At 35.7% G+C, this 72,089-nt stretch overlaps 1 long non-coding RNA gene across 1 annotated transcript; it reads right to left on the bottom strand.

Annotated features, from left to right (window-relative positions):
• Window positions 1-12,460: 12,460 nt before the first annotated feature.
• LOC129523598 (uncharacterized) lies at window positions 12,461-25,466 on the bottom strand. Its single transcript, XR_008667130.2, has 3 exons — window positions 25,336-25,466; window positions 23,086-23,217; window positions 12,461-12,590 (listed from the first exon to the last, which is right to left on the bottom strand). It is a non-coding gene; the product is annotated as an uncharacterized lncRNA (long non-coding RNA).
• Between the last annotated feature and the right edge of the window lie 46,623 nt (window positions 25,467-72,089).

Below are 72,089 nucleotides of genomic sequence, written 5' to 3'. Positions count from 1 at the left end.
AATTGTGGCACCATGTAATACCTGAAAAAAAAAACGGATCATACTAGGTCTCCATCAGGCAATGAAGGAACTGATATATATCTTTAAAAGAAAGCAATTGGAGATTTTGGAATAGAAAAACTCATTTAAGGAATTTCAAAATATCAATGAAACTTTTATCAATAGAGTGGACAAAGCAGAAGAAAGTATTTCAGAGCTTGAAGGCACGTCTTTCAAACTAATTCAGTCAGACAAAAAAAAAAAGAATAAGAATAAAGCATTAAAAAATGAAAAGTCTTCAAGAAATATGAGATTCTATAAAGTGACCAAGCCTATAAAGTGTTGGCAATCCTGAGAGAGGAGAAAAAACAATTTCAAAAACATATTTTAGGAAATACTTCAAGAAAATTTCCCTAATCTTGCTAGAGATGTTGACATTCAGATACAATAAATCCAAAGAACACCTGTGAGATTCTGTATAAAACAAACAACAGCAAGGCATAAAGTCATCAAACTATCCAAGGTCAATGATAAAGAAAGAAATCTTAAAGGCAACTAAAGAAAAAGGTCAGATATGTACAAAGGGAATGTTATCAGGCTAACAGCAGAGTTATCAGCAGAAATCTTACAAGTCAGGAGAGATTGAGGTCTATTTTCAGCATTCTTAAAGAAAATACATTCCAACTGAGAATTACGTATCCCACTAAACTAAGCCTCATAAGCAAAGGATAAATAAAATATTTTCCAGAGAAGCAAGCAATAAGGGAATTTATTACCATTAGACCAGCTGTCCTTAGGGAAGTTCTAAACATGTATATGAAAGAATGATACTTGCTACCATAAAACACACTTAAGTACATAGTCCATAGACCCTATAAAGCAACCGCACAATAGAAACCACAAAGCAACCAGCTAACAACTTCACAATAGAATCAAAATGTCACATATCAATATTAACCTTGAATGTAAATGGTCTAAAGGCCCCATTTACAGGCAGAGTTTCAAATTGGATTAAAAAAAAAAAGACCTATCTGTCTTCTGTCTCTAAGAGCCCCACCTCACAGGTAAGGACACACATGCAGGACAAAATGATTGGAGAAAGATCTATCACAAAAACGGAGAACAGAAAAGAGCAGGGGTCACTATTATTATGTTAGATAAAAGAGACTTTAAACCAACAAAGGAGAAGGAAGGGCATTAAATAATGATAAAAGATTCAATTCAACCAGAAGACTTGACTATTGTAAATATAGACACACCCAACATTGGAGCACGCAGATTCATAAAACAAGTACTTCTGGACTTAGGAAAATACTTAGACACACATACAATAATAGTGGTGAACATCAACACCCCACTGGCAGTATTAGGTAGTTCATTGAAGCAGAAAACTCACAAATAAATTCTGGACTTAATTAGATGGCCAATTGGACCCAATAGACATCTACAGAACACTCCACCCAACAACCACATAATATACATTTACAGAATATACATTTGTATACAGAACATACTCCAATACTGACCACATGCTCAGCCATAAAGTTTCAATAAATTCAAAAATATTGAAATTATACCAACCATATTCTCAAACCATAGTGGAATAAAAATAGAAATCAGTACCTAGAACATCTCCAAAAATAGCACAATTTCATAGAAATTAAACAACTTGCTCCTGAATGACTTTTGGTTAAAAATAAAATTAAGGCAGACATCAAAAAGTTCTTTAAAATAAATGAAAATAGACATACAACCTACCAATGTCTCCCAGGTCCAGGAAAAGCAGTGTTAAGAGGAAAGTTTATGCTTTTCCACTAAATGCTTACCTCAAAAAGTTAGAAAGATCTCAAATTAACAATCTAACTTGACACTTAGAGGAACTAGAAAAACAAAGACAAACTCCAAAGCTATAAGAAAAGAAATAACTAAAATCAGAGTGGAAGTGAATGAAATTGAGACTCAAAAATCCATACAAAGAATCAATAAATCCAAAAGTCTGTCCTTTGAAAGGAAACAAGATTAATAGACCACTAGCTAGACTAACAAAGAAGAAAGAGAGAAGATCCAAATAAGCATAAGCAGAAACAACACAGGGGACATTAAAACCAATCCCACAAAAATACATTAGATCCTCTAACACTATTATAAGCAACTGTATGCACATAAACACGATAACCTAGAAAAAATGAATAAATTCCTGGAAACACACAATCTTTCCATATTGAATCAGCAATAAACTGAAACTCTGAACAGACTAATATTGAGTTCTGAAATTGAGTCAGTAAGAAAAATCCTACCAACCAAAAACAGCCTTGGACCAGATAGATTCAAAGCTGAATTATACTTGATATTCAAAAAAAGAGTGGGTACAAATTCTAATGAAACTATTCCAAAAAATCAAGGAGGACAGATTCCTCCCTAACTCATTGTCTCATTCTATAAAACCATCATCACCCCTATACCAAATCTTGGCAAAGAAACAATGAAAAACATAACAAACAAACAAACAAACACAAAAACAAAACCAATATTCCTGATGATCATAGATGCAAAAACCCTCAACAAAATACTAGCAAACCCAATCCAGTAGCACATAAAAAGCTATTTACCACAATCAAGTAGGCTTCATTCTTGGGATGTAAGGTACATTCAACAGATATAAGTCAATAAATGTGATTAATCACATAAACATAATTAAAAACAAAAATCATATAATTATCTCAGCAGATGTGGGAAAAGCCTTTGATAAAATCCAATAACACGGCGGGGCGCGGTGGCTCACGCCTGTAATCCCAGCACTTTGGGAGGCCGAGGCGGGCGGATCATGAGTTCAGGAGATCAAGACCATCCTGGCTAACACGGTGAAACCCCGTCTCTACTAAAAATACAAAAAAATTAGCCGGTCGTAGTGGTGTGTGCCTGTAGTCCCAGCTACTCGGGAGGCTGAGGCAGGAGAATGGCATGAACCCGGGAGGCGGAGCTTGCAGTGAGCTGAGATTGTGCCACTGCACTCCAGCCTGGGCGACAGAGCCAGACTCCGTTTCAAAAAAAAAAAAAAAAAAAACAATCCAATAACACTTCATAACAAAAACCCTCAATAAACTAGGCATTGAAGGATCATAACTAAAAATAAGAACCATCTATGACAGACCCACAGCCAATATCATACTGGATGAGCAAAAGCTGGAGGCATTTTCCTTGAGAAATGGAACAAGACAAGGACGCCCACTGTCCTCATTCCTATTCAACATAGTACTGGAATTTCTTGCCAGGGCAATCAGACAAGATCAAGAAATACAGGGCATCAAAATAGGAGAAGAAGAAGTCAAACTATCTCTCTTCACGAACAATATAATACTATACCTATAAAATCTTAAAGACTCCACCAAAGGCTCCTGGAACAGAAAAAATACTTCAGTAAAGTTTCAGGATACAAAAAAATCAATGTACAAAAAATAGTAACATTTCTATATACCAATAATCTTCAAATGAGAGCCAAATCAAGGATGCAATTACATTTACAATAGCAACAAAATAAATAAAACACCTAGGAATTCATCTAATCAAGGAGGTGAAATAACATATCTCTACAAGGAGAACTACAAAACACTGCTGAAATTAATAATAGGTGACAAACAAATGGAAAAACATTCCATCCTTATGGATTGGAAAAAGCAATATTATTAAAATGGAGATACTGCCCAAAGTAATTTGCTGATTAATTGGTCTTCCTATCAAATTACCAATGTCATTTTTTGCAGAATTAGAAAAAGCTATTTTAAAATTCATATGGAATCAAAAAAGAGCCTCAATAGCCAAAGCATCGCAAGCAAAAAGAGTAACTCCAGGGGCATCACATTACCCAACTTCAAACTGTGCTGTAAAGCTACAGTAACCCAAACCAAATGTTACTGTTATATAAACAGACACCTAGACCAAATGGAACAGAATAGAGAACCCGGAAGTAAAGCCACACACCTATAGACATCTGATCTTTGATAAAGTTGACAAAAATAAGCAATAGAGAAAGGATTCTCTATTCAATAAATGATACTGGGATAGCTGGCTAGCTACATTCAGAAGAATGAAACTAGACCTCTACCTTTCACCATATATAATATTAACTCAAGATGGATCAAAGATTTAGATGTAAGTCTAAATCTTCTAGAATTCCAGGAGAAAACCAGGAAACACCATTCTGGACACGGGCCTTGGTACATAATTTATGACTAAGTCCTCAAAAGCCATTGCAACAAAAACAAAAACAAATGAGAAGTTAGACCTAATTAAACTAAAGAGCTTCTGCACAGCAAAAGATATTATCAATAGGGTTAAAGCAACAATCTACTGAATGGGAGGAAATAGTCACAAACTACACATTCAACAAAGGCCTAATATCCAGAATCTATAAAGAACTTTAACAATTCAACAAGCAAAAAACAAATAAAGTCATTAAAAAATTGGCAACACATGGGCAGACACTTCTCAAAAGTAGACATACAAGTGGCCAACAAAGATATGAAAAAATGCTCATAAACACTAATCATCGGAGAAATGTAAATCAAAACCACAATAAGATATCATCTCACACAAGTCAGAGTGGTTACCAGAAAAAGTCAAAAGATAACAGATTCTAGTAAGGTTGTAGATAAAAGGGAAAGTTTATACACTGTAGGTGGGTATATATTAGTTCAGCTACTGTGAAAAGCAGTTTGGAGATTTCTTAAGGAACATTAAGCAGGGCTACCATTTGACCCAGCAATCCCCTTACTGGGTATATATACAAAGGAGAGTAAATTGTTCTACCAAAAAGATATACAGTGTGTACATTCACTGTAGTGTAATTCACAATAGCAAAGATAAAGATAAAGACTTAACTTAGGTGCCCATCACTGGTGGTTTAGATAAAGGAAATGTGGTATGTATACACCATGGAATACTACAGAGCCATAAAAAGAATGAGATCATGACATTTGCAGCAACATGGATGCAGCTGGAAGCCATTACACTAAGAAAATTAATGCATTAACAGAATACCAAATATCACATTCTCATTTATAAGTAGGAGCTAAACATTGGGTACTCATGAACATAAAGATGGTAACAATAGACATTGGGGACTTAGAGAGTGTGGAGGAAGAAAGGAGGCAAGAAATGATAAACTAATTGTTGAGTACTATGCATACTATCTGGGTTATAGGATCATTCATATCCCAAATATCGACATCACACAATATACTCATGTAATGAACCTGCACATATACTCCCTGAACCTAAAATAAAATATAAAATTACTTTAAAAATACAAGCTATAAAGAAAACTATTATTATTATTGGGAATATATGAATACATATCATATATTAAATATACCATCCATATTCAACGCCAGATTTCCTGAGTTTGATCATTCTATTCTATTTACGTAGAACATCTTTGTTCTCACAAGATACATAGAAAAGTAGTTAGCTATAGACTGCCACAATGTTTGAAACTATGTCTCAGTAAATACAAGCTTTCCTATATATTTCATGTGACATTTCTACTGGTAAAATAAATCCATCGTCTTCATATCTCTGCGAAGTGGTAGGGCCAGCAAGACAGCTGATGTGGAGCCCAGAAGGTTTGATACAGTAGCATCAGTAGTGGAGCACAGCCAGGGACAGCCATCCCTCTAGGCTCAACTTGCTCCCATAGCAGACTTTAGCCCTAGATAAACTGCTGGACCTGATCTCTGCAGGGTAGTCTTGCCCAACAGATGGGGCTGCTCTGACCTGAGCACCCCGTGGTCTGCTGCCCACTCCTGGGGCCCTAGCCTGGCCATCCCTGCTTGCTGGGAAGTCTTGGGTGCCCTGGGGACCCACACCATAGCTTCTGCCCTGGCAGATTTTGCCTGACCAGTAGAGGGCTCCAGTGAGGCAGCCCTATGGACACACACCAGTCCGTCCGCTCCCTCCCTAAAATGCAGCTTCCTCCAGGCACACAGCAACTATCCACATCACTTTGCATGTGCATGTCTGCACAGGCAGGTTTTGCTTTCCTTGCCCTGCCAGCAGTCCAGCAGTCTACCCTCTGCCGACTGTCATTGCAGACAGAGCCTTGGCAACACAGAGCCAGAAAGCCTCAACCCCACCAGCACCCTACCCTTGCACTAACACTGCTCAGAACAGTGGATTCTCCCTCACCCTGAGCAATCACTTCTGCTTGCAGGGCACAGAGAAGGCACCCAGACCTGTATCCATGAGCACCCCACTTCCAAGTCAACACCACCTCCAGCATGACCACACCCATAGTCTCCTACCCCACCCCCAGCAGCATTGTTTCTGCCACTGTGGTGAATGCCCTCAGGAAGGCAGGCACCCTGACACCCACTAGCACTCTGCCACAGCTACCGCACCTCCACTCCTCCCACCCACAGTTCAGTGGATTTCAGACTTCAAGAGACATAGAAACTAAGTTGGGGTCCAGTACAAGTCCCCAAGACTTACAGCATGCAGTCCAGGAGTTGGGAGCTGAGTGTTGGCCCCCTAAAATCTTCCAGAAATGAAGCTGGCTGAATTTACCTTATACCACAATCAAACCCTCAAGGTCATCAGATAGGATAAAAGAAAAAAAAATCTAAAGGTCAGAAACTTCAAAGATTGAAGATAGATAACCCCACAAAGATGAGGAAGAATCAGCATAAGATTCCTGAAAACTCAAAAAGCCAGAGTGCCATCCTTTCTCCAAATGACCATATCTCCTCTCCAGCAAGGGTTCTGAACCAGGCTGAGGTGGCTGAAATGACAAATAGAATTCAGAATATGGATAGCAATGAAGATCACTGAGGTACAGGAGTATGTTGAAACCCAATGCAAGGAAGATGAAAATCATGATGAAACAATGTAGGAGCTGACAGACAAAACAGCCAGTACAGAAAAGAATGTGACTGACCTAACAGAGCTGAAAAACACACTATAAAAATTTCATAAGGCAATCACAAGTATTAATAGCAGTATAGACCAAGTGGAGGAAAGATCGCAGAGCTTGCAGACTGGCTTTCTGAAATAAGGCAGTTACACAACAATAGACAAAAAAGAATTGTAAAGGAATGAACGAAACCTTCAAGAAATATGGGATTATGTAAAGAGGCTGAATCTACAACTCACCGGTGTCCCTGTAAGAGACGGGAAGAATGCAGCCAACGTGGAAAACATATTTCAAGACAACATGCATGAGTAGCTCCCCAATCTAGTTAGAGAGGCCAACATTCAAATTCAGGAAATGCAGAAAACCCCAGTAAGATACTTCACAGAAGATCATCCTCAAGACACATAATCATCAGATTCTTCAAGGTTAAAATGAAAGGAAAAGAATGTTAAAGGCATCTAGAGAGAAAGGTCACTTACAAAGGGAAGCCCATCAGACTAACAGCAGACCTCTCAGCAGAAACCCAACAAGCCAGAAGAGATTGAGGAACAACATTCAACATTCTTAAAGAAATTACAATGCAGAATTTCATATCCACCCAAACTAAGCTTCATAAGTGGAGAAATAAGACCTTTTTCAGACAAACAAATGCTGAGGGAAATCATTACCACCAGACCTGCCTTACAAGAGCTCCTGAAGGAAGCACTACATATGAAAAGGAGGCTGTTACCAGACACTTTAAAAACACACTAAAATACACAGACCAGTGAAACTATAAAGCAACCACATAAACAAGTCTGCAAAATAACCAGCTAACATCATGATGACAAAATCAAATCCACACATATCTATACTAACCTTAAATGTAAATGGGCTAAATGCCTTAATTAAAAGACACAGAATAGCAAGGTGGATAAAGAGCCCAGACCCACTGGTATAGTGTCTACAGGAGACCCATCTCACTTGCAATGACACACAGCTTTAAAATAAAGGGATGGAAGAAAATCTACCAAGCAAATGGAAACCAGAAAAAAGCAGGGGTTGCAATTCTAGTTTCTGACAAAGCAGACTTTATACCAAAAAAGATAAAAAAGTAAAGAAGGGCATTACATAACGGTAAAGGGTTCAATTCAACAAGAAAATCTAACTATCCAAAATATATATGCACCCAATACAGGAGCACCCATATTAATAAAGCAAGTTCTTAAAGACCTTCAAAGAGACTTAGATTCCCACACAATAATAGTGGGAAAATTTAACACCCCACTGACAGTATTAGGCAGATTGTTGAGACAGAAAATTAACAGATATTCAGGACCTGAACTCAGCACTGGACCAAATGGACCTGAGAGATATATACACAACTCTCTACCCCCAAACAACAGAATATACATTCTTCTTGTAGTTACACAGCACATATTCTAAAATTGATCACCTATTCAGAAGTAAAACACTCCTCAGCAAATGCAAAAAAAACTGAAATTATAACAAACAATCTCTCAGACCCCAGAACAATCAAATTAGAAGTCAAGACTAGGAAATTCACTCAGAACCATGCAATTTCATGGAATATTGAATAACTTGCTTCTAAATGACTTTTGTGTAAATACCGAATTTAAGACAGAAATCAACAAGTTCTTTGAAACTAATAAAAAGAAAGTTACAACATACCAGAATCTCTGGGACACAGCTAAGGCAGTGTTAAGAGGGAAATTTACAGCACTAAACGCCCACATCAAAAAGTTAGAAATTTCTCAAGTTAACTTAACATCACAATTAAAGAACTAGAGAACCAAGAGCAAACAAATTCCAAAGCTAACAGCAGACGAGAAAAACCCAAAATCAGAGCTGAACTGAAGAAGATAGAGATATTAAAAACCATTCAAAAGATTAATGAATCCAGGAGCTGTTTTTTTAAATGAATAAAATATTTAGACTTCTAGCTAGATTAATAAAGAGGAAAACAGAGATTCAAATAAACACAATCAGAAACAACAAAGGGGAGATTACCACTGACCACAGAGAAATACAAATAACCATCACAGACTATTATGAATACCTCTATTTACACAAACCAGAAAGTCTAGAAGAAATGAATAAATTCCTGGACATGCATAGCCTCCTAAGACTCAACCAAGAAGAAACTGAATCCCTGAACAGACCAATAATTAGCTTTAAAATTGAGTCAGTAATAAATAGCCTACCAACAAAAAAGCCCAAGACCACATGGATTCACAGATGAATTCTACCAGATATACAAAGAAAAGCTGGTACCATTCATGCTGAAACTACTCCAAAAAATTGAAGAGAAGGAATTCCTCCCTAACTTATGCTACGAAACTAGCATCACACTGCTACCAAAACCTGACAGAGACACAACAACAACAAAAATTTCAGGCAAATACTCTTGATGAACATTGATGCAAAGTACTCAACAAAATACTTGCAAACCAAATCCAGCAGCACATCAAAAAGCTTATCCACCATGATCAATTTGGCTTTATCCCTGGGATGCAAGGTTGGTTCAACATCTGCAAATCAATAAATGTGATTCATCACATAAACACCACTAAAGACAAAAACCACATGATTATCTCAATAGATGCAGAAAACGCTTTTGATAAAATCCCATATCCCTTCATGTTAAAAACTGTCAATAAACTAGGTATTGAAGGAACATACCTCAAAGTAATAAGAGCCACCTATAACAAATCCACAGCCAACATCATACTGAATGGGCAAAAGCTGGAAGCAATCCCCTTGAAAACTGGAAGAAGACAAGAATACCCTTTCTTATCCCTCCTATTCAACATAGTATTGGAAGTCCTGGTCAGGACAATCAGGCAAGAGAAAGAAATAAAGGCATCCCAGTAGGAAGAAAGGAAGTCAAACTATCCCTGTTTGCAGACAACATGATCCCATAGCTAGAAAACCCCATAGTCTCAGCCCAAAAACTTTTTAAGCTGATAACTTCAGCAAAGCCTCAGGATACAAAATCAATGTGCAAAAGTCAGTAATATTCTTATACACCAACAACAGTCAAGCCAAGATCCAAATCAGGAATGCAATCTCATTTAAAATTGCCACAAAAATAATAAAATACCTAAGAATACAGCTAACCAAGAAGGTAAAAGATCTCTACAAGGAGAACTACAAAACATGGCTCAAAGAAACCAGAGATGACACAAACAAATGGAAAAACATTCTTTGCTCATGGATAGGAAGAATCAATATTGTAAAAATGGTCATACTGCCCAAAATGATTTATAGATTCAATACCATTCCTATTACACTACCATTCAAATTCTTCACAGAACTAGAAAAACACTATTTTACAATTCACATAGAAACAAAAAAGAGCCCTAATAGCCAAGGCAATCCTAATAGCCAAGTCAATCATAAGCAAAAAGAACAAAGCTAGAGTCATTGTGCTACTTGACTTCAAACTATATTACAGAGCTTTGGTAAACAAAATATCATAGTATTGGTACAAAAACAGACACACAGACCAATGGAACAGAATAAAGAATGCAGCAATAAGGCTGCACATCTACAACTAGCTGATCTTTGACAAACCTGATAAAAACAAGCAATGGGTAAAGGACTTCCTATTCAAAAAATGATGCTGGAATAAATGGCTAGCCATATGCAGAAGATTGAAACTGGACCCCTTCCTATACCATATACAAAAACTAACTCAAGATGGATCAAAGACTTAAATGTAAAGCCCAAAACTATAAAAACCCTGAAAGACAACCTAGGCAATACTATTCAGGACATAGGAATGAGCAAAGATTTCATGATGAAGATGCCAAAAGCAATTGCAACAAAACCACAAAATGACAAATGGGATCTAATTAAATGAAAGAGCTTCTGCACAGCAAAGGAAATTATCAATAGAATGAACAGACAACCTACAGAATGGGAGAACATATTTGCAAACTAGGTATCTGATAAAGGTGTAATAACCAGAATCCATAAGAAACTTAAAATAATTTACAAGAAAAAAAACGAGCAACTCTATTAAAAAGTGTGCAAAGGACATGAACTGACACTTTTCAAAAGAAGACATACATGCAGCCAATAAGCATCTGAAAAATAGCTCAATATCACTGATCATTAGAGAGATGCAAATCAAAACCACAGTGAGATACCATCTACACCAGTCAGAAGGGCTATTATTAAAAAGTCAAAAAATAAAAGACACTGGTGAGGTTGCAGAGAAAAAGGAATGCTTATACACTGTCGGTGGGAGTGTAAATTAGTTCAGACCTTGTGGAAGGCAGTTTGGTGATTCTTCAAAGACCTAGAGGCAGAAATACCATTCAACCCAGCAATCTCAGTACTGGGTATGTACCCAAAGAAATATAAATCATTCTTTTATGAAGATACATGCCTATGTAAGTTCATTGCACCACTATTCACAATAATGAAGACATGGGATCAACCTAAATGCCCATCAGTGATAGACTGTATAAAGAAAATACGGTACATATATACCATGGAGTACTATGCAGCTATATAAAATAAGAAAAAGATTATGCTCTCTGCAGGAACAGGGATGGAGCTGGAGGCCATTATCCTTAGCAAACTAATGCAGGAACAGAAAACAAAATACCACATGTTCTCACTTGTAAGTAGGAGGTAATGATGAGAACACATGGGCTTATACAGGAGAGCACCACACGCTGTGACCTATTGGAGGGTGGGGTTGAGAGGAGGGAGAGAGTTAGGGGAAAAAAACCACTAATGGGTACTAGGCTTAGTACCTGAGGATAAAATAGTCTGTACAACAAACCCCCATTACCCACGTTTGCCTATACAATAAACATGCACATATACCCTGAACCTAAAATAAAACTCTTTGTAAATACATATATTGATATTTTGGCATACCCCTTGTAATTCTGAAATGTTTACTACAACTTCTTTACATTCATTTACCATATATATTTTTTGTTTTAGCATTATTTCTGTCTTCCCTTACCCCCCTTATCTGAATGCCTACAGCTTCATTCACCGGGGCTATTTCTGGCGGCTCATTGTAACCTTTATTCACTACAATATCATTTCAAACTGCAATTTCTTTAAATAGATTCCCTTTAAATTTTTAGACATAACTTATCTATTTATGAAGTTTCTCTAATTACAGCATGAGTTACTTGGAAATTCCCATCTGTATCCAATGTGCAGTTGGCATCATGCTACAGTTATTTTCTTAAGTTTCTTTCTTAGAAGAAAAAAAGTGGAAGAAAAATCATACTAAAAATAGCAATCATATTTCTATAAACATTAATGCTAGTGCAATCTTCCTCAATGTCTTAGCTAGTATTTTTTTCTTAATATGTATTTATCTGGAGCCCAGCTCCCTCGACAGCTTCTTTGGAAACCCTTCTAATATGTGACAGGTCTGCAAAGGGATCAGTGTGTTTCCATATCATATACTCAGTGCAATTTAGAATAATCTAAACCAACAGACAGCTTCTAACAGTATGAATTTCATGTCTATTTACATAGAAGACATTCATTGGAGGAGAACTAACATTATCTATAAACAGACATACTTACCCATACAAACATAATCAGTCAATGTTGTTGATTATCCTCCTGGAAAAGACCAGAGGGCTTACTGTGATTCTTTCAAACTCCTCCCCAGTTCCAATCGAACTATAAAACAGTTGTGTCTCTTTACAGATCCTGAAAGCTGATATGAAATTATATGAGCAAGTAAGTTTTCAACTACATATTTTCTAATTTTAGGATTTTTAGTATTCCTCTTAAAAATCATTGGTGGTTTTATACTCAGACCCTGGAAATGTTAAACAAACTAAAAAAAAGGCCAAGTCACCTAAGGAGTACTGTATGTAATCAAAAGTTTGTGATAAAAGTTAAAGCTTGTATCTACTCTGTCAGCCCTGTTGTTCAGTAGTCTGAATCATTATTGAAAATTCCAGTATTACGTATAATTGCTTGTTACTTCAAATGGCATAAGAACGAAACAAAGGAGAAATTTGTGAGATTGTCTTTTAAGAAAAAATCCAGCATATATGGTAGCCATAGTGTTCTTGTCAGTTACTAACGATGGAACAAATAGTAAAGTTTTCTACAGGAACTTCAGGGTATCTGTGCCTGCTACCTCTCCACAGTAGCAATCTCCTTCTAACCTGGGTGGCAAGGAGAAAGCAATTCTTCCTCCCAATATGTCTAACAAGCTCCTCTCATAACTTCTTTCTTAGAAGAAAAAAAGTGGAAAAAAATCATACTAAAAATAGGAATCATATTTCTATAAACATTAATGCTAGTGCAGGGTATAGAAAAACACTGATTTCACAAAAAGAATAGATGCATAATCACACATTAACAGCTAGCAGTTTTCAAAGCATATATTTGAAGGCTTCAATAGAAATCAGTTTATAAAATCTCAGTTCTTTGAGACTGATTAATTACATAAAGAAAACCTAACACATAGGGCCCTGAAGCAGGAAGGCTAATATCTATCAGTAGGTAGGATTAGATAAGAACCAAGGGAGGCATAGAAAGGAACTACTTCCCTGCCCAATTTGGTTAAGGCTTCCTACCAATTCCATGCTGGAGAAATTAGAACTGATACAACATTATCCTTTTTAAAAAATGACTTATTGTGATTTAAATACAAAGTAAACTGAATATGGGGAATCACTTTCAACATACCCACTTGTCAATTTCATCAAGTCCTAAATTTAAAAACTGCTACGAATTGCTGCATATAGGTTCCCAGACAGCATAGAACCTCCCTGATTATAAGAGTCAAGGTGCTGGTGCTGAGTTATGACAAATCTAGATATGCAGTTCCTTTAAACGCCTTTCTCAGAAGCGTACTTTTGTCTGGGTGTACTCGCAATGACATTGTTTTGTTGCAAAGAAAAACATATCTAGGTCCTGAAAAAAGTGGGGAAATCATTTCATTTAGAGATACACCCTTAATAATAGAAAGAAAATAATCTAAACATAATAATAAGACAAAATAAAATGTTATTTATCAATATTACTACATCAAATTGCATTTGGTCTGAAATTTGTCCTCTAATGAGTCTGGACTTTATAGTTCTGGTCTCATCTCATTTACTATTTCACAGCATCTATAGTCAAAACGCCAGGCACAGTGTACATGGGCCCTTTCCTAGCACCTTACAAAGCTAAAAACAAGGCATCCATATGGCTGGAGTCTCATGTGGAATTTGGGGTACTCTGTCAGGTTTACTCAGGTTGTTGGAAGAAGTTTTCTGCAGTTGTAGGACTGAGGTTCCCTTCTTCCTGGTGGCTATTGGCCTGGGACCACACTCAGCCCCTAGAGGTCACCCTAAGTTCCTTGCCACATCCCTCAACCACAGTCTATTAACGACATGGTGGTTGCTCTTTCAAGGCCAACAAGGGAGTATCTCTGTCTCTTTTAATCCTTCTGACTTATTTTAAGGGTTCACCTGATTAGATAGGGCCTGTCCAGGATAATCTTTCTCTCATAAACTCAATTTATATGAGACTTTCATTATATCTGTAAAATCCCTTTACAGACCCACCTAGATCAGTATTTAATTCAATAAATGAAAGAAAATGTGTGTAACAGAGGGGTGGGGATATTGGGGCCAACTTAGAATTCTGCCTTCCATAATCATATGCTTAACTCAAAACTCATCATCATTATTGTCCCATGTATGACTATTTTAATGATTTACTTTTACATTTATTTAATACTATAATGAATAGCTACAAACCTCCTGTTCAACTCAAGAAGCATAGCATAGTAATAATTACCAATGTTTACCAAAATGTACTTCCACATTCTATCTTCCTGATAAGCAATAGCTTTCTAAATTTCATTTATTATTCATAATATTTAACATTTTTACCAATATACATGTCCACATATTTCATTTCACTTATTCTGAACTTAAGATACACCGTAAGTATTCTGCTGGGACTTGCTTCATCCATTGTGCTTGTATAATATTATTACTTCCATCTCCTTGGTTGGTATAACTTCAGGGGTTTGATTAAAAAGCCTTTTGTACATCTTGTAGATAAGAAAACTAAGGTATAGAAAGCCCTTACAATATCATTTTGTATTGGTGGACTTCTATCACCAAAACTCACTGTCATTTCTACTGTTTAGTACATTTCAATGAAATCACCTACAGTATATTAAAAGATGTTTATTTGTACCATTATAAATAAAATTTGAATAACTTTATTAATGAACCAAATTATGCTAAAATCAGTAAAACTCTTCCCAATGTGTCACGATACAAATAACAAAACACAAAAATATCTTGTCAGAGTGGTTAGAATTTCTGCAGTACCCCTTTATAAATTATAGAAAAAGAAACATAATAATTAAAACTCTGGATTTAAACTGACTTTTTCAAGAACCACACAAACCACTATCTGAAATTCTCAAATGATATTCCTTGTAATTATTGGGTATTTATTGAATAACAATGAATGGTTAGCATCCCATAACAGGCATAATATAAAATATCTGTAGAATGAAAAACTTCCTGTAATACATGTTGTTATTATTGGAAGGAGTAACTTTAGCAGGATAAGCAATGCTTTAAAACAGGAGTTATTGCCACTTGATAGAGATGGTATAGTGTAGTACAGCTAAAAGACAGAGTGGTGGGTAGTAAAACAATTAGTATTTCTTAAACTTTTTGATCTATAAAGATAGGTTTCTTTATACAAGGTATTGGATGAAGGAGGAAAGAAGTTGACTATTTCCTTCAGCTAACTCTGTGTTTGGAAAGGGAGCCCCCTTAGAGTCGTGAGACCAGATGGTTATGCGATAGCTGCATTTATCAGGTCTATCAGCTACCTCTTTTTGCATCATCCATTCCTTGTGTTATTGTACAACCACCAGAGACATCAGTTATTAGAGAGTGGGTAGAGAGGAGTAAATATTTGGATGCAAAAAGACAGAACAGATCAAGAACAAGATATGACTATATGAAATATAACTTTAGGAATATCCCTTGCTTTTGCCTCTCCAACCCCCAAATCTTTTATATGGTGTTCTGTGTCACTTTAACTGTGCATAGTCAAATGAAACTGAAATTTACTTTAGCAACGAAATGAACTTAACAGTCCTGAATCCTGCCTCCTATGTGTCATTTTCCTTTTCCTTTTATCTAGTGTTGCCTATGACTATCTCCCAGACATTTGTGTAGTTCACTCATCTTAACTTGGTTGTCTCCTTAAACAATTAGGAGTCCATGAACTTTATTGTGAGAATGAATATTGACCTCTTACGAGCATTTCCTAATCCAGTGTGTCCTGTCCTGTCTTCCATAAATTGATTTTTTAGACTATTAGATATTGAGATAGTTAGAAAAGCTTAGGCCAATTGGGATTACATATAAAGGCCATAAAACAAATAAATAAAATAGAGTTTAATGAACCAACTATAGACCACAAAATATAATTACAGCAGCAGCAGCAGCAGAGATTTATAAAACCAAGAATGTCTTCTCTGGTTTAGTATACTTAGCTCTTACTGTACTTAGCAGGAAAATTTGCTAATTACAATAAGGTAATCTTAAAATGACAATGTATACTTTAAAATCTTAAGACACATTAGAAATCTAAGTAATTATGATAGAATTTAACTTGTTGAAAAGCCATTTAATTTACCAATAGTATTGGTACACAGGTGAATAAGGAATTCAATAAGTAGCAAAAGAAATAGATCACTGATGGCCCCAATAATGAATATTTGGGGCTACAAGTCTCTATATCAGCATTGAGTGTTTTTGCTTTTGATCATATAGCAACTGTGCCCTGTCCACAAGATCATAGGCTCATGGAATTTTTTTCAGCACCTACTAATTTGTGCTAAAAATCTTATGAAAAATATCACCAGCTTTTAATGACACAAAACTTTCTCTTTAAATTTTCATTTAATTTAAAAGATAATTGTATATCCACATGCTATTGCAAAAAAAAAAATAAGAGATTTCATGTATCTTTTAACCGATTATTCCCAATGGTAACATCTTGAAAACTGTAATCCAATATTGCAATCTGAATATTGACATTGATACAGTCAAAATACACGACATTTTCAATATCACGGGTCCCTTATGTTGTACTTTCATAGCCACAGGCCTTTCCCAACTTAAACTCTGGCAACCACTAACCTGTTCTCTATTTCTGTAATTTTTTTCATTTCAATGAAATATAAATGGACTCATATGTTATATAACCCTTATAGCCTAATTCTGTGGATCATTATTCGGTTTGTTGCATTTATCATTATCTTGCTCATTTTTTTGCTGAGTGGTATTTCATGGTATAGATGTATCACAATTTAAGTGTTCACTCATTAACAGACAACTGGGTTGTGTCCAGTTTTTGTATATTATGGATAAGACTAGTATAAACATATACAGATTTTGTGTGAACAGAAATCTTCATTTCTCTGAGATAAATGTCTAGGATTGCAATTTCTGGTTTTATGTTAGCTGCATGCTTAGTTCTTTATGAATGTACCAAATTTTCCACAGTGGTTGTACCACTTTCATTCTCACCAGCAATATATTTAGTGATCCAGTTTCTCTTATTCTGTCTAGAATGTGGTATTGCCACTATTTCTATTTTAGCGATCTTAATAGGTATACAATAATATATCAATTTGGTTTAATTTACATTTCCTTAATGACTTGTGATGCTGAAGATCATTTTATGTGCTTACTTCCCAAGTATATATCCCTCTTCAGTAAAATGTCTTTTCATGCTTTGAACCATTTTCTTTTTTTAATTAATTAATTTTTAAATTTTGTGGGTACATAGTAGGTGTATATATTTATGGGGTAAATTAGATGTTTTGATATAGGCATGCAATGTGAAATAAACACATCATGGAGAAGGAGGTATACACTCCCTCAAGCATTTATCCTTTGAGTTACAAATAATCCCATTACATCCTTTATTTCAAAATGTACAATTAAGCTATTATTGACTATAGTCACCCTATTGTGCTATTGAATAGTAGGTATTATTCATTCATTCTAATTTTTGGAGCCGTTAACCAAACCTACCTCCCCACTACCCTTGAGGTTTAATTATGAGAGTTCTTTCTGTATTCTAGATACTGTTCCCTTGTCAGATATGTGGTTAGCAAATATTTTTTCCCAGTCTATACCTTATTTTTTAATACTCTGAACAGGGTGTTTTGTAGAAATGTGCATTTTTTAGTTTTGGTCAAGTCTAATTTACCAGTTTTTCCTTTTATGAATTGCATTTGTTGTGTTAAGTTGGAGAACTTATTGCCTAAACCTTGCTCTGATACAGTTGTGGATTTCTCTATTAATAATTTTTCTTTCAATTCTGGGTTTTTTCCTTACACATTTAGTAACTCTGTTGCTTAGTGCATACATATTTAGCACTGCTACATCTTCTTTGTAACTTAAGCCTTTTATAATTGTATAAACTCCATGTGGTAATTTTTTATTTTTTGCTCTGAAGTCTGATATTAACATAGCTTCTCCTGCTTTCCTTTGATTAATATTTGTATGAAATATATTTTCCATCCTTTTTACTCTCAACCTGAATGTGTCACTATATTTGAAGTGACTTTATTGTCAACAGCCTATAGTTGGGTGGTTAATTCAATGTGTCAACTGTCATTTTTTAATTGGTGAATTTAGACTATTCACATTTAGTGTAATTATTGATATGTTAGGGCTCGAGTTTGCCATTTTGTTTTTGTTTGTTCTGTTTTTCACTTCTTTGTCTTTTTCAAGATCTCTGAGTTCAGTAAACACCTTTTTAGAATTTTATTTTGAATTTATCTATATAATGGACTACATCTCTTTGTAAAGATTTTTTCAGTGGTTGCTCCAGGTATTACAATATATGTGTATAACTTACCACAGTTTATTGATGTCCTTATTTTACCAGTTTGAGTATAGAAATTTATCTCCCTTTATGTCTCACCCATTTGTAACACAATTATCTTAAATATTTTCTGACTCTATAGAGATATTTGGCAAATTTATTATTTCTTTCTTCATTTATCAAACAGCATTTTGAAAACCCAAGATAAAATAAAAGCCTATTGTACGTACTCATATTTTTGCTTACTGTGTTCTGTCGTTCTTCCTGGAATTCTAAGTTTCTTTTATTTGTACCTTTCTGTTTAGGGAATTTCCCTTAGCCATTATTTTAGGGTTAAATTATGGGACTAATTATTTTAGTTTTTCTTCCTCTTGATTTCCCTTTCATTCCTGAATGGTATATTCACTCTCTATAGAATTCTGAGCTGACAGTTCTTTTCCTGTAGCACCTGAAATATATTGTTGTCATTTTCTTCTCATCTCCATGGTTTCTGATTAAAAAAATCTTGTCAATCTGGTTAATCCGATACATAAGGCATTATATTTGATTGCTTTCTAGATTTGTCTTTAATTTTCAGTAGTTTAATTTTGATGTGCTTTGGCATCGATTACTTTGTGTTTATCATATTTGGGTCTGATATATAGTACCTTGAACTCATAAGTTTTTATCTCTTGCCAAATTTTGAAGGTTTCTGGACATTGTTTCTTTGGTGGTTTTTTCAGCCCTGCCCTCTCTTCTCATCTAAAACTTTGAAGGATATTAGATATTTTGTTATGATCACCAAGGTCCTTGAGGCTCTGTTCATTTATGGTCAGCCAATCTGCTCTTTTTCACTCAGATTGGGTAATTTCAATTATAGTGCTTTCTTCAGACCCCTCCAGTCTACTATGAAGGCTGTTTATTGACTGGTCTGTTAATTTCAGTTATATTTTTCAGTTGTAAAATTATCATGTAGTTCTTCTTTATATCTTCTATTTCCTTGTTGAGACTTGAATTTTTCATTGGTTTCAGGTGTGATTTTAATTGCCCACTGAAGCATTTTTATGACATCTCCTTTAAGATATTTATTAGATAATTCTAACACCTATGTAATATTTCTGTTAATATCTTCTGATTTTTTGTTTCATTCAGTATGAGATTGTCCTCATTCTTGGTGTGACAAGTAATTTTCGATTGCAACTTGGATATTTTTGAGATATGTTCTAAGATTCTGGGTCTCATTTAAAACTTCAATTTTAGCAAACTTTCATTAGCACTTCTCTGGCAGGGGAAGAGGGACCTCTGCATCACTAATGTTAGTTGGTGGTAAAAGCAACATTCTCCACTCATCTTCCACTGACACAAGACAGGAGCTAGCTTCTAGTTATGCTGCATGGGGCAGCTATTGTGAAAGTCCTAACTCTCCCCTAGGTCTCCACTGACTCCACTCCAGTGGGAAGGTGAAGAAGTGCCTCGTTACTGCTGGGTGAGTGTGGATGAAAAGGCTCCACTCTTGCCCTCTGCTGATACTGAGGCTTGGAGTGATGGCTCACTAATGGCCAATAAAGATGAAAGTCCCAGCTCTCTATGTGGCTTTTCTTGACATCACACAGTGGGGAGTTGTGGTGCCTCGTTGCAACCTCAGGAAGGTGAATTCTAGACACCCCACTTAGCTTTTACTAGTAGGGTTTGGGGTGATGCCCTACTGTTTCATGTGGTTTTTGGCTAGAGTACTTATTATCTAAATGTTTTTTTTTGTCATGGCTCATAGAATGTTAATGTTTAAAGGAACTTAAGAAATTGTGTCGTTTAATTCTTTAATTTTACTTATGAGGCCCAGAAAAAATTTAATGTATTGCTTATGATAAATATTTCTACTTAGTATCAGATATTGTATTAAAACATAAATGTTTGGATTCCCAGTTCAATATTGTTTTCCTTTGTCAGGCACTTTGTACAACCTCAATTAATTCAAGGGATGGAAGAGTACCATTCTAGATATTTAAAAATTACTTTGCTCTTTTAGACAACTATGTATTCGTAAATTTAATGATCCAAACATAAATGTTTCCCTTCATTATATCAATGTAAATATAGCAAAATCCCAAAACCTCTGGAGCTACAGTTTTAACAAAAATTGATGTAATATCATGGTCTTATAGTAAAATATTTCTTCCCATTTCTTTCTATAGAGTCCCACAACATTGCCTTGGAATTTGTTCTTAGAATACTTCACTGTTTGAAGTTCATTAGAAAAGATGCCATCACAAGAAATGATATTTTTTTTCAAAGCTGACCTTAAAATTAGTTCATTCTTCATAACGGCATATGGAAGTGGTCATCATAGAAGAAAAGATGGGGCATATTTAGAATTTATGGTGTGCTCCTTGGAAGAGGTCTTTGCCCTACATAGACATATTTATTTAGTCTTGGATGAGAGGAGCAGTTTGAGGTGTTACTTTTAACACTAGGATTAGAGAATTGGTAACTATCCAAAGTGAAGGAAAAGGTTAAATCTACTAAAACCAAAACTATTTTTATAGGAGGATTTCCTTATTTAAAACTGTTTCTCAGGTCCATGCTTACTTTCCAGTGTTGGAGATTAGAGAAAATATAAAATTATCTTAGTCACAGCTTGACTGGGGAAGCAGTCAGGTTGACACATAAGGGAACCCCAGATAGCCGGCAAAGCATTATTTCTGGGGTATTTGTGAGGGTGTTTCTGGAAGGCACTAGCATGTGAATCTGTAGATGGAATAAAGAAGGTCACCCTCCCTGACATGGGTGGGCATCATCCAACCCATTGAGGTCTGAATAGAACAAAAAGGTTTAAGAAGGAAAAATTTGCTCTCTCCTTGAGCTGAGACATCCATTTTCTTCTGTCCTTAAGAATAGGCATTCCTGGTTCTTGGGCCTTTGGACATGGACCTGGACTTATGCCATTGGCTGCTCTGAATCTCAGGATTTTGGACTGAAACGATAGCACTGGCTTACCTGGACCTCCAGTTTGTAGACAGTGGATAGTCTCCTCAGCCTCCATAATTAGGCAAGCCACTCCCTCATATTATATCTTACTCTTTCTATCTAGTGTATCTATCTATCTATCTATCTATCTATCTATCTATCTATCTATCTATCTATCTATTTCTGTCTATCTATCTTATTATTTCTGTTTCTCTGGAGAATCCTGAGTAATACAACGGTGATTAATAACTTCATTTTTACTTTCAAAAATAACTCACCTTAGCCCATTAGAAACTTGAGATTATATATAAATTAATGGCACACATATTTTGAGATTTAGACATCATATACCTTTCATAAATAATACATTATCCAATTTAAAGGCCCTCACTGTTTGCATGGTAAAAGGAATAGAAGAATAAAAGCAGTAAGCTACTACGTAGTGTGCAAGAGAACAGAGTATATTGGATGTACAATAGTAGGAAAGTGTAAACAGTGTCATAAAAACAGAGTATAAAAATATAAATATAAACAATGTTTTATAGGAGCTTATGAATAACTGATACATTAATTTGTATAAATCAGGTTATTACATATTTCTGTATATGTGTAATAATTTTAGCCTTCTATTATTTAGTGTTCTGTCACATTTAGCTAATTTACTATTTTTCATCTTAACACACAACTTTTACTTTAACATAATCCTTATTAAGCATAAAATAACAATTTATTATGTTATCAATAATTTATTATCTACTATGAATCAGACAGTAGACCAAGTGTAAACATTTTTAAAACTCAATAGTGTCTTGCAGTTGTTTATAGTTTGACGACATGACATAGATTTGCAAACAAGTACAAAATTATAACCAAGATTGTATGATATGTGTTGTAAGAGCAATATATATTATTATAGTACAGAAGATTTCAAAAATTACTTTCTGTGAACGTTGAAATTCAGGAACAATGAAACATGTAAAAATACTCCATAGTTAGAAAAACCCAGGAAGCCTGTTTCTAAATTTAAAGTATGCCATGAAAGAGGGGATTATTTTCTGAAATTTGCACATAAGAACAAAATACAGTCACATGTAGCTGAAAATTGTTACTTAATGTTAACCTAGTTTGATAAAGATTTATATTCCCTTATGAAACCAGATGGTATATATATTTTGATATAAAATGGGTAAATATGGCATGATGGAAAGAACACATTACAGGAGAACTTTGATCTATGGAGGTGCTAGAAACAATTAAAGATACGAAAGCAGCAAGTATCACAAGTCCCAGATGGAGTCCCTGTGAATTCGACTAAGTGTTCCAAGACTCTTTGACAATTTCTCTAGCAGGTGTTTTTAATCTTGGATTGAGGGCTCAAGTGTTACCTGGATCCATGAAAAGGCTACTTTGGGAGTAATGGCAGGAAGGGTATACAGGATCTTGACACTGGCTCTTCGTTTTGAATGGTCTTTCTGATGTCAGTTCTATCAGCCAACTTCCAATTCTCGGTGATTTCTCTGTATGATGCACAAGAAAGGATGTGGGTCATTTGAGATCATTTGAAGGATATGATAGGAAGGGAACCAAACATGAGTATATATTTCCTAAAAGTATGCAAAGTAATATTTTACAGTAAAATGAGCTAATTAAAATAAACGTAGATTATTAGATTCTTTCAGTAAGAGTAGACTTGGAGGTAATACGTCACTCATCTAAATGGCGAAACAGAAGATATCTTATCCTGACACGGTCCAGATATTCTGGACATCTTAAGATTCAGTACAGAGGCTAAAGGAAAATTACTATCAGAAAAAAAAAATGGTTAGCATGACACCAAATAATAAGTTGTCTGTTGGAGCCTGAAGTTTAGATGCAAACTAAAAGTTCGAGAAGAAAAGACAGTTTTAAGTTCAACAATGTCTGCTTATTAGAGAAGAAACAAGGAATCAACAGTCATTTATTGACTTACTATTGGGTAATTAAAAAGAAGTGTATTTCTGAAGAAATGAGGAATAATCAGTAGACTTTTCATTCACACTACTGGATTTTTCTGTTAGTATCTTCCAGTCTCACTTGGTAAGAGTCAAATATATTCTCAGGGAAATGCAAATAGGCAAAAGGATTTTTTCATGGGCATGGATACTACTGATTGAATTACAAAGCAAATGTAACATTTAAATGACAAACTTTAAAGTTGTACAATTGCCTTACTTTACTTTTGATAGGTAATAACAGAGTCGCTAAATCAACTCTAATAATAAAAATTGATCATTTGTCAAAAATATTTCTCTCTCCTTCCTTCCCTATCTCTGTCTCTCTCTCTTTTTACTTTTGCTCTCACTCTCTTTTTTTATTCCAGACACTTTCATTTACAGTCCTGGAGAAATAAATATTTCAGAGAGGAATTCCATGCTTTCTTTGGAAGAAAAATTCCCCAAGAGTTCAATAATGCTCTATAGAAACAGTTAGTGGTGGGAGGCCTTCCCTACTAAATTTAAAACAATATTATCAGCATGTCAATTAAAACCCTTGTGGGATTGGGTGTGGTGTTAGAAGCAACTCTAGGTCACTACAGAACACAGAGAAAATGTTCAAAACAAACCTCTAAATTAAGTTGGGTCTTTTTTCCTTCTATTTTAATAGAAGGATGGTTCATTCTTATATTCATTCTGTTATTGATATAACCTTAATGTTTTGGCAACATGTCTCAGAAAGACTGACCACATCCCTACGTTTTATTCCATGAAAGATGGGGAAATGCTGATCTGGGTAATTTCCTGAGGAGACAGAGAGAAGGTTCGTGAACCTTAGCATTATTATAGTGCTCAAAGCAGGACTGTTCCAAGAAATTCGGACAGTGGGAGAGCACAATGATTTTCATCTTAAAATGCTATTGTCTAAATTTCTCTATGGACCACCAAGAATAATAGTGTTATAGCATAAATGGGTAACATATATTTATGAAACAGTATTATGACATGTCTAGCAAAACATTTGGTATGTAAAGAGAAAGCAAAAAAAAAAAACCTCCTATACTTCCATGATTATAAACTATACCTATTTCCACATTTTTATATTTCTAAAATTTGGATGTACTTTTTATAATTGGTGTATATGTTTGTAGTGAGACTTTTTAAAAAGCTGCTAGTAAATCAATGACACTTTTTCAAGATATCCAAGTATATTGTTTGTTATAAAATGGTACTCTTTAATTTCCTAATTCAGATTTTTCTTTTACTATGTGTAATATCTAAAACAAAAGACTATATGACTATATGAAAATCAACTACATTGTAGATATTACATGACAAGATTTGGAGAACCCTTGCTTACACACATGTAACACATGCAAATTCAAACACAGAGGAATATGCCATTTTCTTCGAATACAGCTACTATGCAAAACTTCCAATTATGAAAGCAGATCATGGGCCACTGAGAAGCTAGGTTCTCATGTGCGGCATTTTGGACTACATATGGGCTAAGTGAAAGGTGGTGGGTCACTTCAATGTATGCTGTGCTGTTTCATCCCAAATGTTTCTCTTCTACATTGATATAAAATAATTGAAATAAAGTTAAATATTTAAGTTAGGATGAGGTAGTCACTTAAGGGGAAAAAGAATGCTGTATCTTACTTCATATGTGTTGAAGGTCATCATTATGCATGGCAACTCTCAATGTTTATGATTTCTTCTCTGAGAAGCTCATATATACTAAGTGATTCATAGGTAAGTCAATACTGCTTGAAGTTTAAATTGTCTTCCAGTCTGGAAGAGAATATATGACACTAGTTAGTATTCTTAGAAAATGTGGAATAATGTACCATTGGATATTTTTTGCATAGAAAAAAAAACCTATTCAAGTTCAAGACAATACTATCGGGAATGAGAAATGCCGTGAACATAACTGATTAAAAGTAGATGACTCACATACCCAACCCTCTTAAATACATGTAGAAACATGTATTTGCTTTAAAGTGAGTAACTTCACTGAAGATGCCAACCTCTCCCTCTTAGATAAGGGCTTTCTAATCCATTTTGCAAAAAGATGTCACTTGGGGGCAAAATGGTGAGCGGTGGGAGAGAACAATTTTGAAGGACATATAAAATGCTTCTAGTTGGTCATCCTGGGTAAAATTTCTGTAACTCTTTCTTTAATGAAATTATGTGTATGTAAGCACATAGCCATATACACAAATAAAACCCTCAATTAAAAAAGATTCGAGGAGTCTGTATTTCCTGCACCCACTGTAATTCTTAGACATCACTGATGACCTAATATCTCTGTATCTTCTCCCTGTAACAAAAGCCCCGGTTGAGGTATAGTTCAGGTGTCTAAGCTATTCAGTAGAGATACAAAGTCCCTTGTTTGAAGGTACTTAATGAAAAGCTTCTGACTACATGTCAGCACTCATTTTCCAAATATTTAGCTAGTTAAGAACTAGTCACCAAATATGTACCATAGCTAGTTGTTTTGACTTCTACAAAGATAAAATCCTGAAAATACAAGCACACCACACAGATACTGGGAGTGAGTGGTTCCAGATCACCACAATAAAGCAAATATTGCAATAAAGCAAGTCACACAAATTTTTGTGTCCCAATGCATTTAAAAGTTACATTTACACTATCTTGTACTCTTTAAGTGTGCGGTAACATTATGTCTAAAAAAGTAATGTACAATCCTTAATTTAAAAATATTCTATTACTAAAAAAATGCTAATGATCATCTGAGCCTTCAGTGAGTTGTAAACTTTTTGCTGGTAGAGAATCTTGCCTTGATATTGATGGCTTCTTCCCAATCAGGGTTGCTGAATGTTGGGAGGCTGTGGTAATTTCTTAAAATAAGAGAACAATAAAGTTTGCTGCATTGATTAACTCTTCCTTTTATGAAATATTTTTATAGTATGCAATGCTGTTTGATAGCATTTGACCCATACTAGGGCTTCAAAATTGGAGTCAATACTCTCAAATCCTGCTGCTGCTTTGTCAACTCAGTTTATGTAATATTCTAAATCCTTTGTTGTCATTTCAACAGTGTTCACAGCATCTTCACCAGTAGTTTCAATCTCAAGAAACCATTTTCTTTAATTTCCATTCAAGTTTTATCATGAGATTGCAGCAAATAAGTCACATCTTCAAGATTTATTTCTAATTCTTGTTCTCTTGGCTATTTCTATCACATCTGCATTGATTTCCTCCACTGAAGTCTTGAACCCCTCAAGTTATCCATGACCGCTGGAATCAACTTCTTCCAAATTCCTATTAATGTTGATATCTTTGCCTCCTCCCATTAATCATGAATATTCTTAATGGTACCTAGAATGGTAAATCCTTTCTAGAATGTTTTTAATTTACTAGGCCCAGATCCATCAAAGAAATCATTATCTATGGCAGGTACAGGCTTATAAAATATATTTGTTAAATTAATAAGGTTTGGAAGTCAAAATTACTCCTTGATCTATGGCTTGTTAAATGGATGTTGTGTTGGCAAGCATGAAAACATTAATATCCTTGTAAATCTCTATCAGAGTTTTTGAGTGACTAGATACGGTGTCAATGAACAGTAACATTTTAAAAGAAATCTTTTTTTTTCTTTTTCTGAGTAGTAGGTCACAACAGTTGGCTTTAAATGTTTAGTAAATCACGTTATAACCAGATATGTTTTCATCTAGGCTTTGTTGTTTATTTATAGGTCACAGGCACAGTAGATTTAGCATAATTCTTAAGGACTCTAGGATTTGGGGAATGACAAATGAACATTGACTTTAACTTAATTCACCAGCTGCATTAGCTCCTAACAAGAGAGTCAGCCTGTTATTTGAAGCTTTGAAGCCAGGCATTTACTTCTCTTCTCTAACTATGAAAATCACAGATAGTATCTTCTTCAAGTAGAAGGCTATTTTATCTACATTGAAAATCTGTTTAGTCTACCTTCATCAATTATTTTAGCTAGATCTTCTTGGATAACTTGCTACAGCTTTCCCATTAGCACTTGCTGCTTCACCTTGTACTTTTGTTACGGAAACAACTTCTTTCCTTAAACCTCAAGAACCAACCTCAGCTAGCTTCAGGCTTTTCTTCTACAGTTTCCCTTACCTCTCTCAGCCTTTATTGAATCAAAGAGAGGTTGGGTCTTTCTCTGGATTAGGTTTTGGCATAAGGGGATGTTGTGGCTCATTTCATCTTCTATTCAGGCCACTAAAACTTTCTCCATATCGGCTGCTTCTCCAAAGCAGCAATAAGTCTGCTTTTCTTTCTTACAGATTAACACTTTTAATTTTCTTCAATAACTTTTCCTTTGCATTTAACGACTTGGCTGTATGGTGAGAGAGGCTTAATTTTTGGCCTGTCTTAGGTTTTGCATACCTTCCTCACTAAGTTTAATTATTTCTACCTTTTTACTGAAAGTAATGAGAGATATACAATTCTTCCTTTCAGTTGAACACTTAGAAGCCATTGTAGTTTTATTATTTGGCTTAATGTCAGTATTATCATGTCTCAGGGAATAGGAAGGCCTGAGGAAAGAGCGAGAGAGAGACAGATGGTAAAATGACTGGGTAGTGGAACAGTCAGAACACACACCAAAATTATCTATTAAGTTTGCTGTCTTACATGGGTACAGTTCATGATTCCCCAAAATAATTCTACTGGTAACATCAAAGACCCTGATCAGAGATCACCATAACAGATACATAATAAAAAGTTTGAAATATTGCGAGAATTTCCAAGATATAAAACAGAGTCACAAAGTGAGCACATGCTGTTGGAACAATGGTGTATGCAAGCTGTTCCAGTCCTCAATCAGAAAAGTGTACCAGGCTCTTAACACTTTTTTCTAAGACCTGACAGAAGTGACAAATCATTATAGCCATGTCTAAATTATCTTCTCAGAATTTCACACAGACCAAGTGGAAACCTTTCAACATTGTACTTCAGAAAATTGAAACCAGCTTGATAAATTTGTGTATTTTCCTTCAAGTGTGCCCTGGTTTTCGTAACACAGACAGTTTGTAAGTGTGCTAATGAATGGTAACTACCCCATCTGATTCTCAATCTTCATACTCACTCTGCCAAGAAATTTGTTTTGTGAATCTTCAACATTTGTTTTTCTACCACCTGAAGCTAGCCATGGGACCTGGTTTAAAGTTCATTCATGCCATTTTTTTTCCAAATTCACTTACTTTCATAACTGAAAATGACCTCAAAGAATGATTAATACCCTGTGGGGGTCCATGACATAAATCCGATCCAGTGTGCCTGATGCAAGCTCTCTCAGAAGGAATGTTACAGCTATATTGCCGTGGAAACCTGGTGACACTGAGCAGACCACCAGATATAAAATCTTCAAAAGGCATAACTACTTAACTTGGACTCAAATTTATGTTTACTTGACTTGTTACCAACAAAATGCAGTGAACTATTATCCCTAGAAATTGCATAATGTGTTGCAAAACTACCAAGAATAATAATAGAACTATGAATGATAGGTCATTTTTATTTCTTGGGTCTCTTTATGTTTTTTCCTATCTTAGGGAAAGGTAGTATAGTAAGGGCAATGAATGATGGGGGAAAGTAGGTATCAAAAATCTCTTAAATGTGTGTCTACACAAGGTACTGGGCCAAAATGGTAGGTTTTGTTCAAAACATTTGTAAGGGCAATCTTTAATATAGTTGAAAGAACTATTTTATAGGAATCCTGTATACATAAATGAACTAATATTAAATCAATTCAGTACTTCCGTCTGACAAACTAAATAAATTATGAATTAGGAAACATTCATGGTTATGGTGACACAGGGAGATTATCATAGTGGTTAAGAACATGAGTTCTGGAGTTCAGTCATAGAGATCAAAACCCTAAGTGACCATGGGAAAGTTAATCTCATATGCCTCAGTTTCTTCAACTGTAAGTTGAAGATAATAATAGTAGCTATCTAATAGGGTTAGTAGCTATCTAATACGGTTATAATGAAAATTAAATGACTTATTTTTTTAAAAAGGCTTGGAAGAGTTGCCAGCAAATGCTCGATAAGAATTCTTTTAGATTCATATAAATGATTGTATCAATATAAAATATTAACTGAATGTAAATATGGTCATGTGGTAAGTGCTGAATTTACATAGCTAATTTCACAGTTGACTGTTCAAAAACACAATCTTACCAATGTGACATGGTATATGCATACACAGGATTTAAACCTACAGCCAATGAAGCTGCAAGAAACATAATAGGGTAGACATCAGGCTCTTTGAGAAAAGATTTTAGTTATAATCTAATATGATTTTCCAGGAAAGGAAACCAAGGTCCACAGAAATTAACTGGCTTTCCCAAAGGAACAAAAATTAGTGGAAAAGCTGAGCCTTGAATGAAGATCTTCGGATTTTGTGTACCTGTAGAAAACTTATAGACAATTTACATTTTGGGGACAGTGTGTTTTAGACATTGTATTATAAAAAGATAACTGTATGTTAGCATAGAACAAATTCTATAATTTGGTCTTTTGATTCTTATCAAACACCATTAAATAATTTAGCTATGACTGACTTGAGTTATTTAGTAATCATAATGTTACAATATGTATGATTTGTATGATTATTTAAAACAAAAAGACTTTGGCGTATCCATACTGTAAATACTGCTAGTATAAGGTATGGTATAAAGCATAGACAGCATTTTAAAAACCAATTCTATATATTGAAGAAGAGAAACAAATATTTTTATTTTTCTTAATGCTAATGACATATTTTTTCATGTAATTCTCACAATTTTATAAGTAGTTATTATTGAACTTATTTTATAAATTACCTGAGGACCAAGGTTACTAGGTAGCTTTATCCAGGCTCACACTATTAGTGAGTGGTCCAGATGAATTCAAAGCCAGATCTCTAACACCAAATCCCACACACCTCCAGTATACTGGATGAATTTATTCTGCACATATTTACTCACTCTTTCCTTTGCCTTCTGAGAATATAAAAGTCTCTTGGAGATTATTTCTTTGCATGGTCCACATTTTTTTAATGTTAAATGAAATTTGATGATTTTCTTTTTTGCTCAAATTTCTTTACACAAGTCAAGGTGTTCAAAATCCTACTTATTTGAAGTATAAGCTAAGGCTGCCAGTATGAGCATTACCTAGGAGCTTAGAAATGCAGATTCCTAGCTCTTCACTCAGATCTACTGAATTGGAATCTGCATTGTAACAAGCTCCCAGGTACTTTACGTGTACATGAAACACTGAAAAGCACCAGTCCAAATTACTATACACTTGTTTAAATGCTGTTCGACCATTAGTGGTGTTAATAATGGTAGTTCCAGTGCTCATATTTCACAAATTAAACAGTTTGTGGAAAAAATTGTTTTTTAAATCAAAAGTTAAATCAATATTTATGATCTTTATATATTTTTTCTCTTCAATTTACCATAAGCTCTGCACAGCAATTAAAAAGTGTGAATTAAGGAAGTCAGAGGATTTCATATGCCTTTGAAAACACAGGGATTAATTACTGGATCATTGGACCTTTTACAAGGACTCTCAAAATACCTTCTGGAGAATTAGGAAGATAGGAATAATGGAGCTTTGAATCACCATCCATCACCTTAATTGCTAACATTTATAAAATCTCTAAAGTTGAGAGGAAATTTCACATACATGATTATGAATGTTTCCGGCAGTGGGGGAAAATCATATAATTGAATAATCCAGAAATTAAGGTATATGACTTTAAGTGCAATGTAATTAGAAAACTTTCTCTTAAAATTTGCTACTTGCACAAAGGCCTTTACATGTCATATAGTTTGTAGGTCTCATGTTAAGTGTGAAAAACAAAAATTTTTTTAAAAAATACATCACATTCCAAAAAGATCACTCTTATAGATAAGTTGATATAGAGTAATAGTGTAAAGACAGAAATAGGAGACCTGCTGGGAAAATATTGCAATAATCAAAATTGTAGGTCGGATCAAATTGGCAGTAGAAGTTAGGAGACATGAATAGATTCTGAAACTTTTAAATATAAAGAGAACTTGTTGGTGGATCAGAGGCGGAATGTGAGAGAAAAAGGGGAACAGAAGTTGGTCTCAAGTCTTTTAGCCTGAGAAACTGGTAAGGAGTTGCCATCAAATAAGATGCGGATGCTCTACTTGGAACATGTTTTTTTCAGGAAATATTATTAATATGAGGAAAAAATACTAGGAATAGGTGATGGGGAGATTAAAATTTTGCAATAGGAAGGAAAGGTGTAACAAAAGCATGGTACTACAGTAAGGGAGTGAGCTTGAGAACATTGTGATTGTACACTAATTTGAGGTTTTGGTCATGAAGCTATAGTAATACCAACTTTTCAGGATATGCGATCATTTTCATCATTACCCAGCTGTACACATTCAGTAAGGCAGAAGACAGAGTTTGGTTTATCCTGGATTTGATTGTTGAAGGAAAAAAAGGAGAGTGAGTTGAGGAAATTCACCAAGGAATGTCTATAATGTTGAGCTACAGAATTCAAGCAGCGTAAAGGGGAGATAAGAATTAGCCCGGCGTGGTGGCAGGTGCCTCTAATCCTAGCTACTTGGCAGGCTGAGGCAGGAGAATCACTTGAACCCAGGAGGCCGAGTTTGCAGTGAGCCGAGATTGCACCACTGCACTCCAGCCCAGGCGACAGAGCAACACTCTGTCTCAAAAAGAAGTTGTGGAGTACAGGGAGAGGGGAAGTAAGGAGACACTAAAATACCAACAACATATAACATTTGTAGGATTCAATGATCTTACTACCTTTAAGCCTATTTCTAAAGATTAACATTGACGTATGTGCCCACAAAGAAAAATATTTATCACATTGCTGGTAATAGCAGTGCCTGAATTGTTCAGCCTAGATATTATTACAGAGTGTAAGAGCAAATATACTTTCAAAGTTCAAGCTCATTTTCATTTATTCTTTGTGACTAGTGGACTTAATAAGAACTTCTGACAGAAACAGATTTTCATCAACTATAAATAGAACATAATTCTTGAATTTGTGAATGGTTCTTTGCTGTTATTAATTAGTCCTTTCTTTTTCACATGTAGACTTAAGTTAGTGATTAATTGAAATGTGTTAGGACACTTGTGTTGTCTTAGCAGCTCTGTAGGATTTATGTACTACTTCTGGACAGCGACATAAAATGTGGATTTAATCAGAATGCCTTATACCCTATCTCCAAGAAATTCTATAGGAAACTAAGCTTTCCTAGTTCTAGTGCTTGTTTGGCAGAAAGAATTAAACTTTTTAAAACCATATGGCTCCATCATTTTATTATACAAGGGCTTTCTCTATGAGGATTACCTAAATGACATAGCTGAATCTAATGAGCCAAATTTATCAGAGACCTGTAGGCCTCATAACCTCCTCAAGACCAGATAGAAAGCATGATCAGTGAGTGTGGATTAAAGATACATTTCCTATAATTGTTAAGACTTTATCATAACCAGATTATGAATATCTAGATACCAGTTCAACTGTCTCCTGGGAATTTTAGTGCTTATTTATTAATTTGAGGAACAGAATGCCATCCTACTTCTGGCAATACTATGGACTAAATTAGTTTGCGTAAAATTTCTCACCTTCTTATCTGGTTCTAAGCCTGTAATGACATGAGTTTTCCTCTGTTCAAAAAAGACATATCATCTAGTCTAAGTATCATAAAACACATATTATCATTAAACATCTCTGCCTAATCTGAAGCTATTATACTGGTTCTTTATCTTGGAAGCAGTCAACTAACACCACCCACAGGGATCAAGTATATTTAATGCAGGAGGGATGACGTTTGGGTTTGTCTGATATTTTCTCATGAGTAACTTCAGGTGCTAGGCCTCCAAAAATGGCTGTCTGAGGAAGTTAAGCCATTCTCCACCATAAAAAGTTAGAATAAAATGTCACAAAATAGAAACAGATAGATAGGTATTTCTGCGTACTGCAAAATGATCAAAGGCATACAACAAAATGAGATATGTGTTTACTCTTTAAAAATTGCTATTGCCAGTGAGGTAGCTCATGCCTGTAATCCCAGCACTTTGGGAGGCTGAAGCAGGTGGGTCACTTGAGGACAGGAGTTTGAGACCCAGCCTGATCAACATGGCGGAACCCTGTCTCTACTAAAAATACAAAAAATTTAGCCGGGTGTGGTGGCAGGCATGTGTAATCCCAGCTACTCAGGAGGCTGAGGCGTAAGAATCACTTGAACCGGGGGGCCGAATTGCAGTGAGCTGATATCACACCACTGCACTCCAGCCTGGAGGATAGAGTGAGACTCTGTCAAAAACAAACAAACAAACAAAAACCTGCTACTACATTGGAGGAAACCAATGGAACATCTGTGGGCTTCTTACCCAGGGATGCCCAAAATACCACTGACTTCCACCCACCACTACCACCAAAGCTCAGGCAGTAAAAACTGGAGCTTTATGAGTGGTGAGTGATGGTTTGCACAGTTCAAGATTGACGGCACAAAGGTTTACATGCTGGTGGACTCATTCAGGAAGAGAATATAGGAGACAATAATTGGCAACTATAATGGCCAGGTATTATGGTCTCAATGTGGGGTGGGAGGCAGAACATTAGAAATTTAAGGGAGAAATCTTGAAATTGAGTTATAGAAGGCATAAAATAACAAACTCTCCACATCTTTGGTAGACTGCTAAACTATGCCTTAAGTTGGAGACCTGTGACTGACCAATGAAAAGTAGAAGAGATTCTTGAGACATGAGTAAAATCCAAGTCACTTGTGATTTTGAATGTATTCCTCTACCTATGCAGCCCAGTTAGCATATAGTGGAAGCCTTACAAATTTGAGGTGATTCAGCATAGTTTCTGCTCATATCACTGGGTAAATGTGAAAATACTCAAACCTCTAGGGATCAAGCTACAGACATGTTGAGTGGAGATATATGCAGCTATACGCAAGAGGAAACGGATTTCCCAGGATGAATCTAATCAATTAACGGAAACAAAAAACTTTAACAAGTAATTACAGCAAGGTTATAGAATAAAAGGTTAATACACAAAATCAGTTGCTTTCTTATATATTAGCAATGAACAATTATAATTTATAATTAAAACAGTATCATTTATATTAGTGCCAAGAAAAGAGTGAGAAAGAAATAATTATGTACACATCAAAAAAATTATATACAGGACACATGGGAGAAAACCTAGAAAATGCAATAAAGAATCAAAATCTAAATAAATAAGGACAGTCTATGTTCATGGAAATAAAGACTCATGAAAATGTCATTTCTTCCCCAAATGAATTAAAAATCCAACACAATCCCAGTCAAAATTCCTGTAAGTTATTTTGTAGATGTTAATAAACTTATTCTAGGGTTTATATGGAAAGGAAAAGATCCAAAACAGCTAACACAATACCAAAGAAAAACAAGGTCAAAAGACTGACACTGACAACTTCAAGGTTCACCATAAAGCTACGATATTCACAACAGTGTGGCACGGTGAAAGAATGGACAAATAGACCAATGGAATAGAAAGCCCAGAAATAGACCCACCAAAATATAGTCAACTGATCTTTAACAAAGGAGTAATGGCAATTCCAAAAGAGAATGGATAGTCTTTTCAACAAATGGTGCTGAAACAACCGGACATCCATAGGCAAAACAGAACTAAACAAAATAAAAAACAACCAGATAGGCATTTTATGTCCTTTACAAAAATTAACTCAAATGGATCTCAAACCTAAGTACAAAATGCAAACTTATTATACTTGTGGAAGATAAAGTGGGGTAAAATTCATGCAACCAGATTTGGTGATGAGTTTGTAGACACAACACAAAAAGCACTAATCATGGAAGAAGAAATTGATAATTTAGATGTTATTAAAATTAAAAACTCCTGCTCATTGTTAAAAGAATAAGGAAACAAGTCACAGACTGGGAGAAATCATTTGTAAAACATATCAGATAATGAATTTGTATACAATTATATACAAAGAACTCAAAAACTCAACAAAAAACACACAACACAATTAAGAATGGGCAAAAGATCTGAATACAGCTCAGTAAAGAAAATTATACAGATGACATATAAGCATAGGAAAAGATACCTCATATGAAGTATCTTTAAGAAATTATAAACCAAACAGTAATGAAATACCATTACACACCTAGTAGAGTTGCTAAAATTAAAAACAAACAAGCAAATACGATACCAAATGCCAGTGAGAATGCTGAGCAACAGGAACACTCAATCATGGCTGGCAGCAATGCAAATAGCTCAACTATTTTGGAAGATAGTTTGTTAGTTTCTTTTAAAGTTAAAAGTAATTTTACCATATGATCCAGCCACCATATTCCTAGGTATTTACCCAGTTTTGAAAATTTATGTCCACACAAAAACCTGCACATAAATGTTTAGAGCAGCCTTATTCATAAATGCCAAAAACTTAAAGCAACCAAGATGTTCTATATTAGAGGATGAAGAGACAAACAGTAGTGCATTTGTGGAATGAAATATTGAGCAATAAAAAGAAACCTGCCAGTGTTCAATAGCACTATTGGGTGACTATAATTAACAATTTATTGTTTATTTTCATATAGCTAGAAGAGTGGATTTTGAATATTTACATTAAAACGGATACATGCTTGAGTCGCTGGATACGCTAATTACACTTGTTTGATCATTGTACATTGTACACATGTATCAAAATGTTATGCTATACTCCATAAATATGTAAAATTGTTTCAATTAAAAATAATAAAAGCAACACAAAACACATGTGCTATAAACCATGAAAAGACATGAAAACAATTTAGATGTATACTGTAAAGTGAAAGAAGCCAGTCTGAAAAGGCTCCATACTATATGATTTCAATTATATGAAATTTTTGAAAAGGCAAAACTATAGAAATCATTTTCATTTACAGTATTTAATGGATCACTTTTACTATTTTGCAATTTTTAATGAATCAGTTTTACGGATATTTTTAGATCAGTGGCAGTCAGCAGAGAGGGAGGAGAAGGATACGTAGGTGAAGTACATGGTATTTTTTAGGATGGTGAAACTATCCTGTATAAAACTGTAATGGTTAATATATATTATTATGCATTTGTCAAGCCCTGTAGAACTTTACAGCACAAAGAATGACCTTAATATAAACTATGAATTTTAGCTAATAATAATATATCAGCATTAGTTCATTAATTATAACAAATGTACCATCCTACTGCAAGATGTCAGTAACATGGGAAACGGTGACAGTCATGGTAGAGAATGGGGTTTAAATGTATGCAACTCTTTGTAATACCTGCTTAATTATTTTGTAAACCTAAGACTATACTAAAAATGGCCTATTTATTATTTTAAAAATCAACAACTCTAAAACAGAACAGAATCTAGTCACTGTCACATATTACTTATCATACTAATTGCAAACAAAAAATGCCAGACATGTAAATAACCAAAAATGTGTGATGCATAGTTCAGAAAAAAAATCAAAAGAAATTGACTTCGAGTGGGCATGGATATTAGATTTAGCAGACAAAGACTTTAAAGTAGGACTGATAAGTATGTTCAAATAATTAAAGAAAGAATAGCTAAAATATTAAAGGGAAATATCATAACAATGAGACAACAAATAGAGGATCTCTATTGAGGAATATAAAGTATAAAAAAGAACCCAGTAGAAAATTTAGAGCTGGAAAGCATAATAAATTCAATTTAAACATTACTCAATGAACTCAATAGCAGATTTGAAATAACAGAAGATTCATACCTTTGAAAATAAACCAATAGAAATTATTTTATCCAATAAAATAGAAAAGGTTAAAAAATAAACATTACTTCAGAGATCTCTGGGATAATATCAATCACCCTAACATATGTATATCTGGAATTCCAGGAAAAGAGGTTGAGAAAGAGAGACGCAGAAAAATTATTTTGAAAGAAATGGCCAGAACTTTACCAAATTTGGTCAGAAACATTAACTATATAGATCCAACGATCTCAACAAACCCCAAATACGATAACACAAAGAAAAGTATACCTAGAAATATTATAGTAAAATTCCTAAAAGACAAAGATTAAAAGAAAACAAAACAAAAATTTTAAAAGTATCAAGACAGCTATAATTCATCATGTAGAGAAGGACAATAATGAGGTTAAAGGCAGACTTATCAGAACAATGGAATCCAGGAGATAGTAACATATTAAAAAGTCCTGAAGTAAAAGAAAATGTCAACTAAATATTTTGTGTCAAAATTATTCATCACAAAATAAAGACATTTCTGGGTTTAGAAAAAAAAATAAAAACAGAATTTGTTGCTATAGACCTTCCTTTCAAGAAATAATTTTAAAATTCCATCAGATGGAAAAGAAGGGGCATCAAATAGTAACTAAAAACCACAGGAAAAAAATGATGAATACATAGATAAAAGATTTTGTGTAGGTGTACATAGGTATTTTCTTTTTCTCCTTAATTTAAACATATTATAATTAAAATCCAAAAAAACCCCACTCAATTGTTGTTTCTATAATGCACACAAACACGATATATATGTCAATAATAATAGAAAGAGAAAAAAATGGAGCTATACAGAGACAAGTTGCTATATTTTATTGGAAATGAAGTCAGTGCTAACTTGAAGATTGTATTACATTACAGATGCATATTTTAACTCCTAGAGTAATCAAACACTGAAAGTTACACACCTAAGTGTCAGAAGAGTTAAAATGGCAAAGTAAAAAAGTTTGTTTACCAAAAAAGAAGGTAATAGAGGATGAATAGAGAAACAAAAATAGTTAAATAGAATAAAGCAAAATGTCCAACCTAAATCCAACCTTACCTATTATTATATTAAACATGAATTGAATAAATATTTCAAGCAAAGGCAAAGAATGTCAGACTGTACAGAAAAAAATATCCAACTAGATGTTTTCAACGAGAGATGTACTTTAAATACAAAGTCACAAATTGATAGGACAACATGTAAAAAGATGTTCCATGCAAAAAAATTACAGTTTACTGGAGTGGCTATATTACTATTAGAGAAAAGAAGCTTCAATATTTAAGTAATAATAATAAATATTACCACTAACAACAATTAGTAATTATGCTACCACTTGGATAAATATTGGAATAGATGCTTTTCTAAAGAAGGTACACAAATAGCAAATAAGTACATGAAAAAATGCTAACCTTTGCTAATTATTAGAAAAATGCAAACCAATTACATAATAAGATGCTGCTACACATACACTAGAATAGTTGAATTAAAAAAAAACACTGACAATACCAAGTATTGATAAGAATATGAAGAAATCAGAATTCTCAGACACTGTTTGTGGGAATTTAAAATTTGACAGCCACTTTGGAAAACAGATTGGTAGGTTTTTACAAACAGACACTTACATAATTTAGCAGTTTCATTCACAGGTATTTACCCAAGAAAAATGAAAAACTATCATCACACTAACACTTGCATATAAATATTTATAGGAGCACTGTTTATAGCAATGAAATAAACCAAATGTCCTCTAGCAGAATTTCTTCTTCCTTGGGGAGCCTCACTGATTTGTCTTAAGGCCTTCAACTGAGTATGAATCTCATCCAGTTTATGGTGGGTAATTGCCTTTACTCAAAGTCTATTGATTTAATAGTTAATCGCATCTAAAAAGTGTATCCACAGCAACATCTAGACTGGTATTTGATCAAATACCTGGACACCATAACCTAGTTCAGTTGACACATAAAATTAACCATCACAGTATACTACACACATAGCGCCACATCTATCAGTCGATCCTTCCTCCTTTCAAAAACCACCTCATTAAGCTCTTGAGTTCCTTGAACCCACCTACTTTTTGTTCCCTTTCTATATTTTCCTTGTTGAGTTTTCCAAGATGACTCCTCATTTTCTTCCATGTCTAACAAGCTCCTTTCCAACTCTGGGTCGTTTTTACTTCATATTTTCTCTGTTTCTAGTGTACGGCTGCTAATGAGCAAAAATTGTTTCCTTGTATCTAATAAAACTTCATGCTATCAGTTCTCTGGGAAATTCCTTGGGAAGCCTCTTATTCATTTCTCATAAATTCCCTGTTTTCTACAGCAATGTGACAGAAATCTTCATAAACCAAATTTCTGATGTCATCACTTTCTTTATCCCTCTTTGAGGTGTAAGATTTGCCATCATCTCTTGACCAAAATCAGTTAAGATCCACTAATTAATATTTGGACTCCTCCTGACTCTGGCTTCAACTTCTTACATGACCATTACCCAACTTCAAATTCTAGCCACATTTCACTGTAACATAAATCTGATTCTTCATAAAAACTGGATCATCAACATTTCCTCAAATAAAGACCTTGCCTTATGCTTCAGAACTAGTGGAATGCCCTTCACTCAAATGTTATTGAAAACTTTCTAAACCCATGAATGAGTAAATGCATAAACTCTTGAATTCATGCTTCTTTCTCAATCTTTTAAATTCGAATCTACCCCTTAAGGATTACCTCAAGTGCCATTTTAGGTTGTATATCTGACCTGATCAGACTGCCTGAATCTCAATAAAAACTCTGTCTGCCTGTCTATAGCACTGATTTTTTTGTATCACTCATCTGGTACATAATATATCCTACCTTTTAGAAATATGTTCATGCTGATCTCCATTAGAAAGTAAGCTATCTGTCTTGTTTATGCAAGAATTGCCTCACAGTTGTACTAATTGCAATTCCTTTAGTGTAGTGTTTCACACAGTATCATTGTGAAACAACAGGTCTCAGCGCAATAAATAAATGGGTAGAGGGATAAAAGAATTAATAACTGAAAAACAAATGTTACCAGTAGATTTCTGATAGTACACCATGGATTTATCTTTAGTTAGTTAGTTCTTTTTATTTTATTAAATACCCTACAATATTCTCTAAAAATAAGAGCTATATTTTAGGTCAAGCTGTTATATCAGAGAAATTTAGAATTAAACACACAATAAAAAATACATTTATTTTAAATAGCAAAAGAAAAAGCATAAATTTTTTTGAAAGAGAGATAAAAAGTTAAGATCTAGTTGACTTACTCTTACTTTAAAAAAATATGTAAAGGGACATGGAGAGAAAAGAGAAGTAGTCTTTTAAAACAATGCTGCTGACTCAGCCCTCCAAATAAAAACATCAATGATTCTGGTACGACAAAACAGAGTCTAGCTTAACAGAATTCTAAAGGTATAAATGAAGTTGACTTTAAAAGAAAACAAGTAAAATAAGAAGAAAGTCAAAGAACCTTAACAAGCACCAAGTATCTTCTTTTAAACCGTGACAAATATGTTCCCAAGAGATGATTCATCAACATGAGACTACCAACAGAAGTTCCCAGCCAGTACCTAATGTTCTGGATAAACCCACAGGATTACACTGAGAAGTGAGTAGAAGGAATTTACTGCCTATGGCTTCTTCACCCTTGGTCCAAAATAGTAGTTTCACATAATTTTAAAGGAACCTTAATATTCTCTTTAAGTTAAATTTTAAATTCATAAAACTTCCTATCATATTTCTTTAGAATTTCATAGAATTCTTCTATCAATCTATTTGCAAGTGAAATATCACAATGTCACTTTTAATTTTGCATTTCCCGCCAGGTAATAAATAAGTTGAGGATATTGAACATCTTTTTTTTGCCTAGTTATGAAATTAAAGCACAGGATGTAATCTTAGCTGCTGCTCTTTCATTATTTGGGAAATCTGTTCTTGGAAACAGCTAGCCTTTTGTGCCAGGGGTCATATTCCCAATTATTTCACAGAATAATTTGACACCACACTTAGCCAGGGATAATTTCTTACAGTCGTGATTTGATCAGATGATAATTCGCTGAATTAGCCTAATTAGACTTATCTCACTTTGTCCTTTAGCTTTGAACAGAGGTGATTAGAGTAATACACATTCACTTATGATTTTTTAAACCCACCAAGTTAAAAATAGTTTTAAAATAATCTGTTAGCCAGATTATTTTTCTTATTTGGTAACCAGACAGAAACATTTAAAAACATAATCTGTTAACCAGAGAAAAACTTCTTTTTTGATTACAAATACAGTTTACATTGATGAGCAATGGAGATTAAAATGTGACTGGAGATTATTGAAATCTTAACTGCAATTTAATTTTGATAATCAAATCCCAAGCCATGGATGACTTTTTTATATTCAGGAAATATATAAAAAAAGAGCTTGGATGATCTTCTTGTGCCAAAAAGTAAGAAAGCAGCAGAAAAAGAATAAAAGAAAACAAAATGATACAGGTGAGGTATGTCAAATACACACGGAAGACAATTAAAAGAGATCCTAATGGCCAAAGCTGACACAATTTGAAGAAGAGAATAGACAATGATATATTAGGTCAGAAAATAAATATCCATGAGTCTATAGTGATAGAGTAAAAATAAATAAATAAATGGAAGAGAATAAACAAATCTTGTCTGTAGAAAAATTCTAAATAATTTTAACATCTCTAATAATGCAGATATACTCCCACTCAAAGATGTGGAACATAACTCCCTACACCTCCAGTCTTTATGTGTAGGCTGTATATAGAGTGACTTCTTTCCACAGTTCAATATGAAAAGAGGGGAAAGAAGAATTAACTTTACAATGGAAAATTTTAACATGGTCTGCCTCGTCTAGCTAGTGCATGTCAAGCTTATCTCTGTGGTCTTCCTTCCCCAAATCCATAGCCCCAGTGGAATCATTAAAAAAAAAACAATCAACAAATTGAGGGACATTCTTACTAGTGTCCTAGTAAAATGTCTTACCAGTACTCCTCAAAACTGTCAAGCCATCAAAAACAAGGAAAATCTGAGAAAAAAATCAGATCCAAGAGGAGCCGAAGGAGACAAGAAAACTAAATATAATGTGGTATCCGGAATGGTATCTTGGAAGAGAAGAAGGACATTAACTAAAATCTAAGAAAATCTGAATGAGGAACAACTTTTAGTGAATAATTAGGCCTTAATATTGATTCATTATTTGTGACAAACGTATCATACAACGTAAGATGTTAAAAACAGAAGAAATTGAGTGTAGGGTACAAGGAACCTCTATAACATCCTTGAAACTTTTCTATAAATCTGAAAGTATTCTGAAATAAAAAAGTGTGTTTCTTTTTAAAAGCAAAATGTCATGTTTAATTTTAAATACATCTTGAATGGGATACTTATATGCTGCAGCACAGTCATCAAATATAATACATTTTGAAAGAAGATTTCACATACTTTTCAGATGCATCAGCCTTAACCACAGGGTGGATAAAGAATAATGATGGGACAGATATCTCCAGAAGGTTGTTAACACCGCAAAACATTTCCTCAAGAAATCTGCAGTTTGATCATTCACAGCTCAGTAGCAACTTCAGATCTTATGATAATACAGGCTGCCTATTAATTTAGTAATAAAAGCAAATCTCCTGCAAATCTTAATCTTGGACCATCTTTTCATCATCACTGTGCCTTCTCAGTAAATGGGCCATTTAGTTATTTGCCCACTCCCTTGTGTCTTCAACACAGTTGAATACAAATCCAGTCACCAATTCTATTAGCATGACAGGATCAGAACCAGCATTTCAACATTTATTTGTACGATCAAAGCCTTAAATTGGAAGAACTGCAGGTTCCATATGAAACTAATATCCCCTTGAAGGAGCTGCTGGAAAGATCTGATCCAATTATAACAGAAGTCAAATCCCCAGGTTTTCACAGTAGCTAGGTTGTCATTCAGATAGAGGAGCCAAATACAACCCTCTTGCCTTGGCAATACCATCACTTGGATGCCTGTCATTTGCTTTGAGACAGGATGGACTATTGAACTTCTTGAAGATTTTGGGACTGCACTTACAAAATAGTTTTAGTAGCAGTTATGAGTATTGGGACTACAAAAATGATTCTGTATTTAAAACTGGAAAGCAATTTTATTTAACTGTGAACAATGCATATTCCAGATGTTTTTTATAATGTTGAATAAGTCACGCAAACATAAAGGCAGTCTATATATTTACCAGTCTTATTCATTATTATTTTGAATGCAATGGGAAAGCAAAAAATCATTACTCATCACAGACCAGTCAGTCATTTGCAATGATTCCCAATGATGGGAGGAATGAGAGAATGCCTTTCTGGAGAGCAGATTGTGTGTCATTAGCTGGAGTGGGCAGGGGAAATGTGTATACATACACACACACATATATATACACACACACACATTTTATATAAATTCTGTAACGTTTTCTCAGTTGATGGGACTATGCATAAAACAAAGTGAACAGTAGTTGTTGGTTTCAAACCATTAAGAAACATTGTGTGAAGATTCAGATATTGCTTTTAGACAGACGTGCACCGTTTTCCAGTTTCAGTTCTTTCATTGTCCTAATTTTTATTTGTAGAAATATACTTTTCCTTCTGGGTTCTCCTCTGTGACCAAAACTAATTGTTACTTTTCTATCTTTGGATGTAAATTATGTGCCCTAATTTCTCTACTTTTCTTTATTGTTATTACACTTTAAGTTCTGGGGTACATGTGCAGAACGTGCAGGTTTGTTACATAGGTATACATGTACCATGGTGGTTTGCTGCACCCATCAACCTGTCATCTATATTATGTATTGCTTCTAATGCTATCCCTCCCCAAGTCCCCCATCTCCTGACAGGCCCCAGTGTGTGATGCCCCCCGCCACTCCATGTCCATGTGTTCTCATTGTTCAACTCCCACTTATGAGTGAGAACATGTGGTGTTTGGTTTTCTGCTCTTGTGTTAGTTTGCTGAGAATGTGTTAGTTTTTGTGTTAGTTTGCTGGTCTCGAACTCCTGACCTCAGGTGATCCGCCCACCTCAGCCTCCCAAGTGCTGGGATTACAGGTGTGAGCCCCTGCACCCTGCCGTGTGTTTAGTTTTTTAATAACGGCCATTCTAACTGGTGTGAGATGGTATCTCACTGTGATTTTGATTTGCATTTCTCTGATGATTAGTGATGAACTTCTTTTAACATTTTTTGACCACTTATATGTCTTCTTTAAAGAAGTGTCTGTTCATGTCTTTTGCCCATTTTTTAATGCATTTCTTTGGGGTTTTGCTAGTTGATTTAAGTTTCTTATAGATTTTGGATATTAGGTCTTTGTCTGATGCATAGTTTGTGAATATTTTCTCCCATTTTATACGTTTTCTGTTTATTGATAATTTCTTTTGCTGTTAAGAAGCTCTTTAATTAGATCTCACTTGTCAATTTTGGCTTTTAAGGACTTAATCAAGAATGGCATTTCCTAGGTTTTCTTCCAGGACTTTTATAGTTTGAGGTCTTACATTTAAATCTTTGATCCATCTTGAGTTAATTTTGCATATGGTAAAAGGTAGGGGTCAAGTTTTATTCTTCTGCATATAGATAGCCAGTTATCACAGCACTGATATGTTCCCTATATTGAATAGGGAATCCTTTCCTTATAGCTTGTTTTTGTTCAGCTTTGTTGTAGATCAGTTGTTTATAGGTGTGTGGCTTTATTTCTGTGTTCTTTATCTTGTTCCATTGGTTTGTGTGTCTTTTTTTACACCAGGACTATGTAGTTTTGGCTACTGCAGCCTCATAGGATAGTTTGAAGTTAGGTAGTGTGTTGCCTTCAGCTTTGCTCTTTTTGCTTAGGATTGTTTTAACTATTTGGGCTCTTTTTTGGTTCCATATGAATTTTAGAATAGTTTTTTTCTAGTTATGTAAAAAATGACACTAGTAGTTTGGTAGGAATAGAGCTGAATCTGTAAATTGCTTTGGGCAGTATGGCCATTTTAATAATGTTGATTCTTCCAATCCATGAGCATGGAATATTCTTCCATTTATTTGTGTAATCTCTGATTTCCTTCAGCAGTGTTTTGTAGTTCTCCTTGTAGGGATCTTTCACCCTCTTGGTTAGCTGTATTCCTAGGTATTTTGTGTGTGTATAAGGGAGGTAATTGTAAATGGGATTTCATTCTTGATTTGACCCTCAGCCTAACGTTATTGGTATATAGAAATGCTACTGATTTTTGTACATTGATTTTGTATCCTGAAACTTTACTGAAGTAATTTATCTGTTCTACAAGCCTTCTGGTGGAGTCTTCAGGGTTTTCTAGGTATAGAATCATATCATCATTGAAGAGAGCTAGTTTGACTTACTTTCCTATTTGAATGTCTTTTGTCATTAATTTATTAATTTAGGCTCTAAAGTATGGTTATTTTAAGCAAAAGTCTCTGATGTATATAGTTTTAAGTCCCTAAATTATTATTCCTTTGATTTAGAAATGATTACAGAACAGAATTTTTTCCATATATACAACTTTCATTCCTCAGTTAATTTCTCATTACTTCAAGGAGCATGAATTGCCTATTCTATTTAAGGCACTGTAAGGTACACAAGATTAATAAAATTCAGACTCATTTCTTAAGTAGCTGAGAATCTGCTGGTAGAGTCAGAAAAAAAAACAATAAAAATCAAATAAACAAAAAACAGTGTGATAAATAGCAGTGTGCTAGTAACACTAAATGCTCTATTCTCTATGAGAAGGTGGAATCCCTGGTTTGTGGTGTTTGCCAATTTCCATGGTATAAATATTCCCACTGTGGTCAATTTCAAGACACCAGTGTGATATCACTGAACATGGAGTTGAGAACAGATGCATATAATTGGCTCTTACCAGCTGGTTTCAGCACACCACTGAATTAGAAAAGAGATATGCCTTAATACTACAGGTACGCAGCACAGGTGGTCAGAAGAGAGACATTTGACTCTATGTGTTAGGTCAGGAAAAGATGGCAGAATAGGGAATCTTTGTGTTGATATTTAAAAGACAAGTAGGCCTCAGTCAAGTGGGCAAAACAGAGAAGAGTATTGCAGGCAGAGGAAATAGCATGTGCAAAGCAAGGAGGGATGACTTCTTTTAGAACAGAAACCAGCAAAGATTTTCTTAAAGGGCCAGAGAGTATAATAGTAGGCTGTGAGAGCCAAGAGGAAAATTCTGGATATTACGTAGGGACTCATATAACTATAAAATATTACCATTTGAAAAATGTAACAAACAGTTTGAGGGCTATAAAAACAGGCAGCTGACTAGATTTGGCCCAAGGATTGTAGCTTGCCTGACCTCTGTCCTAGAAGAAGATACAGACTACAGGCAAATCACACTAAAGCCTCCCTTCTGCAGAGTTGGTGTGTTTTTCTCATTCTCTTAAGATATAACAGAGCCAACAAGTCCACTCACAGACTTCTGGAAATAGCATTTTATTTGGCTTGACCTCACACTTCCTGATCCAGCAGCACTAAGGAGTGTTAGTGAGCAACACCAAGTGAATAAAATTCCCCTCATTCATTTTATGTACCAAAATACACATTGCTGCATATTGGATGCTATGATATCCCCACCAAGTCAGGGAGGAGGATGGAGTTCAGAAATTATTTCAATGCCAATGCTTACAGACGAACTTAAGCCATCATTCTTACATAAAATGCAGTAATAGGAACACTCAGATTCTTCAAAAGGATTAACTTAGCATGAAAACAGGTAAGTGTTTGGTACGATATTAGAAAAGAGACATTCATTGACATTAATCTTTCTGTGATAGTCTCGGAAGATAATCTTTTCCTGGTTTTAGCTTTTAAAAAAATATACAAAAGCTTTACATGTATTACATTCTTAAAGGATCTGATTGCTTCTCTTTATAACAAAAGCATCTTGTGGTGCCAGGAAGTAAGGATGTAGTCAGAAAAGGATAGGCTTATGTCAAAAGGGCACAGGAGCCAAGCTAAAATCTTCCCCAATGGCCAAAACTGGAATTATCTGGGCAAAAGTAACTGAAATATTACTGGATTATAACTATTATATAACATAAATACCTCACATAAATAAATATCCAAAGCTAATCATAATTGAACCAATAAACAAATGAAATAGAAGAGATAGTTAATTCTTACAGAAGAATTCCAATTGTAACTGTAGAAGGGATAAGACCATTGTAATGATCACCATTAGAAGACAATGATAATTATTGCAAGCAAATTCTACCAATGGATGCTAAAATTAGTGAGCAAAAGCTTGAGGAAAAACAGAGTATTTGCATAGTCTCAACGTATTATCTCAAAGTATAACCTTTGAAATTTAGAAATATCTACTCCTAAGATATTTCTAAATTGCAATGGAGACACCTGGCAGACAGCTTCTTAACTAAGTTATCAAGATTAACATTGCTAGAAGTGAGTCATATTAATATTTTGTACCCCTTCATATGATATTCTGATTGAAGTAATTACATTACTTATGTGTTACGCTTACCAAAATTTACAACCTCAATCTAATTATTAGTAAAAACTCAAAGCCAAATTGAGAAACATTCTACCTGACCAGTACTCTTCAAATTTGTCAAGCTCATGAAACATAAAGAACAAATGATGAGCTGACACAGATTGAAACAGACTTAGGAAGCAAACATGACAATTAAGTGCAATATGGTACCCAGGATTGGATCTTGAAACAAAAGGAGGACACTAGTAAAACAAAAAAACAACCACCACAACAACAAAATTGGCCTATACTGTAAAGTCTGCAGTTTGGTTAATGCATTTTATCAATGCTAATTTCTTGGTTTTGTTAATTTGCTATGGTTAATCAAGGTATTAATATAGGGAAGTTGGGTGAAGGGTATACTAAAATTCTCTGTACTATCGTTGCAACTGTTCTATAAGTAAAAAAAAAAAAAAGATTTCAAAATCAAAGTTTAAAAAATAGGGAAAGACTGAATTAACATTTTTCATTTATAGCATATTTTCCCTTCCTGGACCCCGTTTGGGTTTTCACCATTTGTTCTACTTCCTGCAGGTGAGTAAGAGCCATAGCTTAATTACATAGGAGGGTATACTGGACTTGAATCCCTTCTCCAACCTGCTCAAGGTGGAGAGTAGAGCCTTTAATGTGCACAACTGTACATCTAGCCTGACTAATTTTATAAAATCCCAGGAATCATCCAGGAAATAAAATATCATTTTTATCTCCATTTTACTTTCAGTGTTATTGAGGCATTAAAATATAAACTCCATCAGCACAAATTTTTGTCTTTTTTGTTTACTGTCATGTCTTTAGCATCTAACATATTTCATAGCATATGGTATGCATTCAATAAATATTTTGAAAGAAATGAATGAAGGAATCTTAAAATGATTAAGCAACTTACCCACACAGCTAGAAAACAGAAAGTTGGGTTTTTACCTAGAAACGTCTGATCTCAGAAGACAAACTCTTATCCACTATACTAGACAACATAGGTCTGAAGATTCTGAAACAGTGGGAATAGATACAATACATTTTTGTGGTGACTGCTCATTTATACTAGTCAATTCATAAAAGACATGAGAACCAGGAAATCTAAGGAGACTGTTAGTCTGACTTCTGCAAAATTTGTTTTCTCTCCGTTTGCTCAAGCAATTAAAAAATGGACAAGATATTTCTTAGCAAACCATGACTGCAAGTAAGAGTGATACAAAAACACATTCCTAGAAATGGCATACAAAGTACCACAGTGGTACGGCTTCCACTTTAAACAGTAGGAGTACATTGCTGATGGTTTGGCTAAGTTTAATTCACCTTCCATGGAGTAGTTTGCGGAATTTTCCCCAAGTATTTGGCTGAGTTTATTTGAATTTCTCTCAAAGTTAAACTTGAATAATATTTTCATTTCTTTACCACAGAACGTGACAATTAATTTAAATCACATCTCATATTTTAACATTGTAGCACCTTTGGGACTAGACATTTTATTTCTGTGTTACTTTGGAAAAGAGTCTATTGCAAATTGAAGGCCTGGCTAATGTAGTTGAAAGACCTCTGGATTGAAAGTCAGAATAGAGTTCTAGGTCTGGCTCTACTATTAACTAGTTGTGTGACTTCTAGCAAGCAATTCAAAATATATCTGAGACTCAGTTTCCGCATCTCTAAAAAGGGAAAATTATTTCTTGGCCATTTTACACAAATCTGTCTTTAAAATTAAATGATAAAATAGGCCAGGCACAATGGCTCACGCCTGTGATCCCAGCACTTTGGGAGGGCGGGCTGATCACTTGAGGCCAGGAATTTGAGAAAGGCCTGGCTAGTATGGTGAAACCCCACCTCTACTAAATATACAAAAATTAGCTGGAGGTGGCAGCACATACCTGTAGTCCCAGCTACTCAGGAGGCTGAGATGGGAGAATTACCTGAGCCTGGGAGTCAGAGGTTACAGCGAGCCAAGATCATGCCACCGCACTCCAGCCTGGGCAACAAAGTGAGACTATGTCTCAAAAATATAAAAAATAAATAAATAAAGATAAAATATATGTGGCTATGTTTTACAAATTCGAAAGCATTATATCCAAGGCTGTTTTTTTAAAGAAAGAACTCAGAAAAGTAGCGTATTCATAAAATGAACTGTAAGTACTTTTATAAAACATCTTTTATGTTTTTAACCTATGACTGATTTATTTTATATAGGTTTTCTAGTTTTTTCTACTCAAATTCATTCTTTCTATGTTAAATTTTTATCATTAGTATTTACAATATACGAATTTTTCAAAATTTTACATAATCCTGTAGTCCATAATTTTCTCAATAACTTTTACTTAGAAATCCCAGGACAATATTTTTAACTAGAAGCCCTTTTTTAAAAAAAAAAAAAGGATATAGTCTTTTAAGTTTACATGAAAGGCTATCTCTTAAAAAATAAAGGACCTACTTAAAGACTTAAAGATTAACCTCCAGATAATCATTTAACTATTTTAGCCATCCCTTAAATTTACTGAACACTAAGAACACAATTCTGAACCTCCATTAATTAGAAAAGAGAGAGAGAGAATAAAACAAACCAAACTTGGTATTATTTACATCAGTCATTCACCTGAATTGATTCAACCTTTAAAAAGTGGTCCATTGGTAACTATAGTCACCATGTTGCACATTAGCCCTCCAGAAGTTATTCATCTTGCATAAATGAAACTTCGTATCCTTTGACCAGCATCTTCCCCTTTTCCCTAGCCCACAGACCTTGGTAGCTACCATTCTGCTCTGTGCTGCATTGTATACATGAGGTTTACTAGAAGAATAGACCTTAAATATTTTTACCAAAAACCTTGAAAGTGGTGATCATTTCACAGCCTATATATAGGTATATATAAATATCAAGTTATTATATATGTAATATATATCATTTAAATATATATTTATATTTATATATATCATTTAAATATATATGATTAAATGATATATACCATTTAAATGATATATAATACCTCTTAAATATAGATCATTTCTATTTGTTCATTACACCCCAATGAAGCTGAAAAATATGATTTATTAGTAAGTATTATAAAGATAAGACTATATTGGATGTCACGAATTCAAACACCATTGGGGACAGGCAATGTGAATAAGTCAAGCAGGCAGAACAGGGAACTACAGTGAGGACTGGGGACCCAGTGGCAAAAGGGGGCCATTTAATTCTAACTGATTGCTGCCTCTCAGTAATGCACACAAAACTCAGCCTTTAAAGATATGTGATCCTTCAAATCAAATTGAGAATCTGATTTTCAGTGACATCTTCAGTCTTTAAAAGTTACAAATGAGTCAAATTTTTATAAAATTGCATGGGACAAATAAAATAGTCCTCAGAGTTCACTAGTTTGGTAATTCTGTTAACTTTTTCATCACTATCAATCCATTGCCTTAGGTTATGAATAAGTTCTTTAGATAGACATGTGTCTCCACTTAAGAACCTCTGATATAAAAGCAATAATATTGGAATCCAGCATCCTTGGTATTAGAAAAGGAGTTTTTACAAAGTGACTCACCTTAGGAAAGTAAATAAGTAGCGTGTTATTGAGAGGTGAAGCCAGATGGACTTCCTGGGTTGAGTGGGGACTTGGAGAATTTTCTGCCTAGCTAGAGGACTGTAAACGCACCAATCAGTGCTCTGTGTCTAGCTAAAGGATTGTAAATGCACCAATCAGCACTCTGTAAAAATGCACCAATCAGCGCTCTGTGTCTAGCTAAAGGATTGTAAATGCACCAATCAGTGCTCTGTAAAAATGCACCAATCAGTGCTCTGTGTCTAAAGGATTCTAAGCGTACCAATCAGCGCTCTGTAAAAACACACCAATCAGCTCTCTGTGTCTAGCTACAGGATTGTAAATGCACCAATCAGCACTCTGTAAAATGGACGAATCAGCACTCTGTAAAATGGACCAATCAGCAGGACACAGGTGGAGACAAATAAGGGAACAAAAGCTGGCCACCCAAGTCAGCAGCAGCAACCCCCTTGGGTCCCCTTCCATGCTGTGGAAGCTTTGTTCTTTCTCTCTTCACAATAAATCTTGCTGCTGCTCACTCTTTGGGTCCATACCACATTTAAGAGCTGTAACGCTCACCGTGAGGGTCTGCGGCTTCATCCCTGAAGTCAGCAAAACCACGAACCCACCAGGAGGAACAAACAACTCCAGACATGCCACCCTTAAGAGCTGTAACACTCACTGCAAAAGTCTACAGCTTCACTCCTAAAGTGAGCGAGACCATGAACCCACCAGAAGGAAGAAACTCCAGACACATCTGAACATCTGAAGGAACAAACTCCGGACACACCATCTTTAAGAACTGTAACACTCACTGTGAGGGTCTGCAGCTTCATTCTTGAAGTCAGTGAGACCAAGAACCCATCGGAAGGAACCAATTCTGGACAAACTATTTTGCTACATTTAAAATAAAATTAAGCACAGCAATGCAACAATAATATACAATCCTTCTACCTCAGAGGTCTCCAACCCCCTGGCCACAGACCACTGCCAGTGACCTGTTAGGAACAAGGCCACACAGCAGGAGGTGAGCAGTGATGAACCAACAAAGCTTTGTCTGTATTTATTTACAGTCACTCCCCATCATGCAGATTACTGTCTGAGCTCTGCCTCCTGTCAGATCAGCAAAGGCATTAGATTCTTTTGGGAGGGGGAACCCTATTGTGGACTGCATATGCAAGGAATCTAGGTTATATGCTCCTCATGAGAATCTAATGCCTGAAGACCTGCCACTGTCTCCCATCACTCCCAGATGGGACTGCCTAGTTGCAGGAGAACAAGCTCAGGCTCCCACTGATTCTACATTATGGTGAGTTGTATAATTATTTCATTATTTATTAAAATGTAATAATAGATTCATGGACAAGATGGTCAAATAGGAACAGCTCTGGTCTGCAGCTCCCAGCGAGATCAACACAGAAGGCAGGTGATTTCTGCATTTCCAACTGAGATACCAGGCTCATCTCATTGGGACTGCTTAGACAATGGGTGCAGCCCACAGAGGGTGAGCAGAAGCAGGGTGGGGTGTTGCCTCACCCGGGGAAGTGCAAGTGGTCAGGGAAATCCATCCCCTAGCCAAGGGAAGCCATGAAGGATTGTGCCATGAGGAATGGTGCATTCTGGCCCAGATACTACACTTTTCCCATGGTCTTTGCAACTCATGGACCAGGAGATTCCCTCAGGTACCTACACCACCAGGGCCCTGGGTTTCAAGCACAAAACTGGGTGGCCATTTGGGCAGACACAGAGCTAGCTGCAGGAGTTTTTTTTTCATATCCCAGTGGTACCTGGAATGCCAGCGAGACAGAACTGTTTACTCCCCTGGAAATGGTGCACTGAAGCCAGGAAGCCAAGTGATCTAGCTCAGCAGATCCTGCCCCCACAGAGCCCAGCAAGCTAAGATCCACTGGCTTGAAGTTCTAGCTGCCAGCACAGCAGTCCAAAGTCAACCTGGGATGCTCAAGCTTGGTGGGTGGAGAGGTGTCCACTATTATTACTGAGGCTTTAGTAGGTGGTTTTCTCCTCACACTGTAAACAAAGCCACTGGGAAGTTCGAACTGGGCGGAGCCCACCTCAGCTCACCAAAGCTGCTGTAGCCAGACTGCCTCTCTAGATTCCTCTGCTCTTGGCAGGCCATCTCTGAAAGGCGGCAGCATCAGTCAGGGACTTATAGATAAACCCCCATATCCCTGGGACAGAGCACCTGGGGGAAGGGGCGGCTGTGGGTGCAGCTTCAGCAGACTTAAACATTCCTGCCTGCTGGCTCTGAAGAGCAGCAGATCTCCCACAGCACTCAAGCTCTGCTAAGAGACAGACTGCCTCCTTAAGTGGGTCCCTAGCCCTGTGCCTCCTGACGAGAAGACACCTCCCAGCAGGGGTCGACAGACACCTCATACAAGAGAGCTCTGGCTGGCATCTGGCAGGTGCCCCTCTGGGATGAAGCTTCCAGAGGAAGGAGTAGGCAGCTATCTTTGCTGTTCTGCAGCCTCCACTGGTGATACCCAGGCAAACAGGGTCTGGAGTGGACCTCCAGCAAACTCCAACAGACCTGTAGCAGAGAGGCCTGACTGTTACAAGGAAAACTAACAAAAAGGAATAGCATTAACATCAGCAAGAAGGAAATCCACACAAAAACCCCATCCAAAGATTACCAACATCAAAGACCAAAGGTAGATAAATCCACGAAGATGAGAAAAAAAAAAAACGCAAAAAAAGCTGAAAATTCCAAAACCCAGAGCACCTCTTCTTCTCCAAAGGATCATAATTCCTCACCAGCAAGGGACCAAAGCTGGATGGAGAATGAGTTTCACGAACTGGCAGAAGTAGGCTTCAGAAGGTGGGTAATAACAAACTCCTGTGAGCTAAAGGAGCATGTTCTAACCCAATGCAAGGAAGCTAAGAACCTTGATAAAAGGTTAGTGGAATTGCTAACTACAATAACCAGTTTTGAGAAGAACACAAATCACCTGATGGAGCTGAAATGTAGAGCATGAGAACTTCATGAAGCATACACAAGTATCAATAGCTGAATCGATCAAGTGGAAAAAAGGATATCAGAGATTGAAGGTGAACTCAATAAAATAAAGCACGAAGACAAAATTAGACAAAAAAGAATGAAAAGGAATGAACAAACCCTCCAAGAAATATGGGACTATGTGAAAAGACCAAACCTGTATTTGATTGGTGTACCTGAAAGTGACAGGGAGAATGGAACCAAGTTGGAAAACACTATTCGGGATATTATCCAGGAGAACTTCCCCAACCTAGTAAGGCAGGCCAACATTCAAATTCAGGAAATACAGAGAACACTACAAAGACACTCCTCAAGAAGAGCAACCCCCAAGACATATAATTGTCAGATTCACCAAGGTTGAAATGAAGGGAAAAATGTTAAGGGCAGCCAGAAAGAAAGGTTGGGTTACCCACAAAGGGAAGCTCATCAGACTAACAGCAGATCTCTCTGCAGAAACCCTACAAGCCAGAAGACAGTGGGGGCCAATTTCAACAAATTTAAAAGAATTTTCAACCCAGAATTTCATATCCACCAAACTAAGCTTCATAAGTGAAGGAGAAATGAAATCCTTTACAGATAAGCAAATGCTGAGAGATTTTATCACCACCAGGCCTGTCTTACAAGAGCTCCTGAAGGAAGCACTAAATATGGTATGGAAAAACTGGTACCAGCCACTGCAAAAACATACCAAATTGTAAAGATCATCGACACTATGAAGAAAATGCATCAACTAATGGGAAAAATAACCAGCTAGTATCATAATGACAGGATCAAATTCACACATAACAATATTAACCTTAAATGTAAATGGGCTAAGTGCCCTCAATTAAAAGACACAGACTGGCAAACTGGATAAAGAGTCAAGACCCATTGGTGTGCTGTATTCAGGAGATACATCTCACGTGCAAAGACACACATAGTCTCAAAATAAAGGTATAGAGAAATATTTACCAAGCACATAGAAAAAAAAAAGCAGGGGTTGCAATCCTAGTTTCTGATAAAACAGACTTTAAACCAACAAATATCAAAAAAGACAAAGGGCATTACACAATGGTAAAGGGATCAATGCAACAAGAAGAACTAACTATCCTAAATATATATGCATGCAATACAGAAGTACTAATATTCATAAAGCAAGAGACCTATAAAGAGACTTAGACTCCTACACAATAATAATGGGAGACTTTAACATCCCACTGTCAATATTAGAAAGATCAATGAGACAGAAAATTAACAAGGATATTCAGGACTTGAACTTACCTCTGGACCAAGCAGTACTAATAGACATCTACAGAACTCTCCACCCCAAATCAACAAAATATACATTCTTCTCAGCACCACATCACACTTATTCTAAAATTGACCACATAATTGGAAGTAAAACACTCCTCAGCAAATGCAGAAGAATGGAGATCATAAACAATCTCTCAGACCACAGTGCAATCAAATTAGAACTCAGGATTAAGAAACTAACTCAAAACTGCACAACTACATGGAAACTGAACAACCTGCTCCTGAATGCGTACGGGGAAAATAATGAAATTAAGGCAGAAATAATTAAGTTCTTTGAAACCAATGAGAACAAAGACACAATGTACCAGAATCTCTCTAGGAAACAGCTAAAGCACTGTTTAGAGGGAAAGTTATAGCACTAATGCCCACAGCAGAAAGCGGGAAAGATAAAAAATCGACACCCTAACATGACAATTAAAAGAACTACAGAAGCAAGAGCAAACCAATTCAAAAGCTAGCAGAAGATGAGAAATAACTATGATCAGAGCAGAACTGAAGGAGATAGAGACATTAAAAACCCTTCAAAAAATCAGTGAATCCAGGAGCTGGTGTTCTGAAAAGATTAACAAAATAGATGGACCACTAGCGAGACTAATAAAGAAGAAAAGAGAGAAAAATCAAATAGACACAATAAAAAATGATAAAGTTGATATCACCACTGATCCCACAGAAATGCAAACTACCATCAGAGAATACTATAAACACCTCTATGCAAATAAACTAGAAAATCTAGAAGAAATGGATAAATTCCTGGACACATACTTCCTCCCAAGACTAAACCAGGAAGAAGTCAAATCCCTGAATAGACTAATAACAAGTTCTGAAATTGAGGCCATAATAAATAGCCTACCAACCAAAAAAAGCCCAGGACCAAATGGATTCACAGCTGAATTCTACCAGAAGTACAAAGAGGAGCTGGTACCATTCCTTCTGAAACTATTCCAATCAATAGAAAAAGAGGGACTCCTCCCTAACTCATTTTAGAGGCCAGCATCATCCTCATACCAAAACCTGGCAGAGATACAACAAAAAAAGAAAATTTTAGACCAATATCCCTGATGAACATCGATGCAAAAATCCTCAATAAAATACTGGCAAACCAAATCCAGCAGCACATCAAAAAGCTTATCCACCACCATCAAGTTGGCTTCATACCTGGGATGCAAGGCTGATTCAGCATACACAAATCAATAAATACAATCGATCACATAAACAGAACCAATGCCAAAAACCACATGATTATCTCAATAGATGCAGAAAAGGCCTCTGACAAAATTCAACACCCTTCATGCTAAAAACTCTCAATAAACTAGGTATTGATGGAACGTATCTTGAAATAATAAGAGCTATTTATTACGAACCCACAGCCAATATCATACTGAATGGGCAAAAGCTGGAAGCATTCCCTTTAAAAACCAGCACAAGACAAGTATGTCATTGCTCACCACTCCTATTCAATATAGTATTGGAATTTCTGTCCAGGGCAATCAGGCAAGAGAAAGAAATAAATGATATTCACATAGGAAGAGAGGAAGGCAAATTGTCTCTGTTTGCAGATGACATGATTGTATATTTAGAAAATCCCATCATCTCAGCCCAAAATCTCCTTAAGCTGATAAGCAACTTCAGCAGAGTCTCAAGATACAAAATCAATGTGCAAAAATCACAAGCATTCCTATACACCAATAATAGACAGCCAAATCATGAGTGAACTCCCATTCACAACTGCTACAAAGAGAAGAAAATACCTAGGAATACAACGTACAAGGGACGGGAAGGACCTCTTCAAGGAGAACTACAAACCACTGCTAAAGGAAATAAGAGAGGACAAAAACAAATGGAAAAATATTCCATGCTCATGGATAGGAAGAATCAATTTTGTGAAAATGGCCATACTCGCCAAAGTAATTTATAGATTCAATGCTTTACTCAGCAAGCTACCACTGACTTTCTTCACAGAACTAGAAAAAAACAACCTTAAATTTCATATGGAAGCAAAAAAGAGCCTGTATAGTCAAGACAATCCTAAGCAAACAGAACAAAGCTGGAGGCATCATGCTACCTTACTTCAAACTATATTACAAGGCTACAGTAACCAAAACGGCATGGTACTTGTACCAAAACAGATATATAGACCAATGGAATAGAACAGAGGCCTCAGAAATAACACCACATGTCTACAACCACCTGATCTTTGACAAACCTGACAAAAACAAGCAATGGGGAAAGGATTCCCTATTTAATAAATGGTGTTGGGAAAACTGGCTAGCCATACGCAGAAAATTGAAACTGGACCCCTTCCTTACACCTTATACAAAAATTAACTCAAGATGGATTAAAGACTTAAACATAAGACCTAAACCACAAAAACCCTAGAAGAAAACCTAGGCAATACCATTCAGAACATAGGCATGGACAAAGACTTCATGGCTAAAACAGCAAAAGCAATGGCAACAAAAGCCAAAATTGACAAATGGGATCTAATTAAACTAAAGAGCTTCTGCACAGCAAAAGAAACTATCATCAGAATAAACAGGCCACCTATAGAATGGGAGAAAATTTTTGCAATCTATCTATCCGACAAAGGGCTAATATCCAGAATCTACAAAGAACATATAAATTTACAAGAAAAAAACAACCCCATCAGAAAGTGGGCAAAGGATATGAACAGATACTTTTCAAAAGAAGACATTTATGCAGCCAACAAACATATGAAAAAATGCTCATCATCAATGGTCATTAGAGAAATGCAAATCAAAACCACCATAAGATACCATCTCCCATCAGTTAGAATGGCCATCATTAAAAAGTCAAGAAACAATAGATGCTGCAGAGGATGTGGAGAAATAGGAACACTTTTATACTGTTGATGGGCGTGTAAATTAGTTCAACCATCGTGGAAGACAATGTGGTGATTTTAGAACCAGAAATACCATTTGACCCAGCAATCTCATTACTGGGTATATACCCAAAGGATTATAAATCATTCCACTATAAAGACACATGCACACATATGTTTACTGCAGCACTATACACAATAGCAAAGGCTTGGAAGCAACCCAAATGTCCATCAATGATAGACTGGATAAAGAAAACGTGGCACATGTACATCATGGAATACTATGCAGCCATAAAAAAGATGAGTTCCTGTCCTTTGCAGGGACGTGGATGAAGCTGGAAACCATCATTCTCAGCAAACTAACACAGGAACAGAAAACCAAACACCGCATGTTCTCACTCATAAGTGAGAGTTGAACAATGAGAACACATGGACACAGGGAGGGGAACATCACACACCAGGGCCTGTCAGGGGTTGGGGGGCTAGAGGAAGGATAGCATTAGGGGAAATACCTAATGTAGATGATGGGTTGATGGGCGCAGCAAACCACCATGGCATATGTATACCTATGTAACAAACCTGCACTTTCTGCACATGTATCCCAGAACTTAAAGTATAATTTAAAAAAAGAAAAAAATAGTAATAATAATAAAGTACACAATAAGCGTAATACACTTGAACCATCCTGAAACCATCACCCCCCTACCTCCAAAACCGGGTCTCTGAAAATAATTGTCTTCCATGAAACTCTTCCCTGGTGCCAAAAAGGTTGGGGACCACTGTTCTACATTATAGATGCCACCATGCCTTCCTTTCTCTATACCCAGAGGCTCTTAGAATTTAATTCTATTAGCTGAACAGTAAATTAAAGGTAAGAGAATAAACCTCACACTGGTAAATCTCTATGACATTTTACCCACTGCAAAAGTTTCTCAATTCTCATTGATTCATATAACTCGTTTTGACTGAAAATAAAAGATAAATCGCTGTGTCTTTTGACTTCTGTTTAACACGGCTTCGATATAGTACCTGTCCATCCAATAGAGAGAACTGTAATGGTGATTATCTAAGCCAAGTGACACTGCCGTTTCCCACATATTTTCACCCCAATTTCTGAGAGCTCTCCCAAGATTTCCAGTCTCAAAAATATGGCACCTCTTTCAAACCTCTCCGTTTAAGTCTCCTCCCTCCCCTACCTTTACACCGTCTCTGGGACTTCATTACATTTTCCTTCACCAGCCACTCACCAGATGCATTATCCCAGCCCTCTGAAAAATGAAAAGTGAAAAATGGTTCTTTTCAAAACTAGATAGAGAAACTTCTGTCTTAATATTTTTCTGAAGCTTGCTTTTATTTTCCAAATGATCTGGGTTTGGCAAAATCCTTTTCCTTAAGTAATAGACAAAAACATAACATTCCAAAAGGGAAACGGCAAACCTAAACAATACCATGAAGATTAAACACTCGACCCTTTTTGTTCAGCCCAAATGATCTTCCCCAAAATGGAGACCCTCTTGCACTTCTTCCATAGCTAGTATAACAGGATATGCATTGCTGTCACTTAAATTGGTGTTTTATTTTATTCCTTCTCTTCTTACATAGACTTGTAGATGACGAGTAAAAATCTTCATTTATGTCTAGAGCCCAAGGCTCTTAGAGTAGAACTTAAACCCAGACTGAAGAAGTCAAATAATGTTTTCAGCCTTGTGGTTAGATACCACTATTACCCTCATTTTAGAGAAAGTAACTGAGACACAGCATGGCTAACTAATTTGAACAAGATTCCACAATTTTAAATTTTGAATCTGGAATTTAAATCTTGGTTCTCTTTTTCCAGAGCCTTTGACCTTAACCCTGTGCTATGTGGCCTCTCCACTACTCTATTTTTATATCCCTTTATAAAGTATCTGATTCTGGGAATATATTTCCATTTTGAATTTGAAACAAGCCATTGCTATTGGTCTGAGACCCAAAGTCTCTATAACCTTACATTGCATATATAGCTCTCTAGTTCTGATCTTAAGACTGAGAATCTTAGATTTTGATGTTCATTACAGTGATGAGCATTTTAAAAAAAATCCTTTCAGACAAATTCTTAAGAACAAAGCTCCTAGTAAAAGATTCTTTATTCTAAAATAAATATCAGAAGGGAAAATTCATACTGAAATTATTAGAATACTTCATAAAGCAAAAGAAGAAAAAGACACTGAGGGAAGAGAGAGCCCTCACAAATACCCTCTGAGCCATTTTAATGAGTTTTCTAAACATATTGTACCAACCTTAGTTATCCATCCCCTCCAGCCTCAGGCTGGGGCAACTTCTGAGGATGGTGGAACCTGTCCTGTTACTCCTCGGAGCTCTTGTTCTCTGCCAATGGGACCCTGGTAACTTAATGGAGAGAAAGCACTGCCATTGGGGATGTGTCTCATGTCCCTGTAACATCAAAGAAGGTCTTCTCAGGCACTATCAAAGCTTGTTTTCCTGCTCTATTTTTAGTAACGGTCAATATATAGAATCTGAACATTTAGGCCTATTGGGGCTTCATGGCCTGTCATCATAACTAGTAATGACAACAGAACTCAGTGAGGATCTGTATCTCTGCTCTTTCAGGTTGAGACTTGCCCATCTCATATTCCTGTCGTGTTGTTCAGTCTTAGTCCTCTCTATGAAAAGCAGGTCCCTGAGAAACACTAAAGTTGTACCTTAAAATCTGGCAAGATGCTTTCATGTTTCTCTCCCCCTTTCTGGCAACTCCTTTCACCTTTGAAGGATCCTGGCGATTCAGAATTTCTTTGAAAAGCAGGAATTTCTTGAAAGTAAGGTTCAACTCAAGATGAAGAAGTGAAAATAAGTACTGTCAAAAGCGATTATCAAGGGTTTCACACCCAGAACAGAAAGTAAGCAGGTACCAATGCCTACAGATGCTGATGGATTTATAGCATTTACAGTAGACTGTTAATGAGGTCATCCAGAGTCAAAGAGCAAAATCTTGCCATTATTACCTCGGGGTCCTTAAGCAGGCCCTCAGCCATAACTGTGAGTACCATGTCTTCTCAGGTACATATGTTCCAATTATCTCCATAGCCTTTAAGCGAGTAGCTGCAACAAGTCCATTCTATAACACTGTTCCCTGAGCAGGACAGAGCATTCTGAACCAGCCCTGGTGCCTAAGTTTCCCTCTGCACATCAGCAGAAAAATATTACTGATTTGAGCTGCTCTGTTCTTATGGAAGGCACAGCTTCCTCTGGTTCTCTATGTTATTTGTGCCCAAACACAACCCAGCAAATGATACTACACGACTTTGCTCCTGTCTTAGTTCAGAATGGGCATGGCCCTTGGGCCAAGATGAGATGGGAGGCACATTTGCAGGTCTAGAGTCTGTGATGGCCTCTCACATCTCTGAATGTGCCTTGCTTATTCTGTCCTTCCTTTTTCATACACCATGAACCTCCCTCTTTCCAAGCACCAGCTCCAGGCCCATTCATGTGGTATCTTTGAGAGGATGCTGTGCCCACCCCTACTCTCCTGCCTCTGCTAGTGATACATGTCAAGGACTTCCAGGTATCTAGATGGGCTCCCTGGACCTTAAGTTCCTCATATTCATCTTCATAGCCATGTAATATTTCTCTCCCACCAGATCCCCACCTCCAGCAGCCATGGTCAACCTCCTGGGACTCTTCCCCAGAAGTAGATTCCCCACAGAATTGGTCCTAAATTGATGTGAGAGACAATAGAAAGAAGCAGTTCTATATCCTCATGACTCCTATTCATTTATGCTTTCCTCAATGGCATATGATGAACTGGGCTCACTGTAACGAAGGAAAAAAAAAAAGAACTTAATCAGTTAACCAGGTAGATGACCCTCACCTTTTTCTGTTTTGTGCCTGGGGCTGGGACCCATAAATAAAAAAGGGAAGGGAGGGTGTAGTAGATACAAAATGCAAACCCCTGATGTAACTGGATAGTTATATAATACTTCGAGGAAAAAAATTAGTTTCTGTTATTTTCATTTACTATAAATTTGTATTGTACAATAAAACCTTGTCTAATCAAATTCATGTTAAGAATGATTGGGTTTTGCATATTAATTGCTGTCATGAAAATAGTATTTCTAACACAGTTAAGAAATTTTGGAATCAAATTCCCACTGTAACTGTCTTTACCTGATGAGTTGACTTACAAACTCTTTATAAATCATTCTATGTTAAACTTAAGGCAAGCCCTTGTTGAAAGTATCACAAACTATCAATCTGTAAGATTTTACTGTGTTCCTAAATCCTATTTCCCATCTCTAAGTATTTTCCCTTATGAAACCGAACAGTTTGATGGCCTCTTTGATATTAACCTGTGACATTTTCAGAAAAAAAAATTCCTCATTCCATTTTTACTGCCTTAAGGAGATGCAATCCAATTTTACTTTTTGCCTTCCTAACAATACACAGAGAAATCTTAAAAGTTCTATCAAGAAAATGTTTACTGCATATTTCCAATTCAAATGGAAATAGCTTTCACTTTTGATCTTGTAGGAAAACCTAGCTAAGTGATGAAGTACAATACTTTCTTTGTGTTACACAAGGCTGCATGACTGTTACAGAATATGTTTGAGCATTTGAGCTAAGAGACCAGAAGAGGCTTTCCAGCCACATGTTTAAAAGAAAAGGCATCAAAAAACGGCTTAAGTCAATTATAACCTTCCTTTCAGAACCATCTTGTGGGACGGATACTACTATTATCCAGATATTTGTATCTAACAGTCAGCCAATTCTCCTCTTAACTGGCTATGTTTTTGAAATCCACTTACTCTTGAGACTGACCATAAAATCAACACACTGACAAAGCAACAGTTTTAAATTCCAAACATGCACAAAACCCAGAACTGTAATTACCTCAACTCTAAGCCCAGTGGGAAAGTGAAGCATGTCGCCTCCTGTGTTTTATTCAGTGCTGGGGACCTTGTCAGTCCTTCACGAATGCTAAATAAATCCTCAGAACAGCAATCCTCCAATCTAAGGGCCAGTGAGACAGGGAGAGATTTATCCTGAAAGGCAATGCACATCCTAGACTCCATGCTCACTTTGTGATAAGTTTTGCCATTTTAGCCAGGGGCCACTCAGAGAAGGAAATCAGGACCACCACCCCATGTGAACATGGTCCACCGAAGAACGGCTGGTTCATACAAGCTGCAAGCATGGGGTGCTTATTCTAAGCACAAACTGAGACACAGCTCACTGAAATTTCAGTTGGTTAGATAATTGAAGTCTTATACATTTAAAGCCCAGTTCTAAGGAGAATATTGAAGAAAAGTTAGTTTTTTGTTTTTTGTTTTTTTGGGGTTTTTTTATTTGTTTTTTGTTGTTTTTTTTTTTTGAGACAGTCTTGCACTATCCTCTGGGCCGGAGTACAATGGCGTGATCTCGGCTCACTGCAACCTCTGCCTCCCGGGTTCAAGCGATTCTCCTGCCTCAGCCTCCCAAGTAGCTGGAATTACAGGTGCCTGCCACCACGCCTGGCTAATTTTTTGTATTTTTAGTAGAGACGGGGTTTCACTGTGTTAGCCAGGATGGTCTCGATCTCCTGAACTTGTGATCCACTTGCCTTGGCCTCCCAAAGTGCTGGGCTTACAGGCGTGAGCCACTGCGCCCGGCCAAAAAGTTAGTTTTTAATAACCCTCTACCACCTCAGAAAGAAGAACTTCTTTAACATTGAGTCAAACAGATAGATTGTTTTTAATAGGTCTTTATACTAGGGACGTTCATTATTACCATTATTATTATTATCAAGACCCAAGGATCCACTCTGTTACCCAGGCTGGAGTGCAGTGGCTTGATCTTAGCTCACAGAGACATTATTTTGAATGTTCTGAAGCATACTGGATGTTATTGAGAATAAAAATCCTGTCAAATCCTTACAGCAATAATCAAACAAGCCAGTGGGACTTTTTGTAACTGAATGTCAGGTAAGTGATTATTCACAGAGATGTATTTTATGAATTTTTTTCAACAAATAAGTATCAATTTTCTACCATTCACTGAGCACTATGCTAAAGGCACTGTGTATCCTATGGGAAACAAAAGAGAAAAAATGGCCTCTATTCCTGGCGGAGTTTCCAGGGTAGTAGGGAAGGCAGACATTATCAAACAAAATGTTAGGGAATTATTCATTAACAAATGATTCCTCAAGGTCTTAAAAAGCGTATGTGTTAAAAAGTTGTATTCTGGGCCAGATGTGCTTTCCTGGGTGTTATTTCAATCGATCAGGGATAGAGAGGAGGCACACATTTCTTATAGTGCTGTATTGCCTCTGCCACTAGAAAACCCTGTTCAGACACATGGTGACTTGGTCCCAGAAGTAAAGGCATAGTCTCCTTATCATCAGCCTCTTAATTAAAACTTAGCACCCAGTGGAAACTCTGCTGATGTAAGTTACTAAGGTGAAAAAACACATGGCAGTTATGGCAGCATGAACTATACACATTGGCCTCCAGGGCAGGCTTTAATTGTGAACAAGAGGCTGGATTTTAGCTATAAGAACACTTTACCTCTGCCACAGGACCAAAGGAACAGAAAGCAACTACCAACTGTTTCCTAACAAACAGTCTGTCCAGAAAACATGCTTATAAACTGAGCACTATCTTCTGATTATGGATCTACTTGCAGAAGTAAATTTTCAAATGGATTCATTGTGATAGGTACAGTTTTTAGTGACCTCAGTTAAAAGACAGGTATGAGTTTGAGTAGCTCTGAGACATAGACTACTAATTTGAGGTGACGCCTACATTTTCTCTATGGTAGCTTCCCTAAAAGGAAAAGACGCATTCTTTACTCACTACAATTCTGTAGCCATGTATGAATTTGAATCATAATTTTGTCATTATATACCTATTTTGAGACAGGACAACAAAAAACAATTCTGTGTTCAAAAGTAGCAGGTCTTATTTTGGATATAATACTGGAATTTTAGTTAATTAGATTTAAAACTGCAATTTCAGTAAATAATAATGTGCAACTTTTTGGTGTGGTCATGTATATGGATGTTTACATGTGGGTATATGTGGGTATACTTTAATAGATATTAAGTTGGTATATGGTGAGAAAAATCAATTGTCTCATAGTTTTGCATAATAAATTCTGTGATAACTGTTCCTATCATTAAACAAGTAGAGGAATGTGCTACATAATAAACTGAGTGTTAACATTTTCTACAGTAACTCACACAGAGGTTTTTGATTCATTGCAGATTCTGAATTATTGAGAAAAAATGGCAGTTAACTAACCATAACACCTATGCTGGAACACCTTGGGGGGAAGGAAGGGGACTATGAAATTAGCACTTTGCAACTGAGTTAAATACATCATTTTAGTTCAGTAGAATTGACTATCATAAGCCAAACTCAGGTTATAATGAATTAATTTCTTTTATATGCAAAAATGTATTTATTTGGTTAATTCATTAATGCACTCTTTTATTGATTTTGTTCCTAAACAAGGTCTACTGCCAAAAATTGAGTCAGAAGTAGGTCTTTCCAACATAGTTTTAAAATAAACTAGAACATGCAATAGCCCTTTCTTTCTGCGGTTGTAAAATGGTTTCCCATTGTATTCTAGTCAGTGATGTAATATTGTAACTAGTTTTACCCTTCACCTCCAGGGGAATATTCAGTTCTTAAGAGAGAAAGAAAATAATGTCTTATAACATTTAATGTACAGATGAAACATTATGTACTTGAAAATATTTTCTGTGCCTTGATCTTAAACCACCATAATGTACTAGAACAAATAGCAGGTTATGAATTACTTAATATAACTTCTCACATTTATGAGAAATTCTGCTATAGATTCAACAACTGTAATTTGGATCCATGTATGCACCCAATTCTCTATGTATTCATTCAACAGATATTTATGGAGAGTATACAATGTATATTAACACCATGACAGTTTCTGGGGGATGTAGAGCTACGTTAAGGCAGGCCTGATTTAGGTACCTACATATATTTTTCATTTCTCTCCAGAAAAAACTTGAGTCACTATCATTTTCTGAGCTCTGTAGTTAAGTGGTTAAAATTGGAAGATAAGGCATGTACACCCCTCCTCAATGTGGAAAATGGAAAGGGAGAGTAAGTTCCAGAATTTGTTTCTATCATCCTCTAGGGTGGAAAAATGACAGATTATATAATAAGTGTAAATTAAGTAACTTTAATTGAACAATCATTGAAATAACATTTTAATCAAGCCATTATTTTATATGTGTGTGTGCACACACACACATATATAAATATTTCAAAATTCTTCCTAAATAATGCCAAGTTATAGAACCCTCACCATAATCTAGTTTTAGAACATTTCCATGGCCCCAAAAAGATCCTTGTGCCTGTTTACAGTTAATTACTGTTCCCACCCACAGCTCCAGGCAATCACTAATTTACTTTCTGTTTCTCTAAATTTGACTTTACTAGACATTACGTATAAATGGAATAATACTACAATATGTAGTCTTTCTGTGTCTCGTCGAGCCATTCTTTCAAAACATAACGTTTAAGTTCTTATTAAATTAGATTATTTACCAATTCACTCATGTACCTTATAACTCTAGGAACTCATTAGGCATAATTGGAAAGCTCAAGGCCTCAAGTATACATGTTAAGAAACAAAACAATCTAGGCGGATCTTTTGTTTGGATGACCAATTCATGAAAACCACATATAGACACAGTTGTCATTGTTGTATAGATTTATAAGGTGATACAGTGTCTCAGCAATTTTCTTAGTGATGAGCAATGAAGTATATATTTTAGGACCAAAGTCATCGTTGACTGCAGTCCCAGAGTCTTATTAGGTTGTATGTTTGAATATAATTTAAGAAGGAAAATCTGAAAATCTTGATATTTTAATGAAATTTAGTGCATGATTTTACATACCAATAATATGCTGACAGATACATTTTATTCCAATCCAATAGAGTTCTAAGTAAGATGATCAGAGAAAAATGATGGTATTAGGTAAATAGATTCATCAATTGTACATACTATTTTTTCAAACTACTTTCATTTTGGCTATATGTTTTTTGGGGGTGATATACAATTTATTTTAAAATGTTTTCCAATTTTTTTCCAAAATTTATTTTAGGTTCAGGGGGTACATGTGCAGGTTTATTACAAAGGTAAATTGTGTGTCACTGGGGTTTGGTGTACAAATGATTTAATCACCCAGGTAGTGAGTACAGTACCTGATAGGTAGTTTTTAGATCCTCATCCTCCTCGCTCCCTTCACCCTCAAGTAAGCCCCAATGTCTATTGTTCTCCTCTTTGTGTTCATATGTACTCAATTTTTAGCTCCCAATTATAAGTGAGAACATGTGATATTTGGTCTTCTGTTCCTGCATTAATTTGCTTAGGATAATGGCCTACAGCTGCATCTATGTTGCTGCTAAGGAGATGATTTCATTCTTTTTGATGGCTGCATAGTATTCCATTGTATATCCACGGTGTACACGTACCACATTTTTTAATCCAGTCCACAATTCATGGCCATCTAGGTTGATTCCATGTCTTAGCTATTGTGAAAAGTGCTGCAATGAACATATGTGTGCATGTTTCTTTATTGTTGAATGATATGTATTCCTTTAGATATATGCCCAGTAATGGAATTGCTGGGTCAAACGGTAGTTCTGTTTTAAGTTCCTTGAGAAATCTCTAAACTTTTTTCCACAGTGGCTAAACTAATTTACATTCTCACCGGCAGTGTATAAATGTTTCCTTTTCTCTGCAGCCTCACCAATGTCTGTTATTATTTGACATTTTAATAAGAGCCATTCTGACTGGTATGAGATGGTGGTTTTGACTTGCATTTTTCCAATGATTAGTGATGTTGAGTATTTTTTCATGTGCTTGTTGGCCATGTGTATGTCTTCCTTTGAGACGTTTCTGTTCGTGTCCTTTGCCCATTTTTTAATGGAGTAGTTTTTTGCTTGTTGCTTTAAGTTCCTTATAGATTCTGGATATTAGATCTTTGTCAGATGCATAGTTTGCAAATATTTTCTCCCATTTTATAGCTTGTCTGTTTAGTACATTGATAATTTTTTGTTGTTTTTACTTTTATTTATTTATTTTTATTTTTTGCTCTGTAGAAGCTCTTTAATTAGGTATGTGTTAGTCTGTTTTCACACTGTTATAAAGATACTACTGGAGACTGGGTAATTTATAAACAAAGGAGGTTTAATTGATTCACAGCTCCATATGCCAAGGGAGGCCTCAGGAAACTTACAATTATGGCCAAAGAGGAAGCAGGCGCCTTCCTCACAAGGCATCATGAGACAGACAGAGAGAGAGAGAGTCCATGTGAAGGAGGAACAGTCAAAAACTTATAAAGCCATCAGATCTCATGAGAACTCACTTACTATTATGAGAACAGCATGGGGGAAACTGCTCCCATAATCCAATCACCTCCCACCAGGTCCCTCCCTCAACATGTTGAGATTATGGGGATTACACTTCGAGATGAGATTTGGGTGGAGACACAGAGCCAAACCATATCATTATACCCCGGGTTGCTCCCAAATCACGTGTTCTTTTTACATTTCAAAACCAATCATGCCTTCCTAATAGTTCCCCAAAATCTTAACTCATTTCAGCATTAACTCAAAAGTTCAAGTTCAAAGTCTCATCTGAGACAAGTCCCTCTGCCTGTAAGCCTGTAAAATCAAAAGTAAGTTAGTTACTTCCAAGATACAATGGGGGTACAGGCATTGGATAAATGCTCCCATTCCAAATGGGAGAAATTGGCCAAAACAAAGGGGTTACAGGCCCCATGCAAGTGTCCCTCTTGTCAATTTTTGTTTTTGTTGCAATAGCTCATGGAATAGGTTAGGGGATCAGAAATAAAGCCACACACCTACAGTTACATGAGAAGATCACATCAGCTCCTCTACAAAGTTGACAATAACAAGCAATGGGGAAAGTACTCCTATCAATAAATGGTGCAAGAATAACTGGCTAGCCATATGCAGAAGATGGAAACTCGACCCCTTCCTTTCACTACATATAAAAATCAACTCAAGATAAAAGAAGACAAATGCAAATCCTGAAACTGTAAAAACTCTAAAAGAAAACCTAGGAAACACCATTTTGGACGTACACCTTGGCAAAGATTTCATGACAAAGCCCCCATCTTTGAGGTAAATCACTGAACACACTAATGGAAGCAAGAGAAAACAAAGCCTTTTTTCTCTTACCTTTTCTTGTAGGAAAGTAATTAAAACTCTACGAGGTTTTTATTGGTAATATAGCCTGAAGAGTAGCAAGAGAGATTAGTGTAACTAGATGATTTTTAATCACGTAAATCACTAGATACAGAAAGTTAGCATAAATAAGGAATTAAGTGCCATTAAAATAAAAATTTGAAATTAATAAAAAGACTACTAGAGAAAACAAAACAGGCTCTACACACTTAATGCTATAAGAAGAGCTTAGAGAAGTTTCTTTCAGAGCAATTACTGCTTTTGAAGAAGTTAGGAGAGATTAATGAGTTGGACAAATTTGTGACTACTAATGGTATCTGTAGCAGTAAAGATAACAATGAGGAAAAGGAAATCACAAATTAATTGATTGTGTCCAAATGACCAGAGAAGTCATTTGTTGCAAAAACCATAGAAAAACACAGGCAAAAACTCTAGTAAAGTTCTCAGCAGACGTAGTTTTGTAATACACCCGAGTAAATTCCTTAGGGTAGTTTTAGTTAAAAACTAAAAACAAAACAAAACACTTTTGACCTAATTCAGTTCTTACAGATGACTTTTAATTCAGATGCAGTTTCCCTAGCTGCTCCCAGTAAGGGAGGTTGTCTTTTATCACTAACTGCTGCTGGACACTGCTGACGTCAACCTAGGATGGAGCTGACCACAGTGCTTCTCTAGTTCTTAGGGGATCTTAATAATTCACCTCTAAACTTTCAACTACCCTAGAAGTAGTATTTATCCAAGTTGGGAAACTAGAGAACTTCTTTGATTGATCTGATTTACAAAGCCAAATTCATTCTATGTAAACATATACACATTTTCACAAAAGCATATGCCCTCCAGTTTAGAGGGGAGAGGGGGTCTCTTTGAAACAGACCACTTCAGTTGATCTCGTTTGGTAAAGAAATGAAGTACAGTACACTTCGAAGAATGATATAGTCACATCTTACCCTTATACATCATCTATCTTACCCTCAAACACATGATGAAAAACCGTATTTCAAGCTTTCCCATTCTTATATACAGAAAATATAAGAAAGTGAAATATTAGAGTTCATAAGAAGAACAAAATGACATTCAGTCATTATTCAATTTGTTTGTCTATGTGGTTATGTATGAATACATAGAAAAAAATATTCAACCAAATGTTGATTCCATAAAGAAAGTCAAACTTAATCCCTTATTCCCCCAGGAGTGGCTAAATTTCTCAAGTTGTTCCTCCAAACTAGTGATACAATGCAGCTGGGAAAGCAAGAGCAAATCCCAGGCTTGCTCCCAAAACTGCAGATATCTGGTAACCTTCAATTTAGAAATAAAGCTACATCAAAACTTATCAGCAAACAAGAAGCTCATTTAAATATCGCAGACTTTGAAGTTTCTATCTCTCAGGTCTAACTCCCAAAAAGGCAGATGCTAATTTGGAAGGGTTGTGAAATTACTCTGAAAAAAATAAACAAACAAAAAAACAACCAGCTGTGGTCTTTCACAGCCTTCCTCTCAGCTGACTTACCCACCATTTCAAACATCAGACTTTTCAGAAGCTTTGGTCCATATTCTATAAGCCATTTTATGAAAATATATTTTTACAAAACATTTTCTAGCTTCCATCACAAATGTGTGGAAATAGATAGAGTTGAGTCAATCTGTAAGAACTCCTGCAGTTACTAACAATTCTCACAGCACATCAACCTTTCCCAGTGACTGGTAGGTTTTGCCTCATTTATCTTTGATTTTTTTTCCTCTCTCATCAAAAAAGTTTAGAAATAAAGGCATTCTTACAAAATATTGGGGAGCTGGACAGAGGCTGTTCTCCTAAATAGCTATTTTCATTGGGATTTTGTTTACAATTCACAAATAATAGGTTAAAAATTACTAGGTTTGAGTTTTTAATAATTATTATAAAAATAATGGTAATATAACCACATCAGAGAAAAAGTTTGGAAAGGAGAAAAGGAAAAATATCCATAAAATGCTGCCCCAAAATAGCAGCTACCATGATTTTGGAGTATTACTCCCTATCTTTGTCAGATGCATATTTTTAAATATCTGTATAGTGTGCACAAAATTTTTATCCTGTTTTTTTGTTCCCTAACATTAGTTCATAAGCCTTTTTTCATGTCAATATATAATAATAACCATCACTTTAATGGTTGAGTAAT

Source organism: Gorilla gorilla, chromosome 6 (genome assembly GCF_029281585.2).
Source record: "Gorilla gorilla gorilla isolate KB3781 chromosome 6, NHGRI_mGorGor1-v2.1_pri, whole genome shotgun sequence".
In the NCBI taxonomy this organism is placed as follows: Eukaryota; Metazoa; Chordata; class Mammalia; order Primates; family Hominidae; genus Gorilla; species Gorilla gorilla.
This window is presented reverse-complemented; position numbering and strand designations above follow the sequence as displayed.